This window comes from Silene latifolia, chromosome 1 (genome assembly GCF_048544455.1).
Source record: "Silene latifolia isolate original U9 population chromosome 1, ASM4854445v1, whole genome shotgun sequence".
In the NCBI taxonomy this organism is placed as follows: Eukaryota; Viridiplantae; Streptophyta; class Magnoliopsida; order Caryophyllales; family Caryophyllaceae; genus Silene; species Silene latifolia.
Window position 1 is genome coordinate 45,484,032 of NC_133526.1, and position 72,089 is coordinate 45,556,120.

At 40.1% G+C, this 72,089-nt stretch overlaps 1 pseudogene; it reads right to left on the reverse strand.

The window, feature by feature from the left end:
- Positions 1-2,084: 2,084 nt before the first annotated feature.
- LOC141619830 (small nucleolar RNA R71) lies at positions 2,085-2,183 on the reverse strand (annotated as a pseudogene).
- Between the last annotated feature and the right edge of the window lie 69,906 nt (positions 2,184-72,089).

Below are 72,089 nucleotides of genomic sequence, written 5' to 3' on the forward strand. Positions count from 1 at the left end.
AATGCGAGCCTACGAATCCTTGCATTTTTTACCCATCACTGATCTTTTCAATGAGACTTTTAAGACATAAACCAACTCGAGTCTCATTAGACCATGCATATAGTTATATAGGGAGGATTAAGTCGACTTGTAGGTGTTGTACAATCTAATCGATTCGGCTCCGGGACACAAACCTTCCTAGGGATTGTATCTAGTAGAAAATATGTTTGTATGACCAAATCCCATGAATCCCCTATGAACCTGTTGGGCCTGGAATTTCGCACTACTGACAGGATAGAATTCTACCCTGGTCTGACGATCAAGGCAGATTCGTCAGGGTAGTCCAAGTTTGGCACCAGTCGATGAGCCTAGACTCCCGCATCATCTTCAAGATCAAGTTCAACCCTGGCCTGACAATCAGGGTGTCAGGACGTCAAGCCACCAGGGTGTCAAGACGTCAAGCCATCAGGGTACAAGAAGACAGGCACCAGGCCAGAGAGGACAACGGTCAAGTGTAAGGTCAACATTTGACCAAGTCATGGATAATTATATATAAGATTTCTACAACATAAATATGGTCATTAAAGAGGAAGATTTGGTCATAAAGAAGGAGCATTAATAGGCATTAATGCGCAATAAAGACAGCAATTAAGGAGGAATATTCAGCATTAAGTACAAAGATTTGGCAGTCATTCAGATTGGCTATATAAGGAGCATTTGAAGATCATTTGGCAAGAGAAGGCATACTCTAACATACACAACACAACTTATCACATTGCAAGCAAGACTATTATAATACTTAGAGAGAATATTATACTTTGTGCTCGTGATATTATAATCCTCTTAAATCATAGTGAAATCCTCTCCTGGCTTGGTGCCCGTGGTTTTTTCCCATTCAAGGGTTTTCCACGTACAAATCCCTTTGTCATATTATTTACCTTATTTGCAATACTTTTATTATAATCAATCCTGCCTAGGTACGATCACGATAACATCAAAATAGGATAATACTAGTTAACCCCCATACTATTCTACCCTGGTCGTATTTGCAGCCCTGCGCAAAATATGGACAAAATAGAACCCATGACACCCTAGTGCTTTTAATCAATTTTATTACATCTCATTTTAATCATCTTGCTTGCTTTCATTACTTTATTTATATTGTTATTTAGTTTAGTTGATCTCCTACCTCAACCCAATTTGTGACACCCTTGGACACAACTATTTGCAATCAAAAATCCTACATCAATACCCATCCCTTGGGGATCCGACCTTTACTTACCTCTTTACTAAAAGTAGAGTAGTTTGTGAAGTTATAAATATTATTTTGGTCTAGGTAACTCTTAACGACAAGTAACCGAAATCCATACACCGACCAAAAATGGCGCCGTTGCCGGGGACGGTGTTAACTTGATTTGATTTTCCTTGATTGTTTTTTAGTTGTGTCTTTGTTTACCTTGGGGAAGTCAAACTTCTCAAGGTTTGTTCTAATTGTTTTCAAGTTGTTTGATATTTTGCATCTCTAGGAGATCACAAGGTAACTTGTTACCCATTGATCTTGAAATTGAAAGAACTTTGACCAACAATAGAAGACTTGCTAGGAATACTTTGAGAGGTATTGGTAAGATTGTGGACATTCAACCAAATAACATTGAGTTCATAAACCCTTTTGCAAGAGAAGGAGAGGATAACCCAACACATAACCAACCACAAAATCAACCCACAATGCCTAAATTTTCATCACATTCCGTACCAACCGAGGAGAACCTACCAAATGGTACTCCCACACCACAACATTTGACCGGTAATTTCATTGCAAAATCCGCATCTATACAATTAGTTGAGAGAAGTCAATTTGGGGGGATGCCTAGTGAAGACCTTGATTCTCATATGGAGACTTTTTGTGACTATTGTGATGCGATTTCTCAAACCGGAGTGACTCAAGACCAAATTCGATGGGTCTTATTTCCTTTTTATTTGATTGGTTCCGCGAAACAATGGTTGAAGAGCCTAGATAAGGCTACTCTTAGTATTGACTCTTGGAAGAAATTGGCACTTGCTTTCTACAAGAAATTCTATCCTCCGGAAAAGACTAACATGTTGACAGCCCAAATCACCGGGTTCAAACAAAGGGATGAGGAATCTTTGTATGAAGCATGGGAGAGATTCAAGGATACTTGCCGATCTTGTCCACATCATGGACTTAGCGAGTGGTTCCTTGTACAAAAATTTTGGAATGGTCTATATGAAGACTCCCGAAACATTCTCAATATGGGATCAAATGATATGTTCACCGAAGTTAACGATAATCAAACATGGAATAAGATTGAGGAAATGGCGGTCCATAACTCACAATATAGTAGACCTCGTAAGGCTACTAGAGGAGGAAAGCATGAAGTGGACTCTATTACTCAATTGGGTGCTCAACTTAGTGCTCATATTGATACCATTAATTTGAAGTTTGAGAAGGCTATGGCTAAACTTGAAGAGGCCTCCAAATCACCTAAGCAACATGTTAATGCCATGGTGGCATCTTTATCAATTCCAAGTGGAGTATGTGAGAGTTGTGGAACTTTGGGACATGACCAAAGTGAATGTAGGGGAACAAGTGAACAAGTGAATGCTTTCCAAGCATACAAGAGTGGTACCCCTTATTCCAACTATTACAATGAAAACACCAAATTCCATTCAAACCTCTCATACAAAAGCCAAAATGTTCAAAACCCTCAAACAACATACACCCCACCTCCAATGAGAAACCAAGCTCAAAGACCCTTTTACAACCAAAACCAAGGTTATCAAAACCAACCTCCATACAATAAAACAAATGACCAAGGTTTTGATGTTCAAAAAGCGGTCCTCCAAATGCAAAAGAATCAACAAGAATTTTTCACTCAAATGCAAAAGGATAGCCAAGCAAAAGACATCACCATTAACAACATACTAGCTCACATAAAGATGTTGGAGACCCAAATGTCTCAATTAGCATCTTCAAGTTCACAAAGACAAAAGGGGCAATTGCCACCTCAAGGTAATCCCCCAAGACAAGAGTCGGTGAGTGTCATCCATTTAAGGAGTGGTAAAAGGTATGAAGGGCCGAAGAGGCCCATTGATGAAGATGTTGTGAATGCTAGTGACAAGGAAAGAGTTGTTGAAGACTCTAAGCAAGAAGAAGAACCCACCACCATTCAAGAAGTTTCAAAGGAAGAGAAGGCTAAGGAGAAGGAGCCTATTGTGATTCGGCTTCCATTTCCAAGTCGTCAAGCTAAGCCTAAGTTTGATGAACAACTTGGGAAGTTTATGGAGATTGTCAAAAACTTGGAAGTCTCAATTCCATTTACGTAATTAATCAATCATGTTCCGGCCTATGCGAAATACATGAAAGATATTCTTACAAAGAAGAAATCCATCCGGAAACTTGAGACTATTGCTTTCACTAAGGTGAGTACTGCCATCCTACAAGGAAGTTCACCTCCAAAACTAAAGGATCCGGGAAGCTTCTCTATTCCATGTACCATTGGCGACACCACTATCAACAAAGCTCTATGTGACCTTGGGGCAAGTGTGAGTGTCATGCCATATTCGGTGTGGAAGAGGCTAGGAATGGGAGAGCTTAAGTGCACTAATATCACGCTTCAAATGGCGGATCACTCAACGAAGACACCTCTAGGGGTATGGGAAGATGTGCCGGTAAGAATTGGCAAGTTCTTCATCCCGGTGGACTTTGTTATTGTTGACATAGAATAAGACTCCAATATTCCTATCATTTTAGGAAGACCTTTTTTACACACCGCGGGAGCGGTGATTGACGTGAAACATGGAGAGCTCACACTTGAAGTGGGAGATGAAACAATCACTTTTAATCTTGACAAGACAATGAGAGCTCCCCGATTGCATGAGCCATGTTTCATGGTTGATCATTATAGCCGAAAAAGTGATAGGAAGATCGAAGTTGGCATCTCAATGCAAAGAACAATCTATGGTTAAAGAATCACCACCCATATGGGAGAAGAAAATGGGTAACCTCCAAGATGCTCCGTCCAAGGAACAAGAAAGTCTCAACAAAGAGAGCTTGAAAAGCTCACTCATGACAAGTAAAGAAGAAGGCCTCATTGGCCATGACAAGAAGGAAGAAGAGTTGCTCTTGTCAACTCGCGATATTATTGGGGAACAAGTAGATGAAGTATGCGGTCTTAGGGATGATGAGTTTGAAGGGATATTCAATCCCTATATCGGTAATGCTATGACCCAAGACCACAATGAAGAACAACAAGTGCAAAGGTCTATTGAGGATCTTTATCATGACAATGAACAAGCTTTCGACTACTTCTTCAAGGTGTTGAGCAACATCAATAACACCTTGGCTATGCCCCCTTGACATCTCACTTATTGATGAGAGTTTGGTGGAGTCCTCCCTAAACCACCATTTGTAAATATTCTAACCCCTTAAATTGCATTTTACTTATTGTATTGCATTTTTGTCAATTTTGGATTTGTATTTTTATGCCTTGATCAAGATTTTCATCATTTTGAGAGAAAGTGAGGGAGGGACTTATATGTTTATTGATGTGTAGTGTTTTGACATAGTGTGGGGATAGCAATTGCCTAGGCTATCCAAGCCTTCGTAGTGCCCCCACAATGAAGACCAAAGGAATGAAGAGTAAATGACACGGGTTATGAAATACCCACGGATGGAACTGAATTCGTGTGGTAAGGGGAAGATCCGAGCGGCCCGACAGGAATCCGCTCGTCCTGAAGAGAATCCGAGCGTCCTGGTGAGAAGACACTCGTTCTGAGAGAGTTGGAAAAAGAAATTTTTGGACTGACTGAGAATCCGAGCGTCCCCATAGAGAATCCGCTCGTCTCAGTCAGGACGCTCGTCCTACAAAGAATCCGCTCGTCCTACTACTGGTAAAACTTGGGATTTCTCCCTGACAAGGAATCCGAGCGTCTTCACAGAAATCCGCTCGTTCTCCTTCAAAAGACGCTCGTCTTCCGCAGAAGACGCTCGTCCCAGAACGTCCAGAATCTGAGCGTCCCGTGGAGAATCCGCTCGTCTCCCCTCTGAAATTCAAAACCAACGGATTAACACCCCACCTTCCCCAATTCATTTTCTCATTCACAACACAAATACATCTCCAAAACCCTCAATCCCTCCATCCACAAAAATCAAATTTCTCAACCAAATTCACCCAAATTAATTCCAAACTCCCTCAAAACTCAAACAAATCACTCCTTTGTCAACAACAAGCAATTAAAACACCAAAATCTTCAAAGTTTGAATTGATTTTTAGGATACAAGGCAAAATTCAACTATCCTAAATCGATTTGGGTCTTATTGGAATTTGAAGAAATCAAGCTTATCTTTGGTGTTACTACATAAAGGAGAACATGGCAAGAACAAAAGGCGGAAGCAAGGCACCCCCAAAGAAGAACCTTTCCAAAAGACAACAAGCTCTACAAGCTATTCAAGCATCTAAGGCATTGGTGGTTAAAAATGCAAGGATGGAAATTCAAGAGTTTATTCCTCCTATGGAAGCTACTACTTCTACTCCGGTTGTTGAACAACTAGATGATTATCCGGAGGTAATTTTCACTTCCGACTCTCATAGGAAGAAATTTGTTTCCCTTGCTAAGAAATCTATTTTACCCACCAAATTCATATGCCAAGAGACCTTGTCAAAATTGGGTGTCTTAGAACAAACCAAGACCTTTTTCGAGTCCATGGGATTGAGTACTTTGTTTAATATGCAAGAGTTGACTTACTCAGCCCTCACCTTAGAATTCTTAAGCTCTTTGAAAGTTACCAAGGTGGAGACCCGAACAAATATTGAATTCCGGCTCGAGAATATTGATAGAAAATTGTCTTTTCGCGAGTTTGGTGAAATTTTTGGCCTTAGCAATGACCCGACTTACACGAAGAAACCTACGAAGTATGATCCCGCTCCCTTATGGAAGGCTATTACCGGGAGAGAGTTTACATCTTGCCATGATTGTCGTGCTCTTTTTGTCCATCATCTGGGCATAAGTGTATGGCACAAGGTTGTTGGGCATACTTTGATTGCTAGGAAGGGAACGAACCATTTCACCGAACTTGACTTTATTTATCTCGAGTCAACCTTGAACATTGGAAGAGAGTTCACCAAAAAGTACAACATTCTTCAACTTTTGATTGAGAGGTGGCTCAAAGTCGATCATGGCAAAGAAGGCACGACCTTTATTGTTAATGGAGGTTTGGTAACTTATTTGGCAAAACACTTCAACCGGAACTTCAACAAGGATAGCACCTATAAACTGGTTAAGGGAGGCTATATCATTGATCTAGCCACCATGGTTCAAAAATTCAAATGGGTCACGAATGATACTCTTGATGACAAATTTGGGTGGTTAACAAAAGATGCTAAATCCTTCACATTGCCAAGCAAGATTTGCCGATTAAATGTTCATAGGCCAAACTACCTTCTCCCACTATCCGAGGAAGCTGAGTACATTATACAACACCAAGGGGAAGACATTGCCGCGCCCTCCTCCTCCATTATCACCCCACCTTACCCATTCACCTACCATGAATTTCAACCCGAAAATGTTAAGGCGGGGAATGACTACTTGACTCTCTTGATGAAAGAAATGCACAAGAAAGCTTATGAGGATAGAGTCGATGCTTATAAAGCACAATATCCGCCCCTCCTACATCTAGCTAGGCAAGGACTTCTTGATCTATCTTGTCCTTTGCCTAGTTGGGCGGATAGGGAAGTGTTCTTTCCTAGTGCTTCTAGAGGTAGTAGCTTGGGTGAAGAGGAGATGGTTGTTGTTGAGAGTGGTGCACAAGAAGGTGAAGAAAATGAAGAAGGTGAAGAAGAAGAGGGTAGTGAGGAAGAAGAAGGAAGATCAAGTGAAAGTGGTGAAGCCTCCGGATCTATGGAGGTTGATGATGATTCAAGTGATGTTGGTGATGATGATGGAGATGATAGTGATGACGTCATGGGCGAAGATTGAGGATTAGCAAGCTCTTGGGAGGATGCCACATTACTTTGTGAGTTTCCTACACCTCCTTTAAGGTTTGTCTATTTCTCTTGTTTTTCATATAATTTGCATCTTGATCATAATTTGGAGTCCTAACATCATCTAGAGGACTCACACCTTGGTCCCATTGAGGTGTTTCTTTTATTGTTCCCACATTCAAAATCCAAAATGACAATTGTAGTTTCATGCATAGCATCTTTATGCATGAACTCCCCCAATTTTTGACATTAGAAATAGTGTCTATTTTGGTTTGGGGAAGTTTATGCATATGCATTGGGAGCTAATCTAAATTATTCTCTCCAACATAACAAAAATCATGCATCATATAACATAGCTTAGTTTGGATTCACTCTTGTTTATATGTCATATAGTTTGCATTTAGCTTAGAAATCATGCATTTTCATATAAATTGCATAATTTCCTATCGTATTGGCCATTGAGGACAATGCCCATACTAGTGTGGGGATGGGAAATTCTAAAATGACTTTTTAAACAAAAATGATAAAAATTGAAATTTTTTGAAAAATACAAAAACATGTCTTTTTATTTCATTAATCACAAAATCCATAAAAATTTGAAAAATTCAAAAATCCAAAAACATGTTAATTTCCTTTGTAGTGTAGTCTTGTATATATTGTGTTTGTTCATCCTTTTTCACATTGATCGACTACGCCACATCCGAGACATGAGGATATTGAAGACCGCATGGTATGATCTTTCCAATCTCCTTTATTTCCTCTTTATGTTAATGACTATGTGGCTTTATTTCGATTGATGCGGTATAAACAATGTGAATTTAGCATTGCATTTAGTTTATTTGGCATACTAGTTGGTAGAAGCATATGCATTAGGATTTATAAATGTTAATTGCATCATGGCATATAGTTGCATGTTAGAAAAATTTTGTGAAAGCATCTATTTGGGAAGCTTGACAAGTGTATAAAAGGCCCTTGTAGATACTTTTTCTTCTTAAGACTTTGCTTGTTAGAATACTTGTAAAACACCCTAGGATGTGTCATGCTAGTATCCTTTGACCCATGGATTAAGGCCTAGTCAAGAGTACCTTGTGGTGTGATAACTCCTTGGCTACCGTTTATTCCAAGGTGACCCTTGAAACCATGCAACCATCATCCATGTTCTACCACATTTTGTCATCAAAAAGGGAATGGGCACAAAAATTGTTCAAAATTTGAGTTCAAGAAATGAAATGAAAAATCAAAAAGTTTGCAATTGCATCAAAAGAAAAGAGGAGTAACAAAAATGAAAACTCCTATGCTTCAAAAATAAGCACCCTCACTACAAATGGGGTGACTTTGAAAATGCTCAAAAAGAAATGCAAGAAAAAGTTAAAATTGTCAAGTGTTGAAAATGCCAAACATCAAAAAAAATTGCAAAAAGAAAAGTGTTCTCAAATGTCAAATGCCACAAATTTGGGGGAAAAACAACAAAAAGCAAACTCCCATATGAAACTCAAATACTATTGATCCCTTTTCCATCATATCCACTTTTGTGCATGGTAGAGAGGGGACGACCCTTCTTCTTGTCTAGGCAAGAAGGGGAATTCCGCGATCCTCCAGTGTTTCTAACACCATATGGAGTCTACTCTTGACGAAAGCATTTAACAATTGAGGACAAAAGTACCTATGGACATTGGCCCACCTGCAAGCCCGGTTGACCTGCGGACGTGCAACGGTCTTTTGAAAGCCACGCTCGGTGGCGTAAAAAATGCTTTCGACCGGATCATTTTAGATCGGTTGGTTTCGTCTCGGTAAGGGTCTTGAAACGATTAGAGATGTTCGGAGTCACCACCAAGCATTTGTGGGATGCTTGGAACCCGTTTGAATCCACTTTATACCTCGGTCAAACGAAGCACAAAGCAGGGTTTGACATAGGTACTAAAGATAAGGAATCGTCTCTCTTTAGCATCCTATCTCTAGAATGACTCTCGTATGCCCTGGATAAGGTCGTCCACTATCCAAAGTTTCTGAGTAAGAGGTGAAGGTACGTATTGGGAAGCCCTTTAATCAGACACCCAATCCCGCCCGCGGTAGCGGCCTCTACTGATCGATCTTGGTTGGTTGAATGCAAAAGTTGATAAAACGGTTTAAATGCATGAATGCGCATCCAATAATTTAAACCTAACATGTGAGAGCTTTCTAAGTCGGTTGATTTAATCCAAGTATCAAGTATAAGATGTCGAGTTGGACTTATGATTGATTTGCATGCAAGACGGAAATTAAACATCCATTTACCAAATTAGGTTTATGGTGCATAACGCGATCCATTTGTCTTAGTAAGGCGTTTTGCAAATATGATTAGTCATCTGATCCGTCCTATATCCGGGTTAGCCGGAGTCGGGATCGTCCTAGACTAATGCTGGAAAGGGAACAGACCCTGCACCAGGCAGCCAGATGAGGCGCGAGCCTATTGGCGATGTAAGGGGGTCTCCCCTGGTTTGAAAATAGGAAAAGAAATGGCCTGTTTAGGCGTGGGTCAGTCAACGGTATAAGATGCGTTCTGACCATTGAAAAACGTATATAAAACGTATTGAAAATGGGTATTTGGACTCGTTTTGTTTTGAAAGGACCGTTTAGGTCGTATTTGTGTTGATTTGAGGTACGAGACTTGAATAATCATCATTGTTTTGATGATATTCGATGTCGGGTTCGACTTTATAAGCTTGACATGAATAGTTTTGAAAGTAATTATGAACCAATTGTTTTAAGTTCATTTGAATATAATTAGTCGATACTCATCATCGTACTCGGGTTAAAATCCGACATGGTATGTAGAACCAAGGATGACTTTGTGTTGGTGACTAATACATTTATTTTGAAAATGTAAAGAAATGATGAAAGGCCACCTGGGATGCTCAAAGAGGCGCGAGCCACGTCGCGGGTCTTCGAGTTGTCCTGTCACTTTCACACAAGTGCAATCATGATTTGTTCTATCCTAGGATTTGTAGTCACATGTTTGGTACTTGACCATTCATGAATCCGGGAAATCTTAGTATTGAAGGTTTGAAATGGTTTGTTTTTTGTGGTTGACTCGGTTTGACTCGTTGTTGGAGTCGGGATTTGAATTTTAGAGTCGGTTTTTGGTCCGGTGTCGGTTTTGACTCTAGTTAGTGTCATTGCGACCCCGTTGTCGTGCATTAAACACTCCAGGTACTTTTGAAAAGTTTTGAAATGTTTTATTTTCGAAATCGTTTTAAGTTTTTCGACGTAAAGTTGTACACAAACTGTCGATCAAACGTCACGATTCCAAAACATGTTGTAGTCCGATAATCATCGGGTGTTTGTTGGAGTCTCAGCAGATACTGGGCATCTACAGAGCCCCCACTTTGACTGAGGGTTGGACAGGGCGAAAGTCAAAGTAGAGCCCCCAGGTCAATCGAAGATTACAACCTGGAGACCCAAACGACGTCGAGGCGGCTCGAAAGGATTCGGGCCAAGGACCTGCCGTCGGGAAGGGCGACGCCAAGGCGACTTGAGGGTACGAGCCAAGGACCTGTCATCGGGAATAGTTTAGAGTCTGTCGACTGTCCGTGCGTGTCGTTTAAAGTCCATTAGACTACGTACAAAGGCTCGCTAGCCATAAGAAGGAGTCATACCTGAGGCATCTTCGGATACGTCCTTGCGTGTTTGCGAACAAAGGCTCGCCAGTTGTGGTGCGTACATAAGGAGGGCTCGCCAGCCGCGATGCGTAGTAAGGCTTGCCAGCCATGGTGCGTATATGAGGAGGGCTCGCCAGCCGCGATGCGTAGTAAGGCTCGCCAGCCATGGTGCGTATATGAGGAGGGCTCGCCAGCCACGATGCGTAGTAAGGCTCGCCAGCCATGGGGCGTATATGAGGAGGGCTCGCCAGCCGCGGTGCGTAGTAACGCTTGCCAGCCATGGTGCGTATATGAGGAGGGCTCGCCAGCCGCGATGCGTAGTAAGGCTCGCCAGCCATGGTGCGTATATGAGGAGGGTTCGCCAGCCGCGATGCGTAGTAAGGCTCGCCAGCCATGGTGCGTATATGAGGAGGGCTCGCCAGCCGCGATGCGTAGTAAGGCTCGCCAGCCATGGGGCGTATATGAGGAGGGCTCGCCAGCCGCGGTGCGTAGTAAGGCTCGCCAGCCATGGGGCGGTCGGTTAATTGACCGTGAGAATAGCCGCATCGGATGGGCTTGTTTTGAAGGTAGCGGACTCATGATGCCGCCGTGGAAATAGTGAATTTTGAATTTCACTATCAATGTTGTTGAAATGAGTGAGTCCCGCGAGGAAGCCCCCTGTTGACATTTTGAAGGAATAGTGAATTTTGAATCTTCACTACTCGTTTTTTTTTTTAATTTGAAGTGGCGGTTTTAATCGCCGTTTGTTTGAATTTTTTGAAGGAAATAGCGAATTTTGAATTTCGCTATTACGTCTGAAGTGACGGTTTATGTGCCGCCGTTGACATGTGAAGGAAATAGTGAATTTGGAATCTTCACTATTACGTTTGAAGTGACGGTTTATGTGCCGCCGTTGACATGTGTGGTGAAAATAGTGGAATTTAATTTCCAACTATTATTTTGAAAATGACGGTTTTAATTGCCGTCGTTTGAAATTTGACGAAATAGTGAATTTGAATTTTCACTATTATTTTGAAAATTGACGGTTTTAATTGCCGTCGTTGAAATTTGAAGGAAAATAGTGAATTTGAATTTTCACTATTATTTTGAAAATTGACAATTTTAATTGTCGTCGTTGAAATTTGACGAAATAGTGAATTTGAATTTTCACTATTATTTTGAAAATTGACGGTTTTAATTGCCGTCGTTGAAATTTGCCCGGCTAATAGTGAATTTGAATTTTCACTATTTGCTTTTGTATTTGAAAAATGGCGGTTTTAATCGCCGTTTGTTTGGATTTTTGAAGGAAAATAGTGAATTTTGATTTCACTATTTGTTGTTGTAATTGAAAAATGACGGTCCTTAATGTCGTCATTGAAAATTTGAAGTTTGTTATGGGAAATTGGGCCAAAGCCCTAAATTTCGCTGAAGGAGCAGGGAGCACCTCATTGAGGCGCGAGCAACCTGGCGAGTCAAGGGAGCTTCCCTATTTTTCTGTAAAAGACGCGAGGATGGTCCGCATATCATCCTCATTTCGTCTTCAACCTTCGACACAAGCAAACCAAAAAATCGCCATTGTTGGTCTTTAGCTTGCTTCCATTCGTGCCATTATCAACAATGTCATCTCAAGGTATGTATTTCCTCTTGAATCCATTTAAATTTGTTGGCCTTTTAGCTGAATTGAATTAGGGCGAGAATTTTGCCCTAGAAAATCGATTTGGGCGTTTTTGATTGAGCCTATTTTGAGTGAAATTGATGATTGTATTAGGTCGATCAAACCTGTTTAGGAGTATAGGGGTGCTTTTAGTTTGCATTTTGGTCCCCGTTCCCGCTCCCTATGCTCGAAAAACGTGAGTGAGGCGAAAAAACCGTCTCCTTTCACAATGCCAAGTTTATTTGCTTGAGTAGTGGGTCCCACTAGGTTGCATTATAGTCGGGAAAGACCGTATTTGCCATTGTGGACCTTTGTTGGGCATTGTGGGCAAAATTGGAATTTTTGCCTTTTGTGACGGTCTTATGTCTGACGGAATAAGCGCCTGTTTGAGCTTGAATTGAGTCAGTTTGCCTTGAAATGGACCTTATTGGTAGTTTAGGTCGATTTGAGGCTTGATAAAATCACGTTGTCTCGTTGTGGTCGTATTTTGAATTTTTGACCGGTTTGCGCTCAAATTAGCGTAGAAATTGCCTTTTTGAGCCGTAGAAAAATACCCCATTGTATCAGGAATGTATTTTGATTTGTTGGCGGACCTTGTATGGGTCTTGTGGTGCCGTTTTTTGTTGTGGTTGTTTTGACTCGTCTTTTGCTTGAAAAGAAGGGCGAGTCATTTTTTCGTGCGTTTTTTTGTGAATTGTTTTGTTGTTGGGTTTGGGCGGGATTGCCCTTGTTTTGCTTTGTAGGTTTTTTTTGGATTTGTCCATTTTACGCCGTCGTAATGCCGAAATTTCGGCTGACGTCCTTTGTTTGCCTTTGATTGCAGGGTACCATTCGGGGCCTACGGGATCTGTTGTGGAGGCCTTGGAGGAGGAGGATGATCCAGGAGGCGCAGAAGTGACCGGGGAGGCTGCTGGAGCTGAGGTGGTGGTAGAGGATGCTTCCGTAGAGGAGAGGAGGCGGCTGTCGCAGCCGGCTTTTCCTTTTCGTTGTGGTTCATAGACAGGGCAGCTGATGATTGGAGGTCAACACCGGGGTGGTGCGTCGCATCATGGTCCTTGGCCTCCTTATCATCCAAAGTCTGCCAGACACTGTCTTCTTTTTTGTCGTGGAGCAGGAACGAGGTATTACCGTCATGGTAACCACCTCTGCTTCCGTTGTTGCTCCTCTGTTTCCCGTGTTGCTCCTTTTCTTTTCCGAGCGAAAGGATAGGGAGTGCTTAGTTCGATAGGTAGCGGGTAGCCCCAGTTTGTTGTCTTAGACCAGTGTCTATATGATAGATGGTTGTACTAGCTCTTGTTTGTATGGTCAGTCGTTTGTATCAAACGTGTGTCGATGTATTTTGCGTGAGGCGGTTTGTATATATGTGTTTTTGGATTGTGGTTCATTTTGTGATTTTTGGCTTTTTTTGTGTTGTGTTTCGAAGGAGCGCTGTCGGCTGTCAATTCCCCTTTTTGCTTCGCACTAGTTCCTGCATCGTTAGTGTAGAAAAACAGGCAACAGGTAGCACATATGCATAAACGCAAACACGTAAAAAACATTTGATTGAAAACAAAGATTAACCACGATGCCACGAAGTTAAAAATTGAAATTTGAAATTTGAAATGAATTTTGAAAATTTTCGCGAAAAGTCGTCACGTTTGGACTTCAAAAGGAGTTGATTTGAAAATTTGAGCAATTAACTCGTGTCGTGACTTAAATTGCATCGAAATTATTGAAATTGATTTGTGACTCGAAAAATTCAAACTCAAACCGTCAGGGAAGAATTTTTAGAAAAGATTTTTACGAGTATATTTGATTTGGTTTTTGTGAGGTCAAGACTCGAATTTGTGAGTGCTTGAATTTTGGAGAAAACTGATGTCGTGTTATCAATTCTCGATTTTTATTTTTGCTGCAAAATTGCGAAAAAGCGAAAAATTTTCGGAATTTCGACTGACATGGAAACGATCCGTCGCGGATCGGGGCGACTAGCCCTTCCCCCCTTAAAAAAAAGAAAGAAAAATCCGTATGTTTAAAGCTGTGTCTTGGAAACCGTGTCGGATTTCGTAAAACGCGAAAACAAGGAAATGTGAGTGTGAGGAAACACAAAATGTCCTGGATAATCCCGAAGAGGCGCGAGCGTTCTGGCGGGAGGTTTGAGGTGTCAGGAGAAAACACAACTTGAAAGAGACAAGTCAAAGCGGGAATCCTGGGAGAAGGCCTAAAGAGGCGCGAGCGGTCTGGCGATGGGAGCCAGCTCTCCCCCTTTTCTGAAAAACGCGCTGATTATTTTTGTATAAATAGTGATGTTTGCGCTTCATTGTTTCATCATCCGAAACACAAAAACATCTCTATAAAACCTCTTCTTCTTCTTCCACAAAAATATTTCATGGATGCCTTTGAGAATGCGTTGCGACAATGGTGCCGAGATTTGTCGCCTCCCGAAAAGTATCAACTCATTTGCATGGGAGTTGGTCAATTGTTGGTGCTCCGTCAAGTCAAGGTGCAATCCTCATTTCTCGAAGCATGTTCTCGGTTTTGAGATTCGAAACACCATGTTTTCGTTTTCCCGAAAGGTGAAATTTGTCCACTAGCCGAAGAAGTTGGAGCCATTGGTGGGTGGCCGGGTTGTGTTCCGGTGCTTCCTCCGACTCGGTTATGCTATAAGAAGAAATTCCGTTCAATGTTGGGCTTGTCTACAACTCAAGTCAACTTCCTTCTTGCTCCACATGGTGTGGACATGTTGGCTCTTATCAACATCTTTTCAAACCGATTAGACGCCAATGTTTCGGAGGTGGCTAGGAGAAGGGCTCTTGCCTTTTGCCTTGTCCATGTGTACCTCTTTGTTGATGCTTTGAAGAAGGAGGGTCCGAAATGCTATGGTAGCATGACCCTTATTCATGTGGTTGAGCAAATGGAGCATGGTAGGGATCCATCTGTTAGAAATCTATATCTCATTATACTCAACATATTCATATATGTTTCAATTTAATTTAGTCATAAAATTAATTAGATCTTATGCATGCAAACATAAGTAAATATAGAGAAGAAATCATCATTCTTACATTGGAAATTTTGGATTATAGGGCACAAGTGAGTTCTCCTACTCACTTGTTCTTGAGCTCTCCTAATATTGGATGAACAAAGGATTCAAGTATAGAATCCCTCCCAAGGAATAATACCCAAAGTAACCCCTTAATAAGATTAATATTATTAATACTAGAACAATATTAATCTAAATAAAATGACCCAAAACTATTTTTGTCCTCTTGGAATTTCGGTCAAGAGGAGGAATAATGGAGTAATTTTTATCTCTCTAAAATACTTTTTTTTAGATGTGTAAAAATGAATGAATAATATTATCACATCTCAAGAGTAGTCTATGTACCAAAAATAAGACAAAACCCTTTGCATGTGAAGGTTGGAAAAACCGGGTATGGGAGGGAGAAAGGGCCAATGTATGAGCCTCTATTCTTCCCAGGAAAAGACTAGGCTTGCATGGCTAAGAGACTAGGTTATAATTGTGTTTTCCACTAAAATATTCAACACAATATAAATCTTATACTCCCTCCAATTTTCGGTCCATTTAAGATAAAATGGATTCCATTTTATCTTTGTCAATTTGTCAATTTGTCACATGTCACAAGTCATGTAAAATTGTTATGCATTTTTAACATATTAAAAATCAATGCATTAATAAAAATACGTCATATACAAAATCGACTTAGTATTTCACAATTACTTGTACCAAAACACTTTACCAATTATAAATTACAACATCTTGTATTTATAATAAATTATTCATTCAAATTCAATTGTTTCCGTAAACAATAATTTCATCTAAGTAATAAAACAATTCGATCACTTAGACCGTATCTTATGTAATGAAATTATAATGAGATATGTAAATATTACTACAAAAATTGTCCGTCAATTTTAAGTAATTTAATTAACCCGTATCATCATACGATCAACTAAATAATCAATTAAGAGTGTTACCCTTTAGGTATGACCTAAGGGGATCAACTGATCACCACCGTCGCACGACAGTAATGTCAAACTCTAGTCAGCCAATCATTACCGATATGCGTGGACCAGTTGACAGTAAAATATTACTTCCCACATGTATTCTTTAAATGAGACTGAAACATGTGATCATCATGATCAACAGTTGTGATCGCATTATTGTCGGAGGACACATATTCCAACAATCTCCCACTTGTCCTCGACAAGTGTGCGTCACCAATTCTCTTGTCCTATTACTATCTCCCACTCAATGCAAGGTGTCTTTCAGGTCGTACTTGCAAGTGATCATATCGAGAGTGGTTTCCTCGATCTGGAGAATAACTGATTGACCGGAATCATCTACCATAGATACCTTCCGAGCGTGGCCACGCATTTCCAGTTCATTACTCCTCGAGTGGCCCTGAGATATTGTTTTAACCCTGACTAGGGGTGTACAATTCCTATCGCACTTATTCCCTTCGACTAGCCACGGCCATCATAACCCAAAATATGCCCATTTGACCCCATTTACGAAGGTCGTAGTAACACAAATCAAAGTTAATCTGAAACTGTGCCATCTTAGGCGAACAGTCTTTAGTCAAAAAAATCGACTCATTAGAACACTATAGTAGCTCTCGCCACGACCAGGCTATATAAATTTGCCAGAACTCTATAAGCGGTCATAAGGCCCGACAAAGTGTTCCTAACAGTCTGCCTATGTGATCGACTAGTCATCTCACATGACTCTATGGCACTTGAACTTGCCATCAATCGCATCACACTCTAGTCACTTCGAGACGTCACCTCATACAAGCGACTATGGGCAAATACCATGTTAATCCGAGTTCACTTTAACAGGGTTCAATATTGTCTTTACAACCCGTTTGGATGTAACAAAGTATAAAAGGAGTTTTTTAGATTTTAAAAAACTCGAACGACAAATGTGATTATCTCATATGAATAGTCAATACCTGATTACTACATCATATTTTTATAATCAATTTTCATCTTATATGTAGTTGTTCATCTCAATGCAATTGAGATGACATATGACATGACTCATCATGTTAAGCCCATGAGAAGGCTTTGGTTAGTAGGTTTTATCAACTTCTTGTACCTTACTCAACCTTACTACATACTCGGTTTCCTTTGTAATGTATACATTTGCACTACCAAACTTTCTGAGTACGTGTCTAGATCCAATCTAGACATAAGCTCTCTAATCTTAGAATAGCTCCCACTGTTTTCACAGTGTGCGAGACCCATCCCTCTCGCACATCTCATGATTGCAAGTGTACTCAATTTTCCGTTGTAAATATTTCTCATTGTTCTTTATTGCCTAGAACGATTCTAGAAAATCTTTTTCTAAAAAAATATAGCCATAATGGTATCTTAACTATCCTAATGTGTTTTGATTATGGTTTTGTCGGAAACCATGCGCAATCTCAATTGTCAATTGTCACTTGTGTAACACCCTTACACAAAATTGCATCAAAAACACTTTGCATTACATCCTTAATGCTTCTGCAAGCACATATCAGTAATCTTTATGGCTTACTTGGTAACTATTACTTAAATTCGATTTGAAACAATTCATCATACTCAAAGTATATGAAGTGTTATACATCATTTCCTATTTAATTGATTCGGCATCGGAAGCAAATGGAATCAATCAAATGTGTTCAACTTGATTGAACTAGTCATGAATCTTATCAATATAAGACTTCTTATTTGACTTTAATATCATGTAGATTTATCTCCATAAATTCGGATATTAAAGATGTACTATATTTCTCCAAAAGTCTAAAATCATTCGCAATGATCAATATGTCATCCACATATAAGACTACTTAAAATTACCGTAACTCCCACTAAACTCCATGTATAAACACAACTTCTCGACTTATCGAGAAACGTTTTATAACATGATCAAAACATTGATTCTAACTCATTGATGTCCTACTTAAGACCCTCTCTTAAGTTTCACATTATCAAGAATCTGCAAAACTCAAGACATGTATTGAATACATTCCTTCTAATTGAAGAAGTGAGTTTTTGAATTCACTTGCTATATATCTCATCATAATGAAATACAATCCTTAGACTTAAGCTTCTCAACTAGTGCAAAACCCTTTGCTACCAATCAAGTTTTGAAATCTCTCTTTATTAGCGCAAAAACCCTTTGTCACTAATCAAGCCTTTTATTTCGGATTTTCATGGCTCTAAGCCTTGTATTGAGTTGTGACTTAAACATTCTCATGTAAGTCATATGTTCATTACTTTCTAGAAGTAATCAACTTGAATCAAACGATTTCTTTGTAAGTTACAAGCTATTTACTTTTTAAAAGTAACACTAATTCATCATCTTCAACAAGTGATGACTTTAACCTCGTAGGTTTTGAAGAAACAACGTTTTACACAAAACGTCTCATGTAGCCAAGAAAGACCAGTTTCTTGCGAAATAATATTCTTTGGCACAATACAATTTGTGGCTCTTGAATTTGGCACAATACAATTTGTGGCTCTTGAATATTTTCTCCCACTCTGTCTTCTAGAAATAAACTTGTATTTTAGGAAGACAGTTTCACGAGCCACAAACCCGTTGTACTCGTGATAATTGAAAGGGGAAAATGAGCATTTGTTTCTTGTGTAAACTTACAAACATGGTACCCTACCATTTCATATCTCATATGATTTGTTTTAGATTTAGTGAAAAAATAATTTAGACAAAATGATAAAATCCCCAAAAGGATCAAGTAACTCAAAGTAACTTGATTGAAGTCCAAACCATATCGAATAGTGTTTGAATTCTTATCTAACCACACATTATCCCACAATGTGTGTTAAGAGAGATTTAACTTGTGATACTATATCACATTTCATTTGGCTTATATCAAAGTCTTCACTTTGATAATCCCATCACGACTAAATCGTGATTCCTTGAACTCTTTGAACTTCTTCAAAGATTTCTCTATTTACCTTATTAAGTGAACACATTAGCGTCAACTTAAATCGTTGGTAAAAGAAAATGATCAACCTATTTTGGATCAATGATTTACAACCTCGATCTCCTTTTCAACCAAAAGGCACGAGACATCTTGCTTTGAATACAAGATACGCATATACCATAAGATCTAATGGTTTCAAAAGTATTTGATAACTCTTTGCGTTCATCATTCCAGAATCTAAGGTTCAATCTTGGGTTACCAATTTGAGTCTTGCATCATCTACATGATATATCATTCTAGTTTGGTTTAGAATATAATCACCTTGATAATGGGCTAGCCAATATCAAATCATGGTGTATAAGGTCACAAAAGTGAAACCTCTTTTGTATCTTAACAAGTTTATATTCTTATTTAGAGTTTATGCAATTAATAGTCATAATTAAGGTATAAATATAAACCCAAAACTAGATTGAGTACACAATGACTCTACCTCTCAACATCATTGTTGCTAGTCGTCATATACTAATCATCTTATGTATCGAATACAATGATGAAAACCTCCACTGGTTTCTAATATTGACGAAGTAGTACTAGTAAAATTTATGTTAATCAAATAAACATTTAAAGAAGAAGTTCCCATTAGATGTCCCACAACTAACTTGTTGATTCTTCAATAATTTGGGGTAGTCTCCTTTCTAGTGTCCAACAATTAAGACAATGGAAACTTTATTGGTCGGGATTGATAGGTTTAGTATCGTTATTCTCAATAACTTTACTTTTAACATTACCTTGTATCAATTCCATTCTAATTTTACTTCTTAGAACCTTATCCTTTTCTTAACGGTTTAAGAGAATACTCCCACTCATTTCATTGAGTCTTTGCTTAGAGAAGCAAAATTTAATTTCATGAAGACTACTCTTCATTCGTTCGTTTAGTCTTAAAACTTTCATTGAAGTGGTTGCGGTATTTTGGTCAATTTTGATTTCCAACAAATCTAGTTACCAAAATGATTTAACGTTTCAAAGTACTTAATTCAATTAAGCATGTGAGAAACAATTGTAAGTAGATATGTTAGCCAAGAATCAAAAACCCTTTTGATCACAAATAACTTCCATCTATACTCTTCACAATAGATCCTTACAATGGATAATTCGAGGTTTTAGAAGAAAATTCATATTTGTCTTTAGTTACGATGTTTTAATGGAGATTTGAACTAAAAATCGAAATGATATCGTATATGAATTGTGGTAAAGAAATAGAACAATATGATAACGGAATAGTGGAAAACTTAACATTTATCGTTTTATAAATACTTGTAAATAACAAGTAAAGCATTTACATAGTGACCTCTACCCAACTATGATAAATGATTCCAAGACCCAAATTCATATTAACTTGGGCACGGGGTAGCCGATGAAACCCTTATCAATATAACTCGGTGGATTAACTTTTTAATCGATTCTACTTTTAGAACTCTTGGTCGATAAAATTACACTAATATTTATCTCTAGCCCGAAACACATCCGGAAATCGTCGTGAATACTTTCGTTGAGTTCAACCCAAATTTCGAATAAATGTGTCCATGATCCAAATTCACATTAACTTGGGCACGGGGTAGCCGATGAAACCCTCATCAACACGAATTCGGTGGATAGACATTTATCACCCACTTCTCCTATGTAACAAGGTTTGTACCCCGGGGTGGCCGAGTTCACTCCCTCGCGAAATAGGTTTTCATGGTTTCTACATTTTGGTAAGGCTGTGTCTCAATTGTTTATTTTTAGCGAGAGGTCATGTCAATTTATTATCTATCACGTTTTCAGTGAACTAAAGCGGTGAACTACGATAATTGTAATTGACACGGTCGATAAACTCGATTAAAATGATAATGCATGTTTTAGTTATGGCGATTTAGCGATGCATGCAACATATAAATAAAATGCAAAGCATAAATTAAATCCTAGTATGGCCTTCCTAAAATAGTAAATCTAATAAACTATTACATATTCGGAAACCAAGTCCATTGGTCCTTTGAACATCGGTTTTGGCACGCATCTCGAGGAAACACCGTCTTTAATGGATCGCCTTCTTGAGTGGCACCGTCTTCAAGGAACTCCGGAATAAATAAATTACATAACAAATTACATAATTTCCTATTATACATTTGTAATAAAAATAAAAATAAATCTATTAAATTACAAAACGGTGATACGAGATCACAATAAATTACAACCGAATCGATATTCCCATACATTTCGGGTAATACCAATTAAAACTAAGGCCATACTAAGTAAAATTACATAATTCAAAATTACATAAAATTAAAACTAAAATTATGACAATCATAAATAAAATGCAGCATTATAATATGTATGAACATGCCCAATTTTATGCTAAATCGCCTTTAAGGAGCCAATATCGTATATTAATCGGTTTTTACGGATTTGCGTGATTTAACCCTTTAAAATCACAATAATTACATAAAATTCATATTTATGTACAAGTTAATTACCCTAACCAACTTAGGACTCAAAATTAGTCTCCACTAACATATTGACAATAATTAACTTATATTTCTTAATATTGTTCATAAAAGGACTCAAAATTACAATATAATGCCATAAACTTCAAATAAATCATAAAAATTTCAAATAAATTCAAAATTTGAAATTTAAACTCATGAACATTCTGGAAAAATACCATGAAACTCATAATTTTTAAAAACTTAGGTTAAAAATTTCAAAATTTATCGGGAAAAACAATGTTGCGGTTTATCGGATTTATCAATTTTAATCATAAAAATATGAGAAAAAATTATATTTATCAACTTTTCAATTTTAGATTAGAAATATATGATAAAATGCAACATGTGACGTTTTTCCTTAGTCATGAAGTATGTTTTAGCAATTTTCACTAATTAAAGTCACTATTTATGTAATTTTTCATCAAAAATCAAAAATCATGCATAAGGACTTCATTATAGCCAATTATTTTACACACATCTTGTAAAATTGCATGTGACAACATACTAAATTTCTATGACCAGATTCGAAATATTACTCATATTAACCTATTTTTCATTTAAATTCGATTTTTATCATGAAAAATCCATATTTCGAGCATAAGAAGTCATAAAATTATGAAAATTTACAGGTCATCAAAATATAATATATCTGAAAACATATCCAAAAACCACTGGAAAAAACGAAGTTTAGCTAATTTTAGTCCAAAAATGACATTTTTAATGCCATTATTATATAAAATGAACAATAAAATCCATAAATTAAACCAATATATCCTAAAACATTTTAGGACCAGAAACTTTAACATGCATAATTAATTTCGTGATATATCATAATAAACACAAATTTATAATATTTGTTTGTTAATCGTATAACTCGTAAAAGTAATAACCGATTTGCATGCAAACAACCTAAGGCTCATGATACCGCTTGTTAGAAATCTATATCTCATTATACTCAACATATTCATATATGTTTCAATTTAATTTAGTCATAAAATTAATTAGATCTTATGCATGCAAACATAAGTAAATATAGAGAAGAAATCATCATTCTTACATTAGAAATTTCGGATTATAGGGCACAAGTGAGTTCTCCTACTCACTTGTTCTTGAGCTCTCCTTATATTGGATGAACAAAGGATTCAAGTATAGAATCCCTCCCAAGGAATAATACCCAAAGTAACCCCTTAATAAGATTAATATTATTAATACTAGAACAATATTAATCTAAATAAAATGACCCAAAACTATTTTTGTCCTCTTGGAATTTCGGTCAAGAGGAGGAATAATGGAGTAATTTTTATCTCTCTAAAATACTTTTTTTTAGATGTGTAAAAATGAATGAATAATATTATCACATCTCAAGAGTAGTCTATGTACCAAAAATAAGACAAAACCCTTTGCATGTGAAGGTTGGAAAAACCGGGTATGGGAGGGAGAAAGGGCCAATGTATGAGCCTCTATTCTTCCCAAGAAAAGACTAGGCTTGCATGGCTAAGAGACTAGGTTATAATTATGTTTTCCACTAAAATATTCAACACAATATAAACCTTATACTCCCTCCAATTTTCGGTCCATTTAAGATAAAATGGATTCTATTTTATCTTTGTCAATTTGTCACATGTCACAAGTCATGTAAAATTGTTATGCATTTTTAACATATTAAAAATCAACGCATTAATAAAAATACGTCATATACAAAATCGACTTAGTAATTCACAATTACTTGTACCAAAACACTTTACCAATTATAAATTACAACATCTTGTATTTATAATAAATTATTCATTCAAATTCAATTGTTTCCGTAAACAATAATTTCATCTAAGTAATAAAACAATTCGATCACTTAGACCATATCTTATTTAATCAAATTATAATGAGATACGTAAATATTACTACCAAAATTGTCCGTCAATTTTAAGTAATTTAATTAACCCGTATCATCATACAATCAACTAAATAATCAATTAAGAGTGTTACCCTTTAGGTATGACCTAAGGGGATCAACTGATCACCACCGTCGCACGACAGTAATGTCAAACTCTAGTCAGCCAATCATTACCGATATGCGTGGACCAGTTGACAGTAAAATATTACTTCCCACATGTATTCTTAAAATGAGACTTAAACATGTGATCATCATGATCAACAGTTGTGATCGTATTATTGTCGGAGGACATATATTCCAACACCATCATGGTTGGTGCTTGGCGAGATCATCCAAGCTTTGGACAAGGAAGGCTCTTGTGGAGAAGTTCCCTCATTTGGGTCCCCAAGGATCCTTCAAGTGTGGCTATTGGAGAGGCTAAGGTATGTAGAGCCTCCGGTTAATTCTCCTTCTTAGTCCTTCCGTCACCTTACTATGAGGAAGAAGTTGTACCTGGATAGCTTTGCTTCCACCGAGGCTTGTTGGGCCGTGAGATTGGCGGAGGAGGATGGTCCTCACATCCGTTGGGTGGTGCCATGGTGGCACTTGAGGTCCTTCACGGGGTTGCCCGCTTCGGGTGCTAATCCTCGTTCTTTGATGGTGGTGTGTTTGAAGGTTGCCTCCTTCATTTATCCCGAAAGGCTCATGAGGCAAATGGGGCGTCAACAAAAGGTGCCCGCTCAAGATACCCTTGTCCAAGAGAATGTTTTCCGGAACTTCGAGCTTGTGGAGGTCTTCGAAAGATGGTGGGCCACTCGGCCGCTTTGGGAGGTACCAAACCCCATTGCCACGACATGGGTGACTCCCGCTTATGTCAAGTGGTCAAGAGTTTCGTCCTTGGAAGAGAGGTCCAAATTCCATAAGGACGAGGCTGTCGACTTGAAGTATCGATAGGTTGGCAAGGCCAACCGTGCCTTCTTTGAGGATTATGTTGATGGAGCTAGCCCCGATGTGATGAGACCACCAAAGAGGAGAAGCTCGGGTCCCAAAAATGTGGTGGGCCGTGCATGGGCTCGTTTCGGGCCGAACATGGGGTTTTGCACTAGACCGGAGGCCGTTGCCGTTGTAGATCCGTTGAGGATCCGTTCTGAAGAGGAAATCCATGCTAGGCGGGCCAACAAGAAGAACAAGGGGAAGATGTACCCGGAGGGAAAAGGCAAGGGTAGAATGGAAGAGTGAAGACCTCCATTACCCACTTTATTATTATGTTGTATTATTATTGTGAGTTTTTATTATGTTGTGCTAGCTATGTTTTGTGTGTTTTGTGCTAGTTTTGTTATGTGAGGTGTTTTAGTCGACACCTTAGCTATGACAAGTTGTAGACTCGTCGAGATTTATTTGTTGTTAAAATTGTAATCCCTCCCATTATTAATTAAATAAGAGGATTGCTTGTGTCAAAAATTGTGAACGCTTGTTTCTTCCATCCATTTTGTAAAGGCAATTTGATTTGAATCGTCCTAAACGTTTGTACTTGGGAAAGTGGGACTTTTGGGAGGAAGGGAGAAAGGCTTATTTTTGTATTTTTTGTGGGGGAAAGGGAATGTTGTTCCCTTTTCTCTTTTTTTGATGGGGATGTTTTTTGTATGTGGGTTTTTTTTATTATGGGGATGGTTGTATCCTCTCTGTGTAGGAAAGGACTGCCTACGTATCCACCTGGAGAGGTGAAATCAAACCATGATCGTAGTTCAAAATGTTCTGTAAATTTGATTGGGTTTTGTGGTTGTATCCCTCATGCATAAGAGGGACTGCCTACGTATCCACCTGAAAAGGTGAAATCAAACCATGCTCGTAGTTCAAGGGTTTTTGTGAATTTGTTTTAGTGCAAATGGATGTTGTCTTTGACAGATCAAAGAACATTCGAAACGGGAAAGGTGCCGCAACTTAGACTCGATAAAACATGCAATTTCAAATCAGAACGCGTTGAGGAACTTGACTTGAAAAAGGGTTAAGGTGAACACTAGTTGTAAAACTAGGCTGAGGCCGTTGGTTGCTATGTTTCAAGGGTAGTATTTCTTGAGTTGGTCGGGTTTGTAAAATCCTCCCCGTCTAGGTCACTCAGTCTCATTGCGCCCCCCGAAAGTATTTTCTTGACCAGGTACGGCCCAGCCCAGTAGGGTTTGAATTTTCCCCTCGGATCGACGGGTAGCGGTGCTCGGACCGACTTGAGGACCAAGTCGCCCTCCTTAATGTTCCTGGGTTTGACCTTCTTGTTGAATGCCCGTTGTATACATCGTTGGTATAGCTGGACATTGTGCAAGGCGTTGAGTCGCCGCTCGTCTAGAAGAGTGAGTTGTTCATACCTTCGACGGGTTCATTCTGCCTCAGGGACTTGACTCTCTAACAGGATACGTAGAGAAGGGAACTCTAACTCTACCGGCATAACCGCCTCCATGCCGTATGCTAGGTAGAAGGGTGTGGCGCCTGTCGGTGTTCGAATGGAGGTTCGGTATCCCCAGAGTGCGAATGGGAGTTTGCTCAGCCAATCGCGGTAGTTGTCTTGCATTTTCTTGATAATGGTGACAAGAGTTTTGTTAGCTGCCTCCACCGCTCCGTTAGTTTGGGGACGGTAAGGGGATGATCGATGTCGTTTGATCTTGTATTTGTCCAGCAAGGCCTGAGTTTCCGCCCGGATGGGGTGTTCTTTTGTATAGTTGATTTTGGTTTATCACGAATTGTAATGCAAGTAAACGGATGGCACTTTGTCCTCTTGGGTTAGAGTTAGGAGGGAATTCGTTTTTGGTTTTGTAGTTGAGGATGGCTTGGTACCAAGGTTCATCATGGCTTTCCTCGTCGTTGTCGATGGCACAAATGTGAGCTGGCTCGCTCCTTCTCTCGACACATAGGGGCATCGATGTCATGTCGTCAGGTATATTGACGAGTACGACAAGTTTTGCCAGGGCGTCAGCAAATTGATTTTCCTCTCGCGGCAAATGGAAGTAGTCGACTTGGTCGAAGAACTCGGCCTCTTGATTGATTTTTGATCGGTAGGGAGCTAAGCTGTCACTTTGGATTTTCCATGATCCAGACACCTGATTGATGATGAGCGAGGAATCGCCGTGGACCCTCGGTCTCTTGATGCCAAGTGTGGTGGCTGCTTGTAGGCCGATGAGGCATGCTTCATATTCAGCGGCATTGTTGGTGACGACGAAGTCTAGTTTGACCGAGATCGGAACATGTTCTCCCTCTGGTGATATTAGAAGGATTCCTACCCCGAAGCCTCTCATATTAGATGCACCGTCGAAGTATAGGTCCCATGCGTTGGAGTCGGCACAAAGGATGTCTTCGTCAGGAAGTGACCATGTGTCGGTCGTTGGATCCTCGTTGACGGGATTTTCTGCCAGGAAATCGGTGACTGCCCTTCCCTTGATAACCTTAAGGGGTATAAACTTGAGATCAACCTCGAACAGCATGAGTGTCCACCTAGACAGCCTTTCGTTTAGTACGGGTTTCTCGAAGATGTATTTGATTGGGTCCATCTTGGAGTAGATGTGGACCGTGTAGCTGAGCATGTAATGTCGCAGCTTCTTTGTTGACCATACTAGGGCAAGGCATGTCTTTTCCAGTTGAGTGTACCTCGTCTCATACTCAATGAACTTTTTGCTGATGTAGTAGATGGCTCATTCTTCGCCGTCGACTGTTTGTGCTAGCATTGCTCCCATGGTCATGTCGTGTAACGATCGGTATAGGGATAAAGGAATCCCTGGTTGAGGTGGCATGAGGACAGGAGGCTTGGATAGGATTTCCTTTATCCTGTCGAAGGCTTTTTAACAGTCGTCGTCCCAATCGGTGGGATCGGAGGCGCGAAGCTTCTTGAATATTGGTTCACAAATCATGGTGAGCTTGGCAATGAAGTGGCTGATGTATTGAACCTGACCGAGAAATCCCCGAATCCCCTTCTCGTTCTTAGGCCGAGGCATTTGTTGAAGGGCTTTGATTTTGGTTGGATCAATCTCAATGCCTCTTTTGCTGACGACATGTCCCAAGCGTTTTCCGGAGGTGACCCCGAATGCACACTTCTGAGGATTTAGTCTCATGTTATATTTTCGCAGACGAGCGAAGAATTTCCGAAGGGCACCGATGTGGCCGTCCCGTTCTCTTGCCTTGGCAATCATGTCATCGACATATACCTCTACCTTCTTGTGCATCATATCATGTAAGAGAGTAATAACGGTTCTTTGATAGGTTGCTCCGGCGTTGATGAGGCCGAAAGGCATGACCGTGTAGCAATATGTACCCCACTGCGTAGTGAATGCAGTCTTGTGCATGTCTTCCTCGGCCATTTTAATTTGGTTGTACCCAGCATACCCGTCCATGAATGATAGGAGGGCGTGCTCGGCAGTATTGTCCACCAGAATGTCAACATGTGGTAAAGGGAAGTCGTCCTTTGGACTCACCTTGTTCAGATCCCTGAAGTCGATGCAAACCCGAATTCTTCCGTCTTTCTTCGGTACAGGCACAATGTTGGCCACCCAGTCAGAGTATTCAGACACTTTGATGAAACCAGCCTTGAACTGTTTATCCACTTCTTCCTTGATTTTCAGGGCCCATTTAGGACGCATTCGACGCAGCTTCTGCTTCACAGGTTTAGCTCCGGGCTTAATGGGTATCCGGTGCTCCGCAATTTCCCTATCAATCCCAGGCATATCTCTGTAGGACCAGGCAAATACGTCCTTGTATTCGTGGAGGAAGTCAATGAGCTGTTGTCTTTCTGAGGGGTCCAGGGTTGTCCCTATCCTATGTTCTTGAGGTGTGTTGTCGGTTCCTACGTTAATAGGTTCGGTCTCCTTAATGACATGGGTTCTGGTTTCCTGTTTGTCAAGTTCGTTGGCTAAGTGAGGTGGGTAGTCACTCAAGTCAAATTCCTCATAGTCATTCAGAATTGCATTGCAGTTAAATTGAGACGAGTCGTAAGCAAACTTAGTGTTCATTAAGTTGACACAAGCGAAAAGCTCAGAGAGGACATACATCTCATGGTCGGTCAGAGGCGACACAACAGAGGAGGTGGCCTCTGGAACAGGCTCCAGGTTGTCACCTTTCATGGGAGTGGGGGTGACCCTAGTAGACTAAGCCTCTAAATCAGCCACGACTTTGTGATAAAACAGCGGGAAGGGGACCTTGACTGGGACATCAGGAGTGTTGGGAGCTATGACAGACTCAGACTCCGACTCAGACTCAGATTCAGATTCTTCTTCACTTCCCTCTTTGAACATAGGGCCTTCTCCAGTTGTGATCTTGAGAATGCGGCCTTGGCGATTGGTCCACATGACGGTTTTTTTCTAGCCCTGTGTACCTTTCTCCGGGTCAGTGTCGGAGATCAAGTCGGTTGGGTCAAATTGGTTTTCCTTTAGGGCGATGTTGATGATGTCCTCATAGTCGAGGTGCTTGATGTTATCCTCTCCAAAAGGACGGTGACAACTTGTCCATCGAGGCATGACGACGGCTTAGACTCGGTTGATGCAGCTTCGGTGTTGTCGGGGATGAAGTAGCAGTCCTGGAAGACTTCCACACCTGGGTACCTAGTGTAATACTCCGTATTTATAAGTCTTTGGGTACTCTATCGAGTAGGCCTTACTCTGTCGAGTAAGGGTAGATTGCGTTTTAGAAAAGTTTCTGACCTATTGGGTACTCGATCGAGTAGCTGGGATACTCGATCGAGTAGGGGCGTACTCGATCGAGTACCTTGGGTACTCGATCGAGTGTCCGGTTTTACGGGGAATTTTCTCGGGTTTTGTTAATTATGCGATTAAGGTATTTAAGTATCGTCGTCATTGTTTTAAATCACTTTTACAAAACCTAAAACCCTGTTTAAGAGAGAAAGCAACAAGTTCATCTCCCTAATCGCATTCTTAGCAATTCCCGGAGTTCAGACGGTCAGTTCTTGTCGTTGTTTATATCGTTGGATTCCTTGCGTCGAGGGTAAGATCTACGTACCCTTTTTATTGTCTTTCCTTTGATTTGGTTAAACCCTAATTTTGGGATTGGGGGTTTTTATGATTTGTTAAGGTTAGATTGTGATTATGTGATTATGTGATTATGTGATAGGAGAAGGATTTGTAAAGGAGAGGTTTTGAGACAGCTGCTAGATCGTCTGATGATTGTGTTGCTTTCCAGGTAGGATTTCCTACTCAGTATTAGTCCCACAATGGGATATTGGTGATGTGCTGTAGTTAGTTGTTGATATGATTATTGTGATTGTGATTGTGATTGTGATTGGTTGTCTATGGTTCTCGAGATGCGTTCTCGGCTGAGTGGGGTCACTTGCGGGAGTGACTTCACGCCCTAGTTTCGCCCTTCGTGGAACCCGCCACGGAAGGGGATGTGCACATTAATGGGACAGGGTTATCGCTCGGTATGATGAGCGGGGCTTAGGTGGGAACGGCTGCGGTCCCCCATCGGCGGGCTAGTCCAGGTGGACGGTCGATATTGAGATGATGGGAATTGGTTGGTGGTGTGTGTGTGTGTGTGTGTGGCAGTTCAGCTGTCTGTTTATCTTATTGTTGATGTACATTGAGTTGTGTGATTAGTACTGACCCCGTTTAAATGTTTTAAAAACTGTGGTGATCCATTCGGGGTGGTGAGCGATTGCTTAGCGGTATATCTTGGATACGCGTGGGATCTAGTCAGGGGATGGAGTCATCACATGTCGAGTCTTTAGTCTTCCGCTGTGTTTGTTAGGACAGTTCCTTTCAGTTGGTTTATAGATTGAGAACAGTTGTATTTTGCTTACAGTTGGTTTTGTTATGTAATCACTTAAACTTATTTAATAAAGTATGTTTCTTCATTGTCTTATGATTATCATGCCTCGGGTAACCGAGATGGTAGTATCCTTATACCTGAGTGGTCCTGGTAAGGCACTTGGAGTATGGGGGTGTTACAAATGGTATCAGAGCGACGATCCTGAAACCTGTAACCAATGAACTTAATGAACATAGGGAGTCAATTAAAATGAACCCGGGGTAAAGGTTGTAGGAGCTAATGCAAAGACTTGGGAGACGTCCTAAAGTCGCGAACTCGCCCTACAATTTTGAACCGGTCACCATGGGATAAGTGTCGGGATCGTTATGGGCATATTGTGTGTTGTGTGTATCTATGTAGTAGTATGTTGCATGAATTGATGATGATGACGTGAATTATATGTTGGTGGATTGTAAAGCATGAAAGTATAATGATTGATACATGTAATTTGGCATGTTATAGTTATGTAAGGGAAAAGTGTTTTGTCTATATATATATATAAAGCGATGTGTAATTCTACATGTTGTTGTTGTCGTGTTGAGTAAAAGTACAGAAGGTTGGGAGTGTGAATTGAACATGTCTTTGAGTGAATATGTTGAACGAATATGGTGGATAAATATGTGGTATGATGGATGAATTAGTGGAAAAGATGAATCATCGTGGTAGTAACATGTGAATAGGGGACTTGATGTCATGTATTTGTGATTTTGTTTACGAAAAGTGATAGAATAAAAACATGTGGGTAAGTCATAATTGGCAAGTTAGATAAGTTATGTGCATGATGAATGTTGTTGTTTGGCTTTTGAAAATAGTAACATATGATTATGAATACTGGTTTTATGAGTTTTGGACTGGTTTTGTTTGCTTGGTTGTTGTTTAAGTTGTTTGGAAGTAAAATCAAGTAGTTGTGTTTTTCGATTATAAAGAGGTTGTCTTTAAACTGTTATAACTTGAGATTCATAAATGATTTTGATGTGATTCCAATTGGAGGTGATAGCTTGTCCTTTTACGATTCTAACGATAGGTCACACGCCCAAAACGACCAAGAAATGAGTGAGTTATGACTGTTTTACGAAAACTGGACAGTGCTGAGAATTGGGGTACTCGATCGAGTATCCTCGGTACTCGATCGAGTAAGGGGGGCACTCGATCGAGTACGTTAGTTACTCGATCGAGTAGCCCTGGTAAATTGTTTTACGTGCTTCTGATCTTGACCTACTCGATCGAGTGAGTCCCTTACTCGATCGAGTGGCCCGTACTCGATCTAGTGACCCTTGTTTTGGGTCATATGCTTATCTTTTGACTTCGTTGCATATTATGTTTAATTCAAAGTTATTATTTTGCTTCTTTATGCATTGTTTTACATGTATGTTGGTCTTGACGCGTAAGTTACCCAATCTTGTGGTGTAGTAAGTGACATCTGTGGTGAGTATGAGTTCGGTGGGAGGACATGAGTTATACGTGGTTGTAATGGATAGTGGAAAAAGAAAAGGAAGATTGTTATGGCTTAATTGAGACATAGAGCATGTTTTCTGAGATGAAATGAGATGAGTGATATGAGTGTGTGTTGAGTAACGTAAAAATAAGTGAATGTGGGCAATGGATGATGTGAGTCTAAGGAACGTGAGAATGAAAGGATTGAGAGTAAGGATATGGATAGTGACAACTTGAGATGTGTAAAGAATTATGGAGGGAGGTAGTTAAGAGCCGTGTGGGTTAAGAATATACATAATGAAAGTTCGTTTTAAAGGGGTTGAGAAGAGTGGTATATAGTGAACTTTGTGGAGACATGTCGCGGGGTGGAGATTTGGCTTTTTAAGAGATGAAACTATTGTGGGTTTTCCTTGGGCAATTAGCGGTATGAAAGGAATTTTGATTTCTAGAGATGTAAGAAGGGAGATGCAATTGTTGAACAGTAAACGTTGATTCTATGGATGGATTAGTGGCAAGGGTGATTGATGACATAGTAAGAGAATATTTGTGGTAAGAAAGAGGGAGATGATATCGATATAAAATAATGGGATTTGAGTTTTGGAGCGATGAGAAGGTAATTGGTGCACTAAAGGGTTAGATAGAAGTAATAAGGAGTTGAGCTATTAAATTGGTATTATTGAGTGTAAAGAGAAAAGAAGGATAAAAGTAAGCTGAGGAAAATGTTCACCGGAGTTATGTGATATAAAGGTAAGGAATCATCGAAATGTGTGATAGTATCACGAGGATGTTAGCTGAAGGTTATATAGGAGCTTCAGGACAACATGATTGATAATGAGTTTCGAGGAATTAAGGGAGTAGGAAGTTGGTGGAGTATTGGCACGATACGAGATATTTGGTGGAGAGTTGGATGACAATACAAATAAGATAGTATTGGGAATAATGTTGAGGTAATTTTGTGGATGGGTTTGCTGTTCGTTATTTGGAATGTTAACCAAAGATAGGAGAAAAACCGTGTTATTTTGATATGAGTGTAAGAGGTTTGATATACGAGCAGTGGTGGTATTGTGGTGTTGTCACTAGTGGTTAAGGGTGATGATAGATAAGAAAGACAGCAGTCTTAGAGAGGTTGATTTTGTAAAGGCCTGATTGATATGAATGTTTGTAAGAAAGTATAAGATGTGGTTATATGAGGCGAGCGCTAGTGGTTGAATATTAATGGTATGGTTATACTTGGCATGAGGTGATGGTTATGCGAGCGGGAAAATATATTATGAGGGGCATATGAGTTAAGCTCGGGCGACAGGTAACCTTATCGAGTGGTAACTTACGTGATCAGGATTGACTAGTTGGATGTGATTATGGGTCTATGATGTCTATAAATGTTTGTGTGAGGTTGTGACCTCACGAGAAGCGGTATGGTGTGATAATTATAATGTTGTTATCTGAATTTTCTGTAATACATGTTGGATACGAGAACGTAATGGAATGATGTTTAAAAAGGGTAATAATTTGACTAATTTGGCATGACTAGTTATGCTTGTCTGTATTCATGATACATGTCAATCTGTGATATGGTAAGGGGATGATATTCACGAGGTTATTATCTGTTTAATTCATAAAATATGTTGTGTTATGATTTAGTAAAGTGGATTTGAGTAAGTTTTTCTTGTCTAAAAGTTATTCGAGTCGGTGTTTATGGGAGTTGTATGCAGTTGTGATGTCTATCGATGTGGTTGTTGTGCCTCGGGTGGTGATCCGGGCACGATATTTAGTGTTGTGATGCGGGTATTTTTGCACTGCGGTGTGGCTGTTGGTGGCGGTGTTGTGATGCCGTCACCGGTTGTGGTGGAGTAGGCGAGATGATTATGATACGAGTTTTCGAAAGTGCATACCAGTGATACATAGATTGTTGTTTTGTTTGATGTTGCTCCCTGTGAGTTTCAGTTTGTACAGATAGACAGTTGTTTTGTTATTGATGTTTTCTTTACCAGTTTAAGTTTGAGAAGGAGGGTAGAGTTTAATATAAAGAGAGTTGTATATGTTTTCGTTGTTGTTATGGTATAGTGACATTCTGTTAATGGGACACGGCTGTGAGAGGTTGTTACAATAATTATGATCTTGTTCTAGTTAAGGTTTCAGTAGACATGGTAATGGCAAGTGAGTCGTAGGACATGTGTGGTAATGACCCGAAAGATGCAGGTGGTTCATAATCTTTTGTTGAGACAGTGAGTGTAGGGTATTGGGAATTAGTGTCATGTTAAGTTGTGTATGAGTTTTGCGGTAATGAAGGAAAGAACTTGAGGATCTAGTGTGAGTATACGTAACGAGTGTGGATCGGGAGTTATGCTTCTGGAAGATAAGTGCTTTACATAGCGAGGTATGTTGGTTTGGCAGTAATAATGAAGAGTGGGTATGGCGACTTGCTACGAGTTTATGGTATAGGTTAGGTGCTATGCCGAATGAGTTGAGGAATGAGAAATGTTTATGTACGGGAGCCTTGGATATAAGAATAGTGAGTGTTTGGTTTATAAACGGTTATCTTTGACATATAGTGGTAAAGAGGGTAATGAAATATAGCTAAGGATTTAGTATTAGTGAGTTACGAGGACGTAACATTTTTCATGGTGGTGCATGCGGTAATATAATTGGAAGTAGAGTGTTAGCGTAGCATAAAGGAGGGATTTGTTTTGTGGATAATACTTATAAAAGGCCATGGCCGTGCTTGTAGTAGGGTGATGCTTCGGAGTATGAGAATATTTTATATAGTGTTGACAGTTGGAGGATGATGTTATGAGTCTGAGTAAACTTCGAGGACGAAGTTCCTTTTAAGGGTGGTAGAATGTAACATTCCGTTTGATGTTTATGAGTGTCTTGGTATTGGATTTGATAGTGGATGATATTATGGAGCTAGCAGCGTTAGAGGATGGTAGTTGGCTATGTATGGAGTTGGTGTCGTGAGGGATATATATGTGGTAGATACGATATCGTTAGTCATGTTGTGGAAGCAAACATAGTTGGTGGAGTGGGGGTTAAGAGTTCATGTTCTATGTTCGGTCGAGTTCTTGAGTCCTTAGCTAAGTTGTTGTGTCTTGGTCGAGTCAGTATGGTTGTTTTTATGTATGGGTTGAACTTCGGGGACGAAGTTCTTTTAAGGAGGGAAGACTGTAATACTCCGTATTTATAAGTCTTTGGGTACTCTATCGAGTAGGCCTTACTCTGTCGAGTAAGGGTAGATTGCGTTTTAGAAAAGTTTCTGACCTGTTGGGTACTCGATCGAGTAGCTGGGATACTCGATCGAGTAGGGGGGTACTCGATCGAGTACCTTGGGTACTCGATCGAGTGTCCGGTTTTACGGGGAATTTTCTCGGGTTTTGTTAATTATGCGATTAAGGTATTTAAGTATCGTCGTCATTGTTTTAAATCACTTTTACAAAACCTAAAACCCTGTTTAAGAGAGAAAGCAACAAGTTCATCTCCCTAATCGCATTCTTAGCAATTCCGGAGTTCGACGGTCGCCTTGTCGTTGTTTATATCGTTGGATTCCTTGCGTCGAGGGTAAGATCTACGTACCCTTTTTATTGTCTTTCCTTTGATTTGGTTAAACCCTAATTTTGGGATTGGGGGTTTTTATGATTTGTTAAGGTTAGATTGTGATTATGTGATTATGTGATTATGTGATAGGAGAAGGATTTGTAAAGGAGAGGTTTTGAGACAAAAGCTAGATCGTCGATGATTGTGTTGCTTTCCAGGTAGGATTTCCTACTCAGTATTAGTCCCATAATGGGATATTGGTGATGTGCTGTAGTTAGTTGTTGATATGATGATTGTGATTGTGATTGTGATTGTGATTGGTTGTCTATGGTTCTCGAGATGCGTTCTCGGTTGAGTGGGGTCACTTGCGGGAGTGACTTCACGTCCTAGTTTCGCCCTTCGTGGAACCCGCCACGGAAGGGGATGTGCACATTAATGGGACAGGGTTATCGCTCGGTATGATGAGCGGGGCTTAGGTGGGAACGGCCGCGGTCCCCCATCGCGGGGCTGGTCCAAAGTGGACGATCGATATTGAGATGATGGGAATTGGTTGGTGGTGTGTGTGTGTGTGTGTGTGATTCAAATTGTCTGTTTATCTTATTGTTGATGTACATTGAGTTGTGTGATTAGTACTGACCCCGTTTAAATGTTTTAAAAACTGTGGTGATCCATTCGGGGTGGTGAGCGATTGCTTGGCGGTATATCTTGGATACGCGTGGGATCTAGTCAGGGATGGAGTCATCACATGTCAGAGTCTTTAGTCTTCCGCTGTGTTTGTTAGGACAGTTCCTTTCAGTTGGTTTATAGATTGAGAACACTTGTATTTTGCTTACAGTTGGTTTTGTTATGTAATCACTTAAACTTATTTAATAAAGTATGTTTCTTCATTGTCTTATGATTATCATGCCTCGGGTAACCGAGATGGTAGTATCCTTATACCTGAGTGGTCCTGGTAAGGCACTTGGAGTATGGGGGTGTTACACCTAGTCTTGGCCAAAGAGTCATAGATCGGCTTCGAAAAGCCATGGTATCCATTGAGAGTTAGATGATAGGGACGGAGGATAACCCCGTGCTTCTTGCGTTTTCGAACTAGGAGGTTCATCTCCTGGATATCTTCATCGGTAGGTTCATAGCCCAGTCCGAAGGGGATGTTGGGAACCTTAGCCTGTTTCAAGGGAGGCAAGGTATCCTTCAGTGGATTGAGGGGTAAACCCGGGAAGTAACCCTGGCGCATCATGATGCGGTTGACTGTCAAGTTGGCAAACGGGTCACAATCGAAGGGTGTTGATTCATCAGTTATGGCGTTCACGGTTTGGAATCCCCACATTTCATTATCATCCTCCTCAATAGCTTGGGAGGCTATTCCGTTTCTCATGACGGCTTTGATCGGGGAAGCCGGAATCGTGATCGTTTTCCCGTTGAAGGGGACCCTAATTTCCTGGTGGAGAGTTGAGGTAACTGCCTTGACGGCGTGAATCCAGGGACGTCCCAGGAGCATATTGAAGGAGGCGTCGATGTCGACCACCTGAAAACTGGTTTGCCTTTCCAGTGGTCCGGTTGCGACAGTTAGAGTGATAAGCCCCGCGACCTTGCGACGAGTGCCGTCGTAGGCGCGTACTCCTTGGTTTGTCGGGACCAAGTCACCTTCCTTAATACCCAATTTCTGAGCCGTCTTGAGGGGAATGACATTCACTGCGGGCCCGTCATCCACAAGGACCATGGGCACATTCTTCTTGAGACATTGTACGGTAATGTACAAGGCAATATTATGATTAGCTCCGAAAGGAGGGATATCCTCGTCAGAGAAGACGACCGGGTTGTTCAAGTCAGGGGCGTCCCTTGTCATGTGTGCCACTATTTCTTCAGGGGAGGAGGTGGAGGGCACAGTTAATTTTCCCAAGGCCTGTAGCAAAGCCTATCGATGCTCAAAGGATGTCGCGATCAATTGCCAAATTAAGATTTCGGCTTTTGCCTTCTGGAGCTGCTTGAGGATCGAATGCTCGGGAGCCTTTGGTTGAGTGCCCATGTCCGGGACAACTTGGTCATTCGTTGTTGGAACGACTGTTGGATTGTTTAGGTTCTGATAGGGGCGTCCGGACCGGGTAAGGTGACTGATCTCCTTCGCCTGCTTCCCTGGGACGATATAGACATCCTCAACATCATCTCTCTAGATGCCAACAATTTCTGAATTCCGAGGGTACCTTGGAGGGGTATTCCTCGGTGGGCAGTTTTTGTGAGGGACATTTTTTTGGGGGTGATTCTTGTGAGGGTAGTTATTGTGAGGCTGATTATTGTGGGGGGGGGGGGGGGGATTATTGTGAGGTGCATGCCAGAATGGTCGCGGGAGCAATCCATCCGGGTGAGGGTAGTTTTGGGTGTTTGGGGGACTCTCCCTCGGGCGTGGTGGTGGAGGATTGAAGATAAGTCGACGGTAGGCATCGTCAAGTCGGGGGATCCTTTCGGAGAGACTGGCTATGACTTTCTCAACCTGTTGGAACATGGCGAGCATAGTGGCGGCACTGAACACAAATACCCCGTCCGAGGGATCTTTCTCCGAAGCATTCACCTCGTCATCAACTGGCAGGATGAGGTGTGAGCAGTCCAGAGTTGGCTCATCGTTGGAGATAGCGTGGATTCCCAGAGGGTTTGTTTTGTTGTTTGGCTTAGTCGGCGGGGGTAAAGGCAAATCCCCTTTTTCAATCATGTCTTGGATGATGTGTTTGAGTTTAAAGCAGGTTTCTGTATCATGCCCTTTCCCTTGATGGTACTGACAGTAGGCATTGGGTTTCCAGAAGCTGGATTTCTTAGCATCGGTCGGATCCGGGGTGGGTCCAATTGGTTGTAACTTCCCCTGGTCCATGAGCCTCTTCAGGGCACTTGCATAAGTTGACCCTATATTAGTGAACACCCTCTGGGGGCGCTCAGCTCTCTTGGCGGTTGGTTCAAGGAGGTTGACCTCATCAATCTTGTTCGTTTGACCATAAGGGCGAGATCCGGTTGATGTGGATCCTTGGTAGCCTCTACCAGTGGTTTTGGCTAAGACGCCCTTCCGGAGGTCATCTTCAATGCGTGTCCTGAGGATTTGCAGATCCTGGAAGGTCTTAATATTTTGGCACCTCAGTAAGTTGGCATACACTGGGTGGAGATTGTTGATGAACATTTCCACTAAGGTTGATTCACTAGGCTTGCTGACCAGCTGAGTACTTACCCTCCTCCAACGGGTTAAGAACTCCGTGAATCCCTCCTTGTCGTTCTGGGTTAGGACCTCAAGAGTACGGGTATTGGCTTGGATTTCAACATTGTCGGCATATTGCTTGGCAAATTCGACTGCGACCTCATCCCAAGTAGTAAGGTTCTTCGGATCAAGGGAGTAGTACCATTGGCGAGGGATCGGTTCCAGAGAGGACGGAAAGATCCGGGTGAAAAGTTCCTGTTTGACCCCTTTTATGGCCATGTAGTCTTTGAAGCCACGGATATGATTGAGTGGATCCTCCACTCCTTTGAACTTCGGCACATCAGTGAGGGTAAAGTTGTCAGGTAATTGATCCCCAACAGGTTCGAACCTTCGGTTGTTCTCAAGATGGATATTGTTACCCCGGGCTACGAGCTGTTCTTCCAGGAGCTTTAGCCTCTTCTCGGTTTCAGTCAAAGGTGGAGTATTATGTTCTCCAGCTTCCTTGTTTTCCAGGGCGTCGATACGAATCTTGACGCGATCCAGGGTGACCTTAAGAGCGGTGAGTAGGCTGGCTAGCTGATCAGTCGTGACATCTCTGTTGTTATCATTGTTGTTGTTGTTGTTGTTGTTGTTGTTATTGACAGACGAAGTTGAAGACGAGGCCATGGCTCTGAGGCAGAAAAACGGCTCACATTACAACTCAATCCGACACGGTTCAAAGACTGAACGCCGACAATACTGAAGAGTCTATTGATCCAAAATACTCAAGAGAGGGGGGGGGGGGGTGAATTTAGGATTTAAAACTTTTTAAAGCTTTTTCGATTATGCGTAAGTAATTGATTATTTAAAGTTTATTGATTAAACTTTAACTAATCAACTAAAGAAGGTAAACGGAATAAACGAAACAAATGAAAGAACGAAGAGACACACGATTTTTGAAGTGGTTCAGTTTCACAATTCGAAACCTACGTCCACTATTCTCGATTAATAAATTTAGTACCTTTCTACGGATTACAAATTTACTAACCCAACTCGTACAACTAACTCTAGCTGTAACTCAATGAGTACCGTTAAATACTCGTGTGACTAACTTACGCTAATAAGAAAACACTAATGATTCTAACAAAGGTTCACGTTAATGAACAAGTTAAGAAATCAACTAAGCACTATTATCTTATAACGATAAAATAAGAACAAGTATGCGAGCTTTTAAAACACACGACCTTTCAAGATAACAAATCGGTTTTTCTGTTTGAAAACACACGGTTTGCTGATACCCGTCGTTGTGAGTACCAAAGATAAAATTTATAAACTCCTATTAAGACTAACCTAGGCTAGTGGTAACAGGGTCGATCCACAAGGAGGCAGTTGTAAATTCTAGTTGTTCTGTGATCAGTCTAAGGTAACTATTATGGGAGTTGAATTGAGTTGGTCTAAATCTAAAGGCAAACAAAGATGATAAACTAAAAATACGATTTAAACAGATAAAAGAAGGGTACTAGGATGGTCGGGTCATTACAGCTTCGGCGGCAGCAAACTAGGTCGGTCTGAATTAAACACAAGTAAGGCGGGAAATAAGAGGTCCTCTCGGTCCACTCCTAACAAATAGCATCTCTCGATCTCGCTATAGGTCCCTAATGTCACTAATACTAACTTTCGTCCTGAAAAGCGACTAATGGTCTAAACTATACCTATCTTTCGATCTTAGCACAGTTTAGTCGAATTAATTGACGGTCAAGCAACCTACCCTACCTTTCGGTCTAATGGTCATCACAAAAGAGGTATCTAACTGGTCGCATGCATTCGATTCGTTAAATACAAGTTTAAAAACAATTAAAACGAAGGGTAACCTTACAAGGTCAGTCGATCGACCAACAATGTCAGTCGATCGACTGACACGCGGGTTCAGTCCGTGTCTAACCTATTGCCGCCTAGCCATAAATCGCCTACATCCTAGCACTAGCTATTTAGCTACTCATGGCAATGATGAAAACTATAACAACATTAAAGATTAAGACTAAAGGATTCATGCTTGAATTGATAAAGAAAACAATAAACATAAATAATAAAACGGCTTAGGGAATTAACTACCAGTTCTATACTAACGAAAATAAAGAAGAACAGGAATTAGGGCAGAGGAATACCGAGATTTCAAAGGAAGATTAAGATTAAGAACTGAAAGATCCGATGCAAAGTCGATATATCAAACCCTAATTACTCAGAAGATAAACTAAACTATTGTGAAGTGAAACTTAATGTATTCTCTGATAAAAGCCTCGATGTAAAACTTGATGATGGTGTTACGTTATATAGCAATAACGCAGCAACTTATTCCTAAAACCTAAACTTCACGGGCTTTGAGATTCGCGACTTTCTAATTCTCGTCTGGTAAAGAAATCTGGTCGATCGACTAAAGATGCTGGTCGATCGACTGCTCCTCAGCAACAGTAGCTTCTGGAACCCGATAGTTAGTCGATCGACTGATGTAGATGGTCGATCGACTGGGCAAGCTGCTACTTGACTTCTTTATTCTTCGTGGATTCGTCCTTTGGGCCTTGGATCGCGCACCAAGCTTGTTCCTTAAGCATTTCCTTTACGCCATTTGCAATGCAGCTTACTCGGGGACGGATTTGGCTTGATTTCCCGCTAAATTCTCCACATTTCTGCAATAAAGTATAAAAGCACGAAAGTAGAGGAAAATAGAGAAATATGGGCATATATAGCACAATGAAGCTCTGAAATGCGTGTAGAATACAGTGTGAAACATCATGTTTTAGACACGCATCAAATCTCCCCAAACCAAACCTTGCTTGTCCTCAAGCAAGAACTAGACTCGATCTAATGACCTAATGGAACGAGTTCGAACTCAGAGCGAAATGCAAACTGTAAGGCCTAAACCAATTTAATGCACAACCAACAATCAACTAGTAATATGAATCATGCAAACGAATTATAAAGTCGTCAAAAACTGCTGAACCGTTGACTATAGAGACTTATCAAATCGGACTCTCGCGGGTCGCTCAAATCACTCAATTAAGAACAGGTGATATATTCGTAAGATAGAAAGAATTAATTTTGTAGTGACCCTCACCTAACTACGACCTATGAAAACATGCCAGCAATAAATTATGAAGACGACCTCTATGACCGTACATATGCATTCCAACCAAACAGATGACCATTGACACATGCCGAGGTATAATTATGGAAATGTGAGGTATGGGTAAGAAGAGGCAAAACATTTTATGGTAAAGTGGAGGTACAGGTGATCAAGCTAGTACCAAAACGGAACCAAAGGACAACATCCAACTTCTTGCTCATAAACAAACGAAACGGTGCTATAGCAAGCACAAATCTCACAATCTCCAACTATTAAATCAATAAAACTCCCCATAGGAAATAAATGGAACATGGGAGCAAAAATCGCCAAAAGATAAGGATAAAGTATGCGAATTGATTTTTTTCTTTTCTTCCTCTTTTTTTTTTTCTTTTTCTTTCACGGACATCAGTCGATCGACCTAAATGAGCAGTCGATCGACTGCTCTGAACAGTACAGGATGTTTTTCTCTTTTTCATTTCTTTTTTTTTTCTTTTCTATTTCTTTCCTTCTTTTCATTCACCCAACTTCATCTCAAAAGAGCAATGGCCACCAAAAACGAGTAACAATCCCAAAAACCAGACTACTAGCTTGACAAGGGACAGGCTAAATGTAGGATGTAGTAAATAGGACAAAAAGGATATTTTTGGCAGATGTGGAGCTTATGGGTAAAATGAGAAAAGGGAACCTCTACCACATGTGTCAACTAACCACAAACCGAATGCATACAGGTATTAAGTAGATCAAATTCATAATTATGCAAATTAAGGAAACATGCCTCATAAGGAGTACTACTCACATTCCTAGATGAACTGGTCATGAATGTCACCAGTTATAAGCTCTAAAAACTCCGAATAAATGATGTAGCTTGCCAATTTCCTAAGTCAAGTCTCAAGTTCAGCAAGAATGTAACGAAAACTCGTAGATATGCACTTATACGATTCTACTAATAACATGTTAATCAAGCAAGACTCAGGCAAAACAGATGCAAATGCTAAATCATCATAGAAATACTACCGTTCCGACTCGACCTATATGCTAAAATAAACGTGCATTTTATGGAAATTTTTGAATTTTCAATTTTTTTTGAATTTTGTATATAGCGAATATGAAATAAACAATGCAAAACAAAATTTAAACGTGAATGCAAACAAATGAATGAAGTGCGACGCAAAACCCTTCCCCAAACCAAATCGCACAATGTCCCCATTGTGCAAAATCATGCAATGAAGAAAAGAGAAATGGGAATTTGCGAGAAAAAGGGAAATAAAAACAAAGACGTAAAGTAAAGACTTGGGAACTCACAAGACTTTAAGCGCAGCAAAGGAAACCTCCCCAAACCAGCGTGAGCTAGGAGGTTTCAGTAGCCAGCAGTGCTACCGACAAGGACCTGAAAAGACAATTAAAACCACGCATAAGACCGAGAGAAACAATTTTTGGAGCGTAAAATTGTGCAAAAATGAGGCAATAGAAGAAATAGACAATTCGACGGAAAATAAAGTGGAGTAGAAGACTCCCTTAAATCCGCATATCGACCAATCACAGTAGGGGAGAGGTCGTGAATGAACATAGCAGCAGCAGTGGTCGATCGACCTAAAGAGGCAGTCGATCGACCAGGTGGTCGTGAACAGTAGCTCCTGTAACCTGCAATTCAGTCGATCGACCAATGGTGCCAGTCGATCGACTGAAAACACTGCTGCAGCGTCTTATTTCTTCGTAATTGCTCAATGATTTGAGCTAATAAGCTCTAATTACCTGCAAATGCACAATAGTACTTGCCAAAAATTGCGCAAAACCCAGAACGAAGTCTAAAGTACTCAAAAATCCTAAGCAAACAAAATAAAAGCGAAGTTTTCGCGCACAGAAAAGCAATAAAAAAAATAGTTCGAAAGCAATAAAATGAAGTTTTATAACGAACTTGATCAACTAATAGTTGATCAAAAAGGACCACGGTATGGCCCACTTCGTCGGCTTCTGGCTACGAGAGGTAGCCTCAATGGTGCTCATCTTATCAGTTGCACCCTTCCCAGCTTCGACAGACGGAGAATTCAGCTGATCAGCGTCGTCATCTTCCCAATCAAGGACTCCCTCAGAACCATCGGAGTCCAAATCAGCCCATCTCACCTTGGCTGGCTCATCCTCTACTTCTTCATCAGTCCCATAGCTTAAGCATCCGAGACCTCCTCTTTGAATGATCGGCTCTGTCGCAGCTGGAGCATCCAACGGCTCTTCCTTCCCCAAACCAGCTCCTGCGATGTCTAAAACAACAAGTTTTTCCTCCTTCTTGCTCCCAGTTCGGGGCGGAGGGGTTAACACAGCAGTAGATATAGGGACAGGTAATTCAGGAAGCACAATATACGATTTCTTTTCAGAAACCGTGTTACAGGTGACAGGCCACATGGCATCCTTTTTCTTAGCCGGTTGGGCAAAAACAATAGAGTGTTTCCCAACCTTGAAGGTCAAGGTTCCTAAACCGACGTCGATGACTGCACCAGCAGTGTGCAGAAATGGCCTACCCAAAATGATGGGAATATGGTCATCCTCAGGCATGTCAAGGACAACAAAGTCGACAGGGAAGAAAAACTTCCCTATCTGGACGGGTATGTCCTCTAGGACTCCTATGGGCTCGACCGCAGATCGGTCAGCCATCTGGACTGTCATCTCACTAATAGCAAACCGGGTCAGTTTAAGCTTCCTAGCTAGACTCAAGGGCATGACACTTATGCTAGCCCCTAAATCACATAAAGCCTTTTCGATAGAAAAGGTACCTATGCTACAAGGGACGGAAAAACTGCCCGGGTCCTCTAACTTAAGGGGCGCAGTGTGAGACAGATAAGAACAAGACTCCTTGGTAAGTGCGACAGTGTGCACTGTTTCAAGTGACCGCTTTTTAGACAACAGCTGTTTCATAAACTTGGTGTAAGCGGGTACTTGGTTAACTAGCTCAAGGAAGGGGACTTGCACATTCAGACTACGGATAACTTTCTCAAACTTACTGAAAGATACCTGTTCCTTGGTAGGCATGAGTCTCTCCGGATATGGGGCTGTAAGGAGCACCTTAGCCCTCTCCTCTAATTCGCGCGCGCCGGCGTCCTTGGACTTTGGCTGGAAGTCCGTCACCTTTTCTTTGTTGAAGCTAGACCCCTCCTCAGACCGTCTCAAATGAGACCCATTGACCGTCATTGGATCGAACTTCGGAGCCGGGACTGACCCATCAGCACTCGGGTCTGCCCCTAGAACTTTCGGGACGGTGGTACCCCGAAACAAGTGGTCTCGTAGATTAGTTGGCATTAAAAGACGAGGCTCTTCAATATCAGCAGTGTTAGTGGTCGATCGACCACTTTCTTCAGTCGATCGACTGGTTTGCACAGTTCCAGAAGCTCCTGTAACCCGTAACTCAGTCGATCGACTAGGTATATCAGTCGATCGACTGATTTTCCTGGCAGACGTCTTTTTCTTTGAATTGTTCGTTGAAGCTTTCTCTTGGCTTGTTTCTGACTCATCTTTCTCGACAGCATTCTCAACCATGACAGGACCGTTAAGGGTAGACCCGCTCCTCAAGGTGATAGCATTTAGGGTCTCCTTTTGTTCGGGTTGAGTGGGTAGGTGTCCGGGAGCTCGAGCGTTGCTTTTGCTAGCTAGTTGAGCAATTTGGCTCTCAAGTAACTTCATCCCGGCCTCTCTTGCTTGGGACTCCTTTAGCAGATTCTTAAGCTCGAAAAACTCGAAATTTTGTGATTGTTGCTTTGCTGCGGCACATAAGGAGGCTTCCGTGCTGCTTGTTGCTTTTGATGAGGCGGAACATACGGCTGCTGCTGTGGCGGAGGTTGAGTTGGGTTTTGGACATTCTGGCTCCTCCAACTCAAGTTCGGATGCGGTGGCTCGTAGTAGGAGTTGTTCTGCCTATAGTGTTGAAAGGCAGCACAAGATTCAAAGGGACTAGGGCAGTTCTTCGAGACATGTCCCTCAACTCCACACCTTTCGCAAAGGAAGGGACCGTCTGAAACAGCGTTGACTTGGTACATCCCACCCTTAGAGGCTCCTCCTAGCTCATACTTGTCAAATCTCGCGGTGAGAGCCTCAAGTGCAGCAACAGAGGAGGATTCAGCAGCTCTCCTCTGGTTCCCTCTCGAATTCCCATACTCGGCCTTGTGGGTAGCTAGATCGTCAATGATCTTCCACCCCTTGGTTGCTCCCAAATTTTCAAAGAAATCTCCCATTGGCTGCAAATCCAAAATGGCCCTCTGATCGTCGTACAACCCATTGTAGAAATGATTGCACAAACTCCATTTCGCAAACCCATGGTGCGGTATGGTTCGCACCAACTTCTTGAATCGGACCCATGCCTCATGGAAGTTCTCATCTAGCCCTTGTTTAAAGCCCGTGATCTGAGCTCTAATAGCGATCGTCCTTGAAGCAGAAAAGTACTTCTTGTAGAACGCCAATGCCAATGTATTCCAATCAGTGATCTCCTGAGTGGCTCGGTCCGATCTCTATACCATTCCCTTGCGGCATCGCGAAGGAGAAGATGAACATAGTCTCCTTGATCTGGTCCTGGTCACGCCACCTGGTGGGGGTATGGAACAATGATGAGTCAATGAAGGTCTCCATATGTTTAGCTGCATCTTCATTTGCAGCTCCCCCGAACTGATTTCTCTCGACCATAGTGATGTAAGCAGGCTTTGGTTCGAATTTCCTGGCATCTCCCGGTAACTCGAACCCTTTGTATAAATTGTCGGCTGTCGGCTCAGAAAAACTAGCTATACTCGCTTCCTCGGCCATGACTGAGATTTCTGGAGAGGTAACTGTTTCAGCCGAAGAGGTGGGTGAAGACTGTTGGTCTTCCTCAAACAGATCGTGCTCGAGATAGCTTGACAGAGTACTCAGCTCTTCCTCTGTCGACAATATCCTTCGTGCTCGTCTCAACCCGCGCAAAGATTTCTCTATCTCAGAGTCAAATGGTAATAATTCTACACCCTGTGACCTGCGCATAAGATGAAACTACAACAAGAATATAAGAAAAGTTTAAGGAACAAAAGTCCCTTAAACTGAGAAAGACTGAAAATAAAAACAACTAAAATTAGGACTATTGCCTCCCCGGCAACGGCGCCAAAATTTGATACCCGTCGTTGTGAGTACCAAAGATAAAATTTATAAACTCCTATTAAGACTAACCTAGGCTAGTGGTAACAGGGTCGATCCACAAGGAGGCAGTTGTAAATTCTAGTTGTTCTATGATCAGTCTAAGGTAACTATTATGGGGGTTGAATTGAGTTGGTCTAAATCTAAAGGCAAACAAAGATGATAAACTAAAAATACGATTTAAACAGATAAAAGAAGGGTACTAGGATGGTCGGGTCATTACAGCTTCGGCGGCAGCAAACTAGGTCGGTCTGAATTAAACACAAGTAAGGCGGGAAATAAGAGGTCCTCTCGGTCCACTCCTAACAAATAGCATCTCTCGATCTCGCTATAAGTCCCTAATGTCACTAATACTAACTTTCGTCCTGAAAAGCGACTAATGGTCTAAACTATACCTATCTTTCGATCTTAGCACAGTTTAGTCGAATTAATTGACGGTCAAGCAACCTACCCTACCTTTCGGTCTAATGGGTCAGTCACAAAAGAGGTATCTAACTGGTCGCATGCATTCGATTCGTTAAATACAAGTTTAAAAACAATTAAAACGAAGGGTAACCTTACAAGGTCAGTCGATCGACCAACAATGTCAGTCGATCGACTGACACGCGGGTTCAGTCCGTGTCTAACCTATTGCCGCCTAGCCATAAATCGCCTACATCCTAGCACTAGCTATTTAGCTACTCATGGCAATGATGAAAACTATAACAACATTAAAGATTAAGACTAAAGGATTCATGCTTGAATTGATAAAGAAAACAATAAACATAAATAATAAAACGGCTTAGGGAATTAACTACCAGTTCTATACTAACGAAAATAAAGAAGAACAGGAATTAGGGCAGAGGAATACCGAGATTTCAAAGGAAGATTAAGATTAAGAACTGAAAGATCCGATGCAAAGTCGATATTTCAAACCCTAATTACTCAGAAGATAAACTAAACTATTGTGAAGTGAAACTTAATGTATTCTCTGATAAAAGCCTTGATGTAAAACTTGATGATGGTGTTACGTTATATAGCAATAACGCAGCAACTTATTCCTAAAACCTAAACTTCACGGGCTTTGAGATTCGCGACTTTCTAATTCCCGTCTGGTAAAGAAATCTGGTCGATCGACTAAAGATGCTGGTCGATCGACTGCTCCTCAGCAACAGTAGCTTCTGGAACCCGATAGTTAGTCGATCGACTGATGTAGATGGTCGATCGACTGGGCAAGCTGCTACTTGACTTCTTTATTCTTCGTGGATTCGTCCTTTGGGCCTTGGATCGCGCACCAAGCTTGTTCCTTAAGCATTTCCTTTACGCCATTTGCAATGCAGCTTACTCGGGGACGGATTTGGCTTGATTTCCCGCTAAATTCTCCACATTTCTGCAATAAAGTATAAAAGCACGAAAGTAGAGGAAAATAGAGAAATATGGGCATATATAGCACAATGAAGCTCTGAAATGCGTGTAGAATACAGTGTGAAACATCATGTTTTAGACACGCATCATTTGCTTTGTAAAATTAAAATCAATTTTTATGCTTAAGGTCTCTACTTTAGATGTTGTAAATAGCAAAGTATTTATAGGAAAGGAAGGAGTAGGCTACACGGTTTTGCACAAACCCTAATAGCCGAAATAACAAGATATAAAAGCAAATCATATCTTCTTATTATCTCTTTCCTAAAAGCCTTAAAAGATAATAAAGAATATCCTAAGAGATAGAATATAATCTTTTCAAATATTATCTTTACTATAAATTCCAAGATTATGATAAGATTTCCTAAAACAAGAATATCTTTTATCATAAACAAATATATTAAGTAAGATATATAAGATATGTAAAGATATTATTATAGAATAAAATCTTTACCTAATATACCCTAGGTAACACGAGATGTCACGGCTCATATGCCTCGTGACTCGTGCAAACCCTAGTCTTAACATATGGGTTAGAATTTAGGTTTTAAGAGAGGCTATGTTGAAACCCTAATTAGTAGCAAAGTCCAACTCATAAGTTGATCCATCACGGCTACTAATTAACGTCCAATACAAAACCGAACTCCTCACTAAACCGGGCTTTATTATATAAATACTTTCATTAAAACATTTAAAATAAACTTTAAACTAATATAAAAACAATTTTCGAAACAATATAAGTTGTGTGTAAAAACTCAGCATCTCAATGTTATAGTAGGAGAGCTATAACATTGAGCTCTTTTACTAGTAATGTTATAGCTGCAAAGCTATAACTTTACTAACTTAAGAACCTTATTCTTGATTATCATTACGAGATAATCACCTATACTATTCTAATCTTCAGAGAGATCTTCGAGTATAGGCTACGTCATCATCCAAGCTTGATTAATCTTTAGACGGACTTCGTCTTCACATAATTCTTGAATGAATCTTTAAACCCTTTGATCTTTGAATGAAGGCTTGAACTTTTCATACAATTGTCACAATCTTCTTTGTTGATCGTTTGTGAGAATGATTCTAAAACACTTTGACAAACGATTACACGCAACAAGTATATAAAATATAAAACACCTTGACATCATCAAAACATAAACATATAAGCTATATGGTTAAACAAATTCCCCCTTTTTGATGATGGCAAGCCTCCTAAAATTGTGACTAAGTATGTAGTTCCCCCTCAATATAATACTGTCATCTTAATAATAAAGAGCAACGTAAGATCAAAACGATTTTTCAAAAACCGAAACTTTAAGGACTTTAAGAGACAATTGGTCTTGACAAGGAGCAAGCTTGGGTAGATGCTTACTATAGACGTTCTTTCCCCCTCTTGACATCATCGAAAAGCTAAGAACAAATCAAAAATGACTAGAATAATATAAGACGAGACAAGAGATAAAACGTCATAGGGAACAAAAATAACACGCAAAACTATAAGCATCCAAAAGATAAGTATCATACAAACTTAGGAATTAAACATGTTTAAGCCAAAACGGGCCGAATGAACACATGTCTAATGAAACACTTGGGCCATAACCACAAGTGCTTTACCAAAATGGGCCGAATGAGAATGTTTAAACACACCAAGAGAATATAAAAGAAAAGCTAAATAAGGTAAGGGCTAGATATGGTAAGGCGAGAGGAAATCAAATGTTACGGGTCTTATAAGAGTTCACGTAGTCGGGCCTAGTACGATGCTCTAAGGCATCAAGACGATCAAACGAGCTCCGAACAAGCTGAGAAAGAGTCTGAATGCTCCTTTCAAAATTAAGCACTTTCAAGGAGAGAGCTTTCGTGGCCTCCAATGTAAGCGATTGATCACTCGCCATAGCTTTCCTGTGCATGACCAACGCTCCACCTTGACTTGTAAGGAAAGTAAGACGATCACCGTGTGGGAACACTTCCCCACGAATTGCCTTCAACTCCCTTTCAAAACCCGCTAACCTTTTGTCCACTTCCTCCATCCAAGAGTACACCCGAGAAGCATCCAAACCCGAGTCTAAAGACCGAGATGGTCCAACCCGTGACAATACCGTAGCCAAATTAGTTGAATGCTCCTCAAACTTCTCCATTAAACCACTCATAAAACCTTCCAATTTCGACTCCATAGCTCCCAAACCCGAATCACCCGTGGTTTTCTCAACATCCATAACAAGAAGCAACTCGGGTCCATCAACAATAAGACCCATAAGCTTGATCAACCTATCACACATACAATCCCGTGCACTAACACCGTAACTATCTGGTCCCACCACTCGCTTTATCTCCAACAACCGAGACACCCACATCCCATATGGTAAGTCGATTGTGGTGCTCAACTTCTCTTTTGTTACCGTGAGATTTTTTTGGATTATACGGTGCAACACGACACTACCCAAATTCACTTTCTGTCCCTCCAACCAAGAATAGACCATGATAGCTTCATAGCTCGACACCTTATCACGGCCTCCTCTCCTCGGCACAACCGTGTTCCACAAAAAGTTCAAGAGGAACTTGATTTTTGCCGAAAGAGGACGAACCACTATATTACCTCCTTCCGTCATCTCCTCAAAATACTTTTTCACTAACAACTCCTTTTCACTCACCACATTAGACCATTCAAGACTCGGATTTAATTCAATTCCGTCATCGGGAACCGAAAAAGCAGAGCAGAAATCCGAAACAGAGACCGTCACATCAACCCCATTAACAACCGCATTCAAGACTCCTTTCTTAATTGAGACACTAGCAAAGAATTGAAACACCTCAACTGGATAAATAGGACCCGAAAACTGACTAATGTGACTCCACCCTTGAAAATCAAGAAAATTAATAAAGAAAGCAAGAGCGGGAACATTAACCAACCAAGATTTCGGATAATACCTTCCACCATGAATAGAATACCTCAAAACTCGATTATTTAAGATGCTTTCGTCATAGGTAAGCCGAACACGATTTAACCCTTCCTTGGTCGCGGCTTTCGAAACATCCCGAAGCAAGGTACGAGCAACACCATTCTGAACTATAACCTCGGGTTCCTCCACAGCTTCACTTTCATCGACAACTACCTTATTTTTTCCTTTGAAAAGACGACGTCTTTTGCCTTCGGACACCGACTCGTCCCGACCACGAAACAGAGGCGTAGTTGGGTTTGGTTGTGGTGAAGGAAAATTGGTTGAATTAGGATCATGTGGTGGTAGTGGTGAAGTTTGGTTATGAAAGTGGCGGTTTTAGTGGTGACGGGTTGAAGATCGGGTGGTTTTTACATGGGTTGGATTCATGATGATGGTGATAGTTGAAAAAGGAGGTGATGGTGATGGTTTGTGTAAAGAAGGATATTTGTGATGATGGTAAAATTTTGAGAGGATGAAAAGTATGCAAGTGGGGGTGTTTGGACGGGTTACACGCAAGGGGAGGTATATATAGGTGTAGACTAGGTCTAGGTTTAACAAGTGGAGAGCAATTATGGTAAGTGTTAATTAGGAATAGGAGTTATGGTAGGTATAGGAATTTAAGTGATAGATTTAATATGGTAAAAGATAAAAATTAAGAAAGTTGAATGTGCATAGGAAGTGTGAGCCGTGTACAAGGAATAACAATTTAGGAAGGATTCTTTGTGATTTGGAAAGATAAAATAAAAATATGGTGTGATTTATTTATTGTGATATGGAATAGTTTGTATGACAAATAAATTCTAAATTACAAATAGAAATTTATGATAAAAATATTCCTACAAACGAAATTATTCATGCAACGCAATATACGGACACAGTCATACAGTCTTAACTTAACTAGTCAGTCATAAGAAAATTGAAAATATATAGAAACTTAGGTACCACCGATTAAACCAATTTCCAACCGTAAAGTCTCAAATCGTTCTCTAGCTAATGATTTTGTCAAAATGTCTGCCCATTGTTTTTCAGTACTACAAAATTCAAGTTTTATATTTCCCTTCTCAACATGGTCTCGAATAAAATGATGTCTTATTTCAATGTATTTAGTACGTGAATGTTGTGCGGGATTTTTAGAAATAATAATTGCACTAGTATTATCACATAAAATAGGAATACATTCTACATCAACACCATAATCACGTAATTGTTGCTTAAGCCATAAAAGTTGAGTACATACCGGTCATGCAGCAATATATTCGGCTTCAGCAGTTGAGAGAGCAACCGAATTTTGTTTCTTCGAACCCCACGTGATGATACACGGTCCGACAAACGTGGCGACACCCGACGTGCTTTTTCTGTCTAGAGAACATCCTGCGTAGTCGGCATCATAATAACCGACTAAATCAAAATTACACTTCATTGGATACCATAGGTATAAGTTGGCCATTCCAATCAAGTATCGTAAAATTCGTTTTACGGCCGTCATATGCGATTCTTTGGGAGATGATTGATATCTCGCACAAACGCATACGCTAAACATGATATCGGGTCTACTTGCGGTCAAATATAACAATGACCCAATCATTCCACGGTAAGTAGTTTCATCAACTGATTTACCGTTTTCATCCAATGTCAATTTCTTGTTCTCGACCATTGGGGTAGGCATAGCATGTGAATTTTCCATTCCAAATTTCCGAATCAACTCCTTGATATATTTCTGTTGATGGATTTTAATGCCTTCATCAGTTTGTTGTATTTGCAGACCTAGGAAGAATTTCAATTCTCCCATCATACTCATTTCGAACTCGGAGGTCATCAACTCAGAAAAATATTTGCATAGGATTCGGTTGGTCGATCCAAAGATAATATCATCGACGTATATTTGAACAACCAAAAGGTCAGAACCCTCAGTTTTTAGAAATAGGGTTTTGTCGACGGATCCTCTACTGAATCCACTGTTAAGTAGAAACTTAGATAATCTATCGTACAATGTCCTAGGTGCTTGCTTTAATCCGTATAGGGCTTTATCTAATTTGAATACGTGATCCTCAAATTTGATATTCTTAAAACCAGGGGGCTGTTCAACAAAGACTTCCTCTTGTAAATAACCATTTAAGAATACCGTCTTGACATCCATCTGGAAGAGCTTCATTCCCTTGTGTGCGGCGAATGCTATCAGAAGTCTAATAGCTTCAAGACGAGCAACAGGTGTGAAAGTCTCGTCATAATCTATTCCTTCTTGTTGATTATACCCTTGGACCACCAATCTTGCTTTGTTTCTGACAATGACTCCGGCATCATCTAATTTGTTTCTAAAGACTCATCTTGTTCCAATAACTGAACGATCTTTTGGTCTAGGAACTAAATGCCAAACCTTGTTTCTTTCGAACTGTTGTAGCTCTTCTTGCATAGCTATAATCCAATCTGATTCAGCAAGAGCTTCATTTATTTTCTTTGGTTCGATCATGGATAGAAAAGAGTAGAAAGAGCAGAAGTTGTTTAAGGAATGTCTTGTTTGAACACCCTTCTTAATATTCCCAAGAATATTGTCCATGGGGTGTGAGTTCTTGTATTTCCACTTTGTTGAAGTGCTTGGTTCTTCATCGTTATTTGAGCTTGACCCAACTTCATTTGGTTCGGAATTAGAGGAGGTTCCCCCTGAATCCAATCCAGGTGTCGTATTAGAGCCGATTATAACCTCAGACTCTTCACCTTGATTTGGATTCAATGTTATAGTAACATCATCTATAACATTGGTTTGGGAGTTCTTGTCCTGAGTCAATGTTATAATATCATCAACTATAACTTTGTTTTTCTCCTTTTTATCTTTTGAGGAACGATCAAGTTCACCATTCGTTCCCTCAATCTCATTGTCCTCCAATTCTAATTTCGGGGGATCGTCTCTTGAAAGACGAAAGTCGGGTTCATCCAAGTCTTCTTCCTCATCCTGTAAAGGCTTATCAAACACGTTATCTTCATCAAAAATAACGTAGACGCTTTCTTTAATACAAAGAGTTCTTTTATTGAAGACTTTGTAAGCCTTGCTATGATCTGAGTATCCTATGAAAATCGCCTCATTACTCCTAGGGTCGAACTTACTTAACCGGTTTTTACCGTTATTGTGTACAAAGCATTTACTCCCAAAACAACGAAGATGGGAGATATTAGGTTTTCGACCTCTAAGGAGTTCGTAGGGGGTTTTCTTGAGAATAGGTCGAATCATAGCACGATTATGGATGTAGCAAGAAGTACTAATGGCTTCAGCCCAAAAGTTACGAGGTAAACCACTACACAAGAGCATTGTACGTGCCATATCTTCTAAAGTTCTATTCATACGTTCAACGACACCGTTTTGTTGAGGAGTTCTTGGTGCAGAAAAATTATGCCCTACACCATTAACTCTACAATATTCTATAAAGGTTTGATTATCAAAATCGGTACCATGATCCGTACGAATATATACAAGATTAGTCTTATATGTATTTTGAACACGTTACATAAGACAATCGAATTCATCAAAAGTTTCGTCTTTTGAATGAAGAAAGATAGGCCATACATACCTTGAGTAATCGTCTACAAGAACAAAGACGTACCTGGATCCTCCTCTACTCCTTACCTTCATAGGTCCACATAAATCCATGTGTGCCAATTCCAAGGCTTGATTTGTGCTTACTACTCTTTTTGGTTTGAACGATGATCTTACTTGTTTGCACCTTGCACACGTGTCACACATCTTTTCTTGGTCGAACTTGATCTTAGGTAACCCCTCAACCAAGTCCCACTTCTTGAGTTTGTTCAAGGTTAGTGAGCTAATGTGACCAAAGCGTTTATGCCATAAACAAGGATCATCAAGTGTAACTTTCATGCATGAAAAGGAGTTAGTAGGCACAGCATTTAAATCTACCATATAAACATTTCTTTTCCTGAGGCCTTCTAGAATAACATTGCTAGTTCCTTCAATAATAATGCGACAACTATTAGTATGAAAAACTACTTTGTTACCTTTGTCGCATAGTTGAGATATGCTTAGGAAGTTATGTTTTAGACCATCCACGAGATAAACATCACTGATTGCTTGAGACTTAGAAATTCCGATTTTGGTAACGCCAATAACTTTACCCTTTTTGTTATCCCCGAACGTTACTTTTCCTCCGTTGAAGGGCTTGAGTGAAAAAAACAGATTCTTATCTCCGGTCATGTGTCTTGAGCATCCACTATCAAGATACCATTGATTGTTTTCTTTCACTTCTTCCTGCATAAAGGATTAGATACAGTTTTTAGGTACCAAGCTAAGTTGGGTCCCTTATGATTAGTTACTCTATATACTGGATCTTTTCGAATCCAAACTTGTCTAATAACCGTTTTTCTAACCCTTGGTTTATTTGGTTTGGGAGGAGTTCTAGGGTTAGGGTTTTCTCTAGGTCTAGGAATCTCTCTAGGTCTTTCACGACTATTTCCCTTGTAAGTAGGTTTACTAGGTTGAGATCGACAAGGGTTTTGTGAAGTGCTAGGTTTCTTGGTGTAGTCAAAGGCCATGTCATAGAACCAACGAAATTTATTGTTCCTTTCTTCGTTAGGTTCGTTAGTGGGGTTTCCTTATCCTCGTCAATCGTGTCAGCAGCTTTTAGCATGTTCGGCATTTTTTCGTATATCATGAGCCTTTTTGACACAATTGATTTGGATGTGACCCGTATGACCACAGTAATTGCAAATCAGGTATTCAGGAAGATCAACATACTTCCTTTTTCTGAAATCAAAATCCGAAGGTGTAGATTTGCATTTAGAGTGATCTCTACGGCTGTAGCACTCATGTCCTAAACCCATCTTCATATTATTGTCAGATTGTTCGGTTAGGAAGTTTAGGACTTTCGTGCTACCTTCCCATTTATCATGGACTTTTCTAGCGTGTAGAAGAAGGTCTTTTAGGGTTTTAATTTCCTCTTGACATTTCGTGTGATCTACATCATTGTCCTTTTTAAAGTTATCACGAAAGTCTTGGAATCGTTTGTTAAGAAGCAATACAACATCGGAATGTTGTTTCTTAACATTGATCATATCGGCCTTAGATTCCTTTAATTTCTTTGAAAGAGAATCTATTTCTTTCTTTTGTTCTAAGATTACTGCTTCATCAGATGTGACCTTAGTTTCCAAAAGTTCTCTGGCTTTTCTAAGTTCTAAAGTTATAGCTTCATTAGCTATAACTTTGGCTTGAAGGTGCTTGATGTTAAGCTTTAGGTCTGAAGTTATAGCTTCATTAGCTATAACTTTGGACTTTAATTCCTTCTTTTCAGCCATAGTCGAATCTAACGTTGTTGCTTTCTCAGCTATAACCTTAGATTTCAACTTCTTAGCTTTGGCCTTGAGAGTATGATTCTCTTCTGCGATTTCGAGAATCTGTTCCTTCAGATCTTTTAATTCCAAGTCCTGTTCGTGATACTTATCAAGATATTGTTCAAAGAATTCAATTAAAGCACTTTTAGACAATTTCTTAACGCGTTTTTTAAGCTCAAGATAACTTACCTCTTCATCGTCATCTTCGTCTGATTCTCCGAGAAAGCAATAGTTGGAGTGAGAGTTTGTGCTTTCGTCGTCGCTGTCGGAGATTAGGTCAAGACTAACGCTGCTGAGACAAAGGTTAGCAACTTCGTCGTCTTCAGATTCCTAGTCATCTTCTGAGTCAAGGTCTCCCCAACACGAAGCCATCATAACTTGTTTGAATTCTCTTTTTGTCTTCTCACGTTTAGTCTTGTCCTTTATCTTCTCCCATATTGGACAATCCTTGATCATATGACCAGATTCTCCACACTTGAAGCAACCTCTATTTGCGAAGGACGACTTTGATTCAGTAACCTTTTTGTTGAATGACTTGTTGTTGTTGTTGTTATAGTATGATTTTGTTTGTTTGTTTTGAAATATCTTATTTTTGAAACGGCGTGCAAACAGAACAGTTTCATCCTCTAGTTCAGAGTCAACTTCTTCGCTTTTTAAGGCCATACTCTTATTACGACTTGGTTCAGCGTCATCTTTGTTAAGAGTAATTTCATGGGCCATGAGCGCACCAATGAGTTGTTGATAGGATAGGTTTTCATGATCTCGTGATTCCTCCATTGCAGTGACTTTAGCGCGCCACTTCATAGTCAGGGTCCTAAGAACCTTTCTAGCAATGTCCTCAGTACTGAATTTCCTACCTAGGTTTTTCAGTTCATTTATGATGCTTGAAAACCTTGCGGACATACTATCTAAGGACTCATTAGGCTCCATAATGAATAGCTCATATTTTTGCATAAGCAAGTCTATTCGGTGCTTCCTAACAATGGAAGTACCTTCATAAGCTAGTTCAAACCCATCCCATATCTCCTTGGCCGTAGAGCATGAAGAAAACCGATCAAACTCTGTAGAAGTCATTCCGTTTTGCAGGAGACTTATTGCTTTGGAGTTCTTTTCGGCTTTCTTGTAGTCGGCCTCGATATAGTCCTCTTCTTTCTTTTCATAGGTAGTGCCTTCCTCGGATGCCATAAGAATTTTGTGCGGTCCGTTTTGAATAATCTTCCAGCACTCCCAATCGTGACCTTTCACATAGTGAGTCATCATGTTTTTCCACAATCCATAATTTTTCCCATCAAAGACGGGACACTTGAGATATTTGGAATCCATTTATCACGTGATAGGCAGCGGAATATAAAGCGATAAGATAAATGAAAAAAAAGATAGATCAGCCTCTTTGCGGTTAGGCAATCAAGAGCACGAGGCTCTGATACCAATTGAAGAGTCTATTGATCCAAAATACTCAAGAGGGGGGGGGGGGGTGAATTGAGGATTTAAAACTTTTTAAAAGCTTTTTCGATTATGCGTAAGTAATTGATTATTTAAAGTTTATTGATTAAACTTTAACTAATCAACTAATGAAGGTAAACGGAATAAACGAAACAAATGAAAGAACGAAGAGACACACGGTTTTTGAAGTGGTTCAGTTTCACAAGTCGAAACCAACGTCCACTATTCTCGATTAATAAATTTAGTACCTTTCTACGGATTACAAATTTACTAACCCAACTCGTACAACTAACTCTAGCTGTAACTCAATGAGTACCGTTAAATACTCGAGTGACTAACTTACGCTAATAAGAAAGCACTAATGATTCTAACAAAAGTTCACGTTAATGAACAAGTTAAGAAATCAACTAAGCACTATTATCTTATAACGATAAAATAAGAACAAGTATGCGAGCTTTTAAAACACACGACCTTTCAAGATAACAAATCGGTTTTTCTGTTTGAAAACACACGGTTTGCTTTGTAAAATTAAAATCAATTTTTATGCTTAAGGTCTCTATTTTAGATGTTGTAAATAGCAAAGTATTTATAGGAGAGGAAGGAGTAGGCTACACGGTTTTGCACAAACCCTAATAGCCGAAATAACAAGATATAAAAGCAAATCATATCTTCTTATTATCTCTTTCCTAAAAGCCTTAAAAGATAATAAAGAATATCCTAAGATATAGAATATAATCTTTTCAAATATTATCTTTACTATAAATTCCAAGATTATGATAAGATTTCCTAAAACAAGAATATCTTTTATCATAAACAAATATATTAAGTAAGATATATAAGATATGTAAAGATATTATTATAGAATAAAATCTTTACCTAATATACCCTAGGTAACACGAGATGTCACGGCTCATATGCCTCGTGACTCGTGCAAACCCTAGTCTTAACATATGGGTTAGAATTTAGGTTTTAAGAGAGGCTATGTTGAAACCCTAATTAGTAGCAAAGTCCAACTCATAAGTTGATCCATCACGGCTACTAATTAACGTCCAATACAAAACCGAACTCCTCACTAAACCAGTCTTTATTATATAAATACTTTCATTAAAACATTTAAAATAAACTTTAAACTAATATAAAAACAATTTTCGAAACAATATAAGTCGTGTGTAAAAACTCAGCATCTCAATGTTATAGTAGGAGAGCTATAACATTGAGCTCTTTTCCTAGTAATGTTATAGCTGCGAAGCTATAACTTTACTAACTTAAGAACCTTATTCTTGATTATCATTACGAGATAATCACCTATACTATTCTAATCTTCAGAGAGATCTTCGAGTATAGGCTACGTCATCATCCAAGCTTGATTAATCTTTAGACGGACTTCTTCTTCACATAATTCTTGAATGAATCTTTAAACCCTTTCATCTTTGAATGAAGGCTTGAACTTTTCATACAATTGTCACAATCTTCTTTGTTGCTCGTTTGTGAGAATGATTCTAAAACACTTTGACAAACGATTACACGCAACAAGTATATAAAATATGAAACACCTTGACATCATCAAAACATAAACATATAGGTTATATGGTTCAAAAAATACAAAGGACGAGACAAGGATCAGACTCAACAAGACGAGGATGACCGTGTGTGGTACCTCGGTGCTGACTCGATTTATGACGTGACGGTGTTGACCAAAATTTTGACCCGCGTCCAATGTAGTGGCGTGGCGCCATTGGACGAGTCTCGTTGTGAGACGACTCATAAGTAAAGACCCATAAGTACGTTTGCTTCGACTCGATAGACACGAGGCGGAATTGGAATGGTGGACTGAAGTTTTCGAAAATAGAAATTTCCAAAAAGATTCATTTGTCGCTTTATGGACGGCTTCCGAAGATAGAGATCCTCGCAAGTCGGTCAGTTGAAAGGGTTGTCTTGAGTTTATTTGCAAAAGACGGTTTTGAGTTTGAATCGGCATGGAAAACAATGTACTGTCTCCCAAGACGGTTTTTTGAAATTCAAAATTGTATGTTTTGAAAATCGAGTTTGAAATGTTTGAAGAGGTCTCGGGGACGGTGCATGGTCCTCGGGATCTCGAAAGTGTCTCGAGAAAAGGGTGTGTGCTTTTCTCGGGTTTTGAAAGAGCCATTGTCGGCGCGAAACAGGTTAAAATCCGTGTCTAGACGTGGTGATTATAACGGCGTAAAAAGGTGATTTGAAATGGTTGTAGAAAACCGAGTTTGAAAATCGTCATTACGACGGCCTAAAAAGGCGTGTTGAAGTGGTTATAAAAACCGGGTTTGAAAATCGTCATTACGACGGCCTAGAAAGGCATGTTGAAGTGGTTATAAAACCGGGTTTGAAAAATCGTCATTACGACGGCCTAGAAAGGCGTGTTGAAGTGGTTATAAAAACCGGGTTTGAAAATCGTCATTACGACGGCCTAAAAAGGCGTGCAACGGTCGGCGAAAGACTGAGGTTTGAAATGGCCATTACAACGTCGCAAAAGGGTATTTTTGAATGTTTGAAAATGACACGGAAGGACTTATGATCAAGTACCACATAAGCACTCACAGTTTCTTTATATTGTGCATAATGCGGACACGGGTTTTGGCTTAGAAGGGTGGGTTACACACCAAGCAATCAAACCCCGATTTGCGAGAGGGATACCAATCCAAACAAAATGTGTAAGGAGGGTGCCCTAGCCTCGTACTCGAAAGTGATGAAAGCTCTTTGACGAAATAGAAATGTGTAACGTCAATGGTATGCTTGACTCAATCGGGATTCGAAATGCAGGGATGAGAAAACTCACGCCGACGAGACGAGCCAATTGGTCGAAGAGGGTTAGGTTATGGGCCCGGACAAGGAACCCGACCGTGACCGTAATATCAATTAATGCATTCCAACCAAGACCTCGTTCGACTCTCACCATCTAAGGATCACAAAGACACAAGTGTCCTAGTTTTCCCCAGCGGAGTCGCCAATCTGTGGACATCGGCCCACCTAAAAGCCTGGTCGATCTGCGGACGTGCATCAGTCTTTTGAAAGCCACGCTCGGCGGCGTAAAAAATGCTTTCGACCGGATCGTTTTAGATCGGTCGGTTTCGTCTCGGTAAGGGTCTCAAAACTATTAGAGATGTTCGGAGTCGCCATAAAGCATTTGTGGGATGCTTGGAAACCGTTCGAATCCACTTTATACCTCGGTCAAACGAAGCACAAAGCAATGTTTGACATAGGTACTAAAGATAAGGAATCATCCTTCTTTAGCATCCTATCTCTAGAATGACTCTCGTACGCCCTGGATAAGGTCGTCCTCTATCCAAAGTTTCGGAGTAAGAGGTGAAGGTATGTATTGGGAAGCCCTTTAATCAGACACCTAATCCCGCCATGATAGCGCCTCTCTTGATCGATCTTGGTAGGTTGAATGCAAAAGTTGATAAAACGGTTTAAATGCATGAATGCGCACCCAATAATTTAAACCTAACATGTGAGAGCTTTCTAAGTCGGTTGATTTAATCCAAGTATCAAGTATAAGATGTCGAGTTGGATTTATGATTGATTTGCATGCAAGACGGAAATTAAACATCCATTTACCAAATTAGGTTTATGGTGCATAACGCGATCCATTTGTCTTAGTAAGGCGTTTTGCAAATATGATTAGTCGTCTGATCTATCCTATATCCGGGTTAGCCGGAGCCGGGATCGTCCTAGACTAATGCTGGAAAGGGAACAGACCCTGCACCAGGCAGCCATATGAGGCGCGAGCCTATTGGCGATGTAAGGGGGTCTCCCCTGGTTTGAAAATAGGAAAAGAAATGGCCTGTTTAGGCGCGGGTCAGTGAACGGTATAAGACACGTTCTGACCATTGAAAAACGTATATAAAACGTATTGACAATGGGTATTTGGACCCGTTTTGTTTTGAAAGGACCGTTTAGATCGTATTTGTGTTGATTTGAGGTACGAGACTTGAATAATCATCATTGTTTTGATGATATTCGATGTCGGGTTTGACTTTATAAGCTTGACATGAATAGTTTTGAAAGTAATTATGAACCAATTGTTTTAAGTTCATTTGAATATAATTAGTCGATACTCATCATCGTACTCGGGTTAAAATCTGACATGGTATGTAGAACCAAGGATGACTTTGTGTTGGTGACTAATACATTTATTTTGAAAATGTAAAGAAATGATGAAAGGCTTTAAAATACCTTCCAAAATGTAAAGAAATGAAAAAAAAGGTTTTAAAATACCTTTTAAATGTAATTAACCAAATATTATCACCGAAACACGGATTAAACCGTCATGGTATTAAGAACCAAGGGTGAAAAATGCTTTATGGTTAAAAACTTATAAAAATAAATAAAAGGGTTTGAAAATATTTGAAACGGTAAAAACCGATTACAAATATGAAAATAGATTAAAGAGGAAAGACGAGAACAAACACGGTTGAGTCTGACCTGGACATCCCATTGAGGCGCGAGCCTCTCTGCATAACAAGGGGCTTCTGTCTCAGGCAAAAACTCGGTTTTGGCTCGTCTAACCTATATTTTGATCGTGTTATACATGATTTAGCATGTTATAGTCATGGAATGAGTAAAGCCATGATAAAAGAAGGATTTTTACACTCTCATACTTATATACTTGGTTATTGCGAGAAACCGACGCAAGTGTATCAACTCGTTTGGTCGGAAAAGACTCGGTTTAAAACCGTTTTAGTAAGTAAAAAGAGTGTTTTGTTAAGTTTAGTGATGGTGTAGTGGTTGAAATGGTCGGTCAAGTGATTTAATGCACGATGACGGTACCAAACAATGTGTAAGGCTTGTATTTACGATCGGTAGGTCATAAATACGCGTCGGATTGTGACTTAGGAAGTCGAGTCGAGAATTTTAGGGGAGAAAGAGGGGGCGGAAACTCGCATAAGTTCTCAAATGAGGGCATTTGAGGGGTATTTATAGGAAAATGAGTGGTTGTGTGAGTTTTGAGCGACGTGGCCACCTGGGCTGCTCAAAGAGGCGCGAGCCACGTCGCGGGTCTTCGAGTTGTCCTGTCACTTTCACACAAGTGCAATCATGATTTGTTCTATCCTAGGATTTGTAGTCACATGTTTGGTACTTGACCATTCATGAATCCGGGAAATCTTAGTGTAGAAGGTTTGAAATGGTTTATTTTTTGTGGTTGACTCTGTTTGACTCGTTGTTGGAGTCGGGATTTGAATTTTTGAGTCGGTTTTTGGTCCGGTGTCGGTTTTGACTCTAGTTAGTGTCATTGCGACCCCGTCGTCGTGCATTAAACACTCCAGGTACTTTTGAAAAGTTTTGAAAGGTTTTATTTTCGAAATCGTTTTAAGTTTTCCGACGTAAAGTTGTACACAAACTGTCGATCAAACGTCGCGATTCCAAAACATGTTGTAGTCCGATAATCATCGGGTGTTTGTTGGAGTCTCAGCAGATACTGGGTATCTACAATACCCTAGCTTGACATAACTTGGAGATGATTTATTGGTATCCTTCTACGCTTAGTAGTTTGAAGAAACCGTATCTATGATGGAATGTGTACCCTTAGATTGCTTCCCCTTTAGATAATTTCTGCCACTTAGATGAGGAAAGTGGCTAATTCATTTTTGTAGATGCATCCATTTACTTGTTTTGTGTGCTTTAATGCTTGGATGTGTCACCATTTTGGCAAGCCCCACCTTGCCTTGCAAGAAGGCATCCTACCTCATGGTTGTCTTGTAGTGAGTTGAAGGGGCGGAGTGAGACCAGCTAATTGTCTCACATGGGCTATATTAGTAGGTTAGTTTGAATAAGGGTCCTAGTTTTTGTCACCTCTTTACTCGGGACGAGCAAAGGTTCGGCTTGGGGATATTTGATGTGATTCATATTTAAGCATATTTAGTCCCCGAATTAGCCTCTTTCCTATGTTTTTAGGGCATAATTGCGTCATTTACTATCTTTAGTTTCCCGTTTTGCATATTCTTTGAGGTTTTGTTCCCTTGGTAGGAAAGGAGTGCAAACCTTGCATTTTCATGGCAAAATGGAGCTAAATTGATCGAATTCAATGACCAAGCATCAAAGGGAAGACGATACTAGAAGGCCTATGTAGATAATAAAGTATATTGGGCAATGATGAAAGGATCCTTGCATCCCCAACAAGATCCCCGAGGATTGTTGAGGAAAGAAGAAAAGAGAAGTGCTGACCCAGGATCGGAGCGGCTCCCTGCCCAGGACGAGCGTCTCCCTGCTACAATCCGAGCGTCCCGATGCCAAGACGCTCGTCTTGAGGCCAAATGATCCGAGCGTCCCTCCCACAATCCGCTCGGATCCCCATGCAGAACCAACCGTCCCTGCTGCCTAGACGCTCGGGACGAGCATATTCTTTGGAGACTACCAAAACGGAGATGAGCATCTCCTTGGAGAGGAGCACTTCCTCAACATTTCTTAAGGGTCTTAATAGTCATTTAAGCCCTTAGTAACCCTAATCCTTGTAACTAATCTCTAGTATAAATACCCCATTGTACTACCTAGATTAGCATGTCATCTTAATAGGATCTTAATCTTATCTTAATCAAGTCCTAATACTCTCTTAATCTTGTAATCAATTCTTAATTTAGCATTAATACAAATCTCATTTATTAATCATTCCTTAATTTCTCTATTGTTCATCATTTATTTTGGGTAATTAGAAGATTATTTGGGTTTATTTGGAGGATTGACAACCTTCCATCAATCATCAAGTACTTCTATTATTCTTTGCTTTATTATTTGGAATCATGTTTATAGGTATAATTCTTTCTTAATCCTTTTTAATTATTGTTAATCATCTTCATTTATTCATCATGTTTTGCCTTGCTAGTACGATTGACAACCTTGTTAGCATGTTAAACTTGATAATGAGGGAGTAGTTGCCTTAACTAGGGTTAATGGGGAATTAGGGGAAACCAACATGGAGATTGATTCATGCTTAATCTAATATGTTTTCATAATTAATTTGCTTGCTTGTTATGATTCCAACTTATGCACATGTTATGTTTGATGAAATGCGAGCCTATGAATCCTTGTATTTTTTACCCATCACTTATCTTTTAAATGAGACTTGTAAGACATAAACCAACTCGAGTCTCATTAGACCATGCATATAGTTGGATAGGGTGGATTAAGTCGACTTGTAGGTGTTGTACAATCTAATCGATTCGACTCTGGGACCTAAACCTTCCTAGGGATTGTAAGATATACACTAACTCGATCCCATCACAATAATAATTGCTTGCATCTAGTAGAAAATATGTTTGTATGACCAAATCCCATGAATCCCCTATGAACCCATGACACCCTAATGCTTTTAATCAATTGTTTACATCTCATTTTAATAATCTTGCTTGCTTTCATTACTTTATTTACATTGTTATTTAGTTTAGTTGATCTCCTACCTCAAGCCAATTTTTGACACCCTTAGACACAACTATTTGTAATCGAAAATCCTACATCAATACCCGTCCCTTGGGATCCGACCTTTACTTACCTCTTTACTAAAAGTAGAGTAGTTTGTGAAGTTATAAATATTGTTTTGGTCTAGGTAACTCTTAACGACAAGTAACCGAAATCCATACACCGACCAAGCATGAGGAGCATCTAAAATTAGTTTTGGAGACTTTGCGAGACAATCAGCTATATGCCAAGCTATCCAAGTGAGAGTTTTGGCTATAGGAGGTGGCTTTTCTGGGCCATGTGATATCAAAAGAGGGTGTGTCGGTGGATCCTAGCAAGATAGAGGCAGTTACCAAGTGGGAATAACCAAAGAATGTTGATGAGATTCAGAGTTTCTTGGGTTTAGCTGGTTACTATAGGAGGTTCGTGAAAGACTTCTACAATCGCGAGGCCTATGACAGCTTTGATGAGGAAAGAGACCAGTTTTCGGTGGGATGAGAGTTGTGAGACGCCGTTCCAGACCTTAAAGGAGCGTTTGACCACATCTCTTATCCTGGCTTTACCTGAGGGAAGTGAGAACTTTGAAGTATACACCGATGCTTCAAAGAATGGTTGGGGATGTGTTTTGATGCAGAATGGGAAGGTTATAGCTTATGTGTCGAGGCAGCTGAAGCCGTATGAGGAGAACTATCCTACTCATGATTTAGAGCTGGGTGCGGTTGTTTTTGCTCTTAAGATTTGGAGGCACTACCTTTATGGGGCAACTTTTAAGGTGTTTTCAGATCATGAGAGTCTGAACTATATATACACTCAGAAGGCGCTTAACATGCGACAGAGACAATGGATGGAGCTGATTGGGGACTACGACATGGAGATCATCTATCACGAGGGTAAGGCTAATGTTGTTGCAGATGCTTTGAGTAGGAAGAGTGTTCATTCGTTGTGTACAGCTATGTCTTTGCTGAAGCTAAGGGATGATATATCCAAGATGGGGATCCATATGACTCGGAAGGGGGATACCGTCAGGGATTTGATGATCGAGTTAGATTTGTATGAGGATATCAAGAGAAAACAAGAGCTTGATCCAAAGATCCAAGAATGGAAGTCAAGAGTGGAGAGTGGCACGGTTTTCAGGTTTTCTATCCACACAGATGGGAGTGTTCGCTTTGATGGGAGCTGGTGTGTTCCTGATGATGCAAATTTGAGGAGAGTAATCATGATAGAGGCTTATTGCACTCCTCATTCAGTTCACCCAGGAGGTGACAAGCTTTATAAGGATCTCAAGAAAACTTTTGGCCTAACATGAAAAGGGATGTGGCCGAGTTCGTGGCTAAGTTTCTGACATGCCAGAGAGTAAAAGGTGAGCAACGAAGACCACAAGGTAAGATTCAGTCACTTGAGGTACCCGAGTGGAAGTGGGAGTCGATCTCCATGGACTTTATTGTGGGGTTACCAAGGACACAGCAAGGTAACAATATGATTTGGATGATCGTCGATTGGTTAACAAAGTCAGCTCACTTCATTCCGATGAAGGATACTTGGACCAAGATACAGCTAGCTTTGGGTTACAGAAAGCATGTGGTTCGGTTACATGGTGTGCCTAAGGATATAGTGTCGGATCGAGATGCAAGATTCATATCACGGTATTGGCAAGAGTTGCAGGATTTGATAGGAACAACCTTAAAGATGAGTACAGCTTTTCATCCTGCCACAGATGGTCAGACTGAGAGGACTATCAAGCCTTTGGAGGACATGTTGAGGGCTTGTGCCATGGAGTTCGGTGGGTGTTGGGAGGATAGGCTGGATTTTATTGAGTTTTCTTACAACAACAGCTATCACACCAGTATAGGAATGACACCATTCAAGGCTTTGTATGGCAGGAAGTGCCGAAGTCCAGTTTGTTGGGATGACAGCGCAGAGGCAGTGGTTTTAGGACCACAGATGGTGCAAGATATGATTGAGCAAGTTCGGCTGATTCATCAAAAGATGAAAGCAACCCAGGATCGCCAAAAGAGTTATGCAGATTTCAACCGCAGGGACGTCGAGTTCGCAGTGGGTGACAAAGTCCTTTTGAAAGTGTCACCGATACGAGGGTAATGAGGTTTGGAAAGAAAGGTAAGTTAAGCCAGAAGTTTATCGGTCTGTATGAGATCTTGGATCGCGTAGGTGAGGTGGCCTACATGTTAGCTTTACCACTAGCTTTGGATCGAGTCCACAACGTGTTTCATGTATCACAGCTTCGGAAGTATGTGGGTGATCCATCACATGTGCTTGAGGTTGAGAACATAGAGCTTGATGAGTCTTTATCTTATGTGGAGGTTCCTAAAGAGATCTTAGACCGCAAAGTACACAAGACAACGAATGACGAGACCGTCTTACTCAAGGTGCTTTGGTCTAATCATAATGTGGAAGAAGCCACATTGGAACCAGAGGAGGCTATGAGAGAGTGTTTTCCCCACCTTTTCGATCAGGTATGTTTGGTTACGGGGACGTAACCGTTATCTTTTTAAGGGGGTAGGAGATGGTCGCATGCTTGTTTTGAGTTAGTTTGAGTTGGTTTAGCTTTGTTTGCGTCATCTTGTCAATTTGTGTTGAGTGTTTTGTTTTATGTAGTGGGACTTGTTGGTTCTGGTAGTAGTTGTTGAGGAGTTGTATTGTAGTTTTTGGTTTTGTTTTGTGTGTATAATGTGAACTTGGGGGACGAAGTTCTTTTTAAGGACGGAAGACTATAATACCACGGTTTTCTAAGTCTGTTACTCGGCCGAATATGGCTTACTCGGCCGAGTAAGTGTGTCGTATGTTTCTGTATATTTACTGCCTAGGAATACTCGGCCGAGTATGGGAAATACTCGACCGAGTAGAGGATACTCGGCCGAGTATACTCTATACTCGACCGAGTATCCGCTCTAACGGGTATTATTTCCGCGGTTTAATTAGAAAGGATTAGAGTTATATAAGACGCGATTTAGAGTTCTTAATCATTTTTACAAAACCTAAGCAATACAACGTAACTGTAATCCTCTTCAAATCTCTCTCTCTCAAGTGCGCGGATCGTTCGTGAGTCTAGTCCATCTTTCGTTGCGTCGATTGTGTCGGTAAACCTTTGATTTCATAAGTTCTATTGAATTGTCTTTTAGGGTTTTTGCCCTAGTTATGATTTGGGGAAAAGGGGGTTTTGGCATGTTGTAATTGGTATTATGTGATTGTTGTTAGGTAAGGACTTCGTAGAGGAGCCATTCTAGCTTGCTTGTGTATCTCATTGCAGTTTGTGCTAAGGTAGGGTTTCCCTACTCGGTTTACTGTTAATTGATTTAAGATTGTATTGTGATTGTTGTACGATTGATACTGTGATTATCTGCTGTTGTTGGATTGGAGTTTGGTGGTGGTGTTGTGATGGTTGTTGGTGATGTTTGCGAGGTGAGTCCTCGGCTGAGTGGAGTCACTTGCGGGAGTGGCTTCACGCCCTAGTTTCACCCTTTGTAGAACCCGCCACAGGAGGGGATGTGCCCATTAATGGACAGGGTTATCACTCGTTGATGAGCGAGGCTTAGGTGGGTACGGCTGCGGTCCCCCACAGGGCTACACACTTTAGTGTGTAATCAGTTACATGTTGTGATTGGGAGTGGAGGTGGATGATGATCAGTTGTTTATCTTATCGTACTTGTCTTATGTTGATTATGTAGTAAACTGACCCCGTTGTTGTTTGGTAAATCTATGGTGATCCATTCGGGGATGGTGAGCAGATTGTGACAAGTGATGATGGTCATTAGCTTTGGGACGAGATGGGGAGTCATCACTCGAGTCTAGCTTCCGCTGTCATGAGATTTATCATTCAGTTTTAGTTGTTGAACATTAGTAACCTTTATTTTCGTTATGGATTTTGGATCATGTAATCATTAACTATTTATAATTTAATAAATGTTGTTTTGGATTGGTAACTTTGATATACTAACCTCGGGCAACCGAGATGGTGACGGTCTCTCATGCTAGGGTTGTCCTTGCAAGACACCTTTGTAATAACCCGGATTATAAAATAAAGAATATAACTTATTATAAATAAAAGTCAGAGTACGATACTGATAAAAGGATCAAGGTGGCGGAAACAACTGACCAATCCGGCTCACTACTAAATCCAAAAAAACTAATACATTATTCGAAGGTTCTTAAAACATAAGGCAAGCTCCTAATTTATTATTAAGCTCGCTTCGCACATTCCCCAAGCAAACATCAACCAGCCAACAACAATCTGAACAACCTGAAAAGGGAGTCGACAATCAGTCGGGAGTAACTAGATGCTCTCCCAGTCATATTTACAACAATTGAATATAACCAACAATTATTAACAATTGAAATGCAAAACTAGTAAACATGTGAGAACATCTATACGCATGAAAACTTGACAGCAACTCACTACCAAACAATGGCATAAGAAGATAGTTATTCGAAATATTGACTCCAAGTTAAACAACATGTGACGACGCATAACACAAACCACATTACGACATCATACACATCAATTGGCATAAACACAATTAAAGGAAAACACCTAGTTACCTTTTTAGCAATTAACGATGCGAATTAATGAAAACCTTCATGAAAGACACGACCAACAAATCTTTGCCTCCAACACGTGTCAATATCCCCAAAATCGACTTTAAAGAATGCGGAAATCCAAACCTTTCTGATAGAAATCGTACCACGAAATTACTCTTTCAAAAACGCCCAAAAGAATGACATCTCCTTCTTTAATAAGAGACCCTAAAGGTAGGTCTAAAGGTTCATACAAATAATTCCCATAAAATTATTTGGAGATTAATATGATGTAGAGGTAAGAGCAAGGATTGTAGAAATATATTTTGTGTATGAGTTTGGAAGAAGGAAAGATATTCAACAATGGAGTCAAAGGGAGAAAAGAAGAACAAAAGAGAGAAAAGAGGTAAAACGTGCGGCAGACTTGCGCATAAAACAAATTGAATTGACCTAGTTGCTTGCTAGGTTAAATTCTATTTATAAGAGGATTAATTAATGGGCTTTGGGTCCATTAGCTCATACAATGGATTATTTGATTAGTAATCTGGTTGGACCATATTAAAACGCTTGGAAGACTTATATAAGAAAATTAGTTAATAAATTAAAATAGTAAAATCGTTCACGGACATTTTAACCCAATCAAAAGTAGATTAAAACGAGAAATAATAAAATAGAGAACGAAGACAATAAATATTTCTAAAATATATCCTCACACTTCGAATTAATTAATTTAATAAAATACTTTTATTATAAAATAATATTATAAAATACGGGGTGTTACAATCCAACCTCCTAAGAAGAAGTTTCGTCCTCGAAACTTGAAATTCAAATATAAGATCAAAAGAAGGTAAGAATTACAAGTGATCATCAACAAAGGTCATCTCTGAATCCTAACTGTTGCGCACTCTGATCATTATCCAAACTCAAACCAACGAAAAGTATCCCAAATCCTCAATCTTATTGTCAACTTCACACACTCTACAACCTCAAAAGTCATATCAAACTCCAACCATCGCAACCCAAAATGATCATTAAGCCAACATATAGTCCTCATATTTCAAACACTCATCCAACTACCATTAACCATCATTAAACAACATATACCACCTCTCAAAATTGTGAACTCGTTACTATATTACTCCAAATCCACATAACCTTTAACAAATACATCAATTCTAGTTTACCATTAACCACAAGATTTGACATAACCAAAACCCCAAACATATGATCTCTAAACCAAGAGTATCTTTCGAATGAGAAAACTCTTCCACTCACGAGTGCCATTAAAAGCATTACTACCATAAAATCCTCAAAGCAAGTAGTGCTTACTACCACTCATAACCCTTAAGCTCAAAAGGCTTCAACAAATCTCGATGATTCCCGATATATATCTACTTTCTAAAATCATCAATCTCAAACCTCAAACTTTGACTAAACTGTCAAAATCTTATTCAACCTCAAACTCATGGCAACATCATCAGTCGCACTCGCAAGAGTTATTATTTCCTTTAAACACTCATGATCACGACATTCCTATGCACAAAACGAATCATAAACCATAGGTTAAGCTAGTACCTAATGTACCACAACGCAATTTGATGTGACTCATAGTTGAGCACATTTAGTCCCAGAATTAGCCTCGTTCCTATGCTTTATAGTGTATAATTGGGTCATTTACTATCTTTAGTTCCCCATTTTGCATATTCTTTGAGGTTTTCTCTCCTTGGTAGGAAAGGATAGCTAATCTTGCATTTACATGGCGAAATGGAGCTAAATGGATCGCACCTAATGACCAAGCATCAAAGAGAAGACAACACTAGAAGGCCTAAGCAGATAATAAAGTGAAATGGGCAATGATGAAGGGATCCTTGCATCCCCGAGATGATCCTTGCGGATTATGAAGGAGGAAAAGAAGAGAAGCTGACTGCCCAGGGATTCGAGCGGATCAGACATGATCCGGGCGTCTCCCATCATCAACATCCGGGCGTCTTTCGGCCAAGACGAGCGGATTGCAGCCTATGGAGCCGAGCGTCTTCTCCTAGGATCCGCTCGGATCGCAAGTCAGAGAACCCGTGCCACAACTCAAGACGCACGGATCGTGGCAGGACTAGCACGAGGATATGCTCATTTCCTTCGAGAGGAGCATTTCCTCCACTTTTCTTAGGGTCTTAATAGTCATTTAAGCCCTTAGTAATCCTAATCTTTGTACCTAATCTTTAGTATAAATACCCCATTGTACTACCTAGATTAGAATTATCTCTTAATCAATCTCTAATC